The sequence below is a fragment of the Balaenoptera ricei genome, chromosome 3 (assembly GCF_028023285.1).
Source record: "Balaenoptera ricei isolate mBalRic1 chromosome 3, mBalRic1.hap2, whole genome shotgun sequence".
Taxonomy (NCBI): Eukaryota; Metazoa; Chordata; class Mammalia; order Artiodactyla; family Balaenopteridae; genus Balaenoptera; species Balaenoptera ricei.
Window position 1 is genome coordinate 164171092 of NC_082641.1, and position 60948 is coordinate 164232039.

Genomic DNA, 60948 nt, shown 5'->3' on the forward strand with positions numbered 1-60948 from the left:
CTCCTCCCTGCATCAAATGTCTTGACTACCTTATCAAAAATCCATTGACCATGGATAAATGTTTATTTCTGACTCTCAATTCTATACCATTAATCCTTATACCTACCTTATGCCAGTGCCGCACTGTCTGGATTACTGTTGTTTTGTGGTAAGTTTTGAAAACAAAGTTGCGAGTAGTCCAACTTTGTTCTTTTTCAAAATTGTTTGGCAATTCTGGGTACCCTGGGTTTTCATGTAAACTTTAATGTCAGCCTGTCCATATATTCAAAAAGGCCATTAGAATTTTTTTTTAATTTTTTAATTAATTAATTTATGGCTGTGTTGGGTGTTCGTTTCTGTGCAAGGGCTCTCTCCAGTTGTGGCAAGCGGGGGCCACTCTTCATCGCGGTGCGCAGACCTCTCACTATCGCGGCCTCTCTTGTTGCAGAGCACAGGCTCCAGATGCGCAGGCTCAGTAATTGTGGCTCACGGGTCCAGTTGCTCCGCGGCATGTGGGATCCTCCCAGACCAGGGCTCGAACCCGTGTCCCCTGCATCAGCCGGCAGACTCTCAACCACTGCGCCACCAGGGAAGTCCCTGGGCCATTAGAATTTTGACAAGGATTACATTACAGTTTGGGGAGTATTGTCATTTTAACAATTTAAGCCTTCCAATCCCAGAACATGAAATATCTTTCTTTCCACTTATCTAGATCTTCTTTAAAGTTTCAACAATATCTTGTAGTTTTCAGAGTATAAGTTTTCCACTTCTTTTGTTAAATTTATCCCTAAGTATTTTGTTTATTTTAATGCTATTGTAAATATAATTGTTTTCTTAATTTCATTTTCAATTGGTCATTGCTAGTTGATTTTTGTAGAGTGAACTTATAATCACTTGTACCTTATAACCTTGCTGAACTTGCTTTTAGTTCTAATAGATTTTTTTTTTTAGGAGAGTACTTAGGCTTTTCTATATACACGGTCATATCATCTGTGAATAAAGAAAATTTACATCTTCCTTTCCAATCTGGATGCCTGTTATTTCATTTTTGCCTAATTTCCCTGGCTAGAACCTCCAGTACAGTGTTGAGTAAAAGTGGCAAGAGCAGATATCTTTCTCTTATTCCTGATTTAAGGGAGAAATTATCCAGCATTTCACCATTAAGAACAATGTTAGTTGAGGGATTTTCATAGATGCTCTTTATTAGGTTGTTTAAGTTCACATCTATTCCTATTTTTTTAGTGTTTTTATTATGAAAGGGTGTTGTATTTTGTCAAATGTGCTTTCTGCATCTATTAAGGTGATATTGTGGATTTTGATTTTTAGTCTCTTTATATGTATACTACAGCAATTGATTTTCAGATGTTACACCTTGCATTGCTAGAATTAATACCTCTTGTCATAGTATATAGTTATTTTAATATGTTGATGGAGATGCTTTGTTAGTATTTTGTTCAGTATTTTTGCATCTATATTTGTAAAAGACATTGGGGCGTAGTTTTCTTTCTTTGTGATGTTTTTGTTGTTTGGGTACCAGGATAATAATGGCCCAATAAAATGAGTTGGTAAGTGTTCCTTCCTCTTCTATATTCAGAAGAGTTTCTGAACTATTGGTATTAATTCTTTAAATGTTTAATTGAACTTACTAGTGAAGCCATCTGAGCTTGAGTTTTTTCTTTGTGGGTAGTTTTTTATTCCTCATTCAATCTCTTTACTTATTATAGATTCTGAGGTCAGTTTTGATAGTTTGTGTCTTTCTGGGAAATTTTCCATTTCATCTCAATTATCTAATGGCATACAATTATTCATAATATTCCTTCATAATCCTTTTTTTTCTTGTAAGTTCAGTGGTTATGGCCCATCTTTCATTTCTGATTCTACTAATTTGCATCATCTCTTTTTTTCTTAGTCTAGCTAAAGGTTTGTCAATATTGTTGATCTTTTCAAAGAATCAACTTTGGTTTCATTAATTTTCTGTTGTTTTTCTAGTCTTAATTTCATTAATTTCCACCATAATCTTTATTATTTCTTTTCATCTTCTTGCTTTAGGCTTAGTGTATTCTTATTCTAGTGTCTTAAGGTGGAAGGTTAGGTTACAGGTGAGATCTTTCTTCTTTCTAATATGGGCATTAACAGCTATAAATTTCTTTCTAAGCATTGCCTTAGCTGCACCCCATAAGTTTTGGTGTGTTGTGTCTTCACTTTCAGTCATTTCAAGTTAGTTTCTAATTTCCCTTTTGATTTCTTCTCTGACCCATTGGGTATTTAGGAATGTGTTGTTTAATTGCCACATGTTTGTGAGCTTCCCAAATTTCTTTCTGTGACTGATTTTTAATTTCATTTTATTGTGGTCAGAGAACATACTTTGTATAATTTAAATCTTTAAAAATTTTATTAGCATATCATCTCTTCTAAAGACTCTTACATCTGCTCTTGAGAAGAATGTATGATTCTGCTGTTGTTGGGTAGAGTGTTCTATATGTTCTATGGGTCTAGTAGGTTTATAGTGTTGTTCAGGTCTTTTATTTCCTTGCCAATCTTGTGCCTACTAGTTCTACCCGTTATTGAAAGTAAGTTATTAAAATCTTTAACTTTGCCATTAATAGTCGCTTTATTGTTGCCAGTTTTTTGTTTATATATTTTGATGTTCTGATGTTAGGGGTATCTATGTCTGTGATTGCTATATCTTCTTGATGGATTGATTCTTTTTAAAAATTTTTTTAAATTAATTAATTAATTAGGCTGTGTTGGGTCTTCATTGCTGCAGCTTTCTCTAGTTGCAGCGAGTGGGGGTTACTCTTCATTGCGGTGTGCGGGCTTCGTATTGCAGTGGCTTCTCTTGTTGCAGAGCATGGGCTTTACGTACGCGGGCTCAGTAGTTGTGGTGCCCAGGCTTAGTTGCTCTGCAGCATGTGGGATCTTCTCAGACCAGGGTTTGAACCTGTGTTCCCTGCATTGGCAGGAGGACTCTGAACCACTACACCACCAGGGAAGTCCCTGGATTGATTCTTTAATCATTCTAAAATGTTCCTCTTTATCTCTGGAGACATTATTTATTGATATTTTAAAGTCTGTTTTGTCTATTAGCATAGCCAGTTCAGCTTTCTTATGGCTGCTATTTACATGATATATCTTTTTCTATCCTTTTACTTTTAATCTATTTGTATCTTTGAATTTAAAGTATGTCTCCTGTAGATAGCATACAAGTGGATCTTATCTTTTTATATAGTCTGACAATCTCTGCCTTTTGGCTGGATCATTTAATCTATTCACAATTAACATTACTATTTATACAATTGGATTATGTCTGCCATCTATTTTTTTTCTATATGTCTCATGTTTTTTTTTTCTTCTATTCATCCTCTACTTTCTCTTGCATTACGTGACTACGTTACATTATGTAATATTTAAGTTACATGCTTATATATGTTACATAATTATGTAACATTTTAAGTTCTTTAATGATTTTTTGCACTACATTTTTATTTCCTTAGTGATTGCTCTTGGGCTTACATATACATCTTAGTCAATCAGAATCTAGTCAGATATATAGCAACTTAATTCCAATGAGATATAGGAATGTTACTATTATATAGCTCTATTCCTTTTTCCCATTTTTGTGGTATTATTTTTATACACAATTTCATCTATAAATATTAAAAATATAATAATATGTTGTATAATTATTACCTTATATAATTTTATGTCTTTTAAACAAGCTGAGAAAAGAAAGGAGATCAAAGATATAGTTAATAGCTTTTGTCATATTAGCCTTCTAATTTGCCACCTCTGGTTCTCTTCATTTGTTCCTGTGGCTTCAAGTTAACATATGGAGTCATTTCCTTAGCCCAACACAGATTTGTTCCCATACTCCTCCTTTGAGCTATTGTTTCTATATGTTAAAGGACCAAAACACAAATATATACACATTATTTCATACAATTTTTTTTTAGATCTGTTAGGAGTAGAAAGAAAAGGAAATATGCATTTATACTATCTTCAATATAATTACCTTTACTGATGTTCTTTGTTTTTTCATGTGGAATTAAATTACTGTCTGAGATTACTTGCTTCCAGCCTGAGGAAATTCCTTTGGTATTTCTTGTAAGATGAGTTTTCAGGAAACAAATTCTCTCAGATTTTGTTTATATGAGAATGTCTTTGTTATGTCTTCATTTTTGAAACATAACATTCTTGGGTATATGATTCTTGGTTGACAATTTTTTTTAATTGAACACTTTGACTATGTTATCCAAATGTCTTCTGGCATCCATTGTTTCTGCTGAGAAGTAAAGAAATCTTACTGAGGTTACCTTGTAAGTGATGATTTATTTTTCTCTTCTTGATTTAAAGATTTTCTCTTTGTCTTTGGCTTTCAGCATTTTTCCTGTAATGTGTCTGCTTGTGAATCTCTTTGTATTTATCCTACTAACAATTCATTGAGCTTCTCAAATGTGTAAAGTTTTTCCTCAAATCTGGGAAATTTTCAGCCATTTTTTCTTTAAATATTTTTTCTGCTTTCACTATCTCCTATCCTTCCTGCACTCTCATTACACATATGTTGATGCACTTAATGTTGTCCCACATTTCTATGAGGCTCTATTCATTTTTATTCTTTTTTATCTCTATTCTTCAACTGATATAATTTCTGTTGATCTATCTTCAAGCTCACTGATTTTTCTTCTGATAGTTCAGATCTGCTGTTGAGCCTACTATGGTGAATTTTTCATTTCAGTTATTATACTTTGCTCTAGAATTTCCATTTGATTCTTTTTAATCATTTCTACTTCTTATTGATATTTTCTATTTGATGAGACATTGTCATCATACCTCCTTTACTTTAAGCATGGTTTTCTTTAGTTCTCTGAAGATATTTATAATGGCTACTATGAAGTATATGTCTGTTAAATCAGACATCTGTCCTTTCTCCAAGCAGTTTCTGTTGCCTGCTTTTTTCTCCATGTAAAGGTCAGATTTTCCTGGGGTTTTTTTTCCATCTTATGAAATATTTTTTGTTGGAAACCAGACATTTTAGGTAATATATTATAGCAATTCTGGGTACTGGTCTCTGTCCTCCCCGTCCCCAGGACTTGTTGTCATTATTTGCTGTTTATTTGTTTAGTGACTCACAATTATTTTGGTGAAAATTTCTCCCCTTCAGTGTGAAGCCTTGGAGGGTGCAGCCTTAAGCATGTGCACACTCACCCTGGGAAGATAATTATTTTAGCCTCTTTGTCTCTCTCCCTGCCCACACCCAGATGTTGAGCTACACTAATTGCTGACTGATTGCTCTATTGTTTTTAATAATGCCCTGGGGTTTAAATTGCTGCACAGTCTGATCAAATTAAATTTGGGTTCCTGAACAGGGATAGATTTTGAAGTCAGTGTTTGAGATTTGTTCTGACAACAAAGAGCCTAAGGCGAGCTCTTCTTAGTGGTCTCATTTCCTGGTTGTCTCTGTTAAACTAGGCACCCTATGGTTTAACTTATAGTTCTAATAAATCTAGCAGTGTCCCCTTTTATTGTTTTTCACCACAACCTCTATTATTTTTTTAGCATAATGCTAAACAGTCTTTAGGCTTGAATCATCCTACTTTCTGTTGCAAAGAAGCTCAGTTCCTTTTGGACGAGCTTCAAAGTATTCTGTTTTACACCTACCTCTCCCTCTGGGAAAAATCTTTGAGCCACAGCTCTAGAGTTGGGAGTGGGGACAGTGGCATGCTTTTCTCTGAGACAAACATCTGCTTTAAGAAGTGGGTACTCCGTAGAAGAGGAGGGCAAGCTGCAGCCTCTGGTCTTGGTTTGCCTCTCCTGGTATGGAATCTCCACTTCACATGCTAGCTGGGGTGAGGGCCATAAGGGCCATTGTATTCTCAGTGGACTACACTCAAGGTAGAGCCTCTCTTGTACAAGTAGAGACTGAACAGAATATGGGAACCCCCACCTCTTGACCACATTCACCAGGAACTTAGCTTCTACAATGGATAGCCAAGGGCAAGATGAGAAATGTTGATGCCCTGCCCCTCCTGGGCTTCCAATTGGGGGATGAGGAAGAGGGCGCCATGTGTTCTTGGCTGCACTGTCTGGATTGGAGTTTCCACTGGGGGAAGGGAGGGAGGGAGCAGGTTGTGCTTCAGTTGCCATAGACTATCACTGTTTTTACCAAATTTTAGCAGGTTTTCTTGAATAAATGTTTCTTCCTTTTCTGTATGCTTCAGGTCATTTCTAGAGAATTTAAATGTTTGTTTTAAAATAATTTTCAGTAGTGTCCATAGAGCTCCTCATACTGCCATAACAGTGGAATCTGTGCTACCATTTTCACTAGGTTCCTATCTTTTGTATGTATCCCTGATGAAGTTTTTGAGTGTTACGCCCCTGTCCCATTTCCCCCATACGCTCCATGGTTTTAATTGTGGAATTTTTTATGACATGATGAGTTTTAAGAACCCCTATGTTGAATTAAAACAGAGTTGATGGTGGGTTGAAAGTAAAAGATAAACCACACAAATAAAAACCAACAGAAAGCAGGTATGGCTATAACAATGTCAGACAAATTATACTTAGTTAAGATGTATTTCAAGAGTTAAAATTTACAAATATTACACACATCTAAAAGGGTCAATTCAATAAGAAGATATAAACAATCTTAAATTTGTATGTCTCTAATAATATTCTTTCAAAATACGTAAAATTGATGATAGGAGATACCAAGTCACATTGTAAAGGGCATGGATAGAGAAGTAAAGGATGATGACCACCTTTGCCATCTATCACATTAATAGAAGAGAAAAAAAACAATAAAAAATACTTGATTAATCCATTAAAAAGCAGAAAACCACTTCATTAACTCATAGAAAACAAATACATAAACATGTAATAATATAAATTGAAATTATGTAAAGCAAAAATTAACAAAACTAAAAGGAAAATTGACAAACCCTAATTATAGTTAGAATTTTAGCATACCTCTTTCAGTAATTGAAAAGAACAAGAAAACAAACAGAAAGTTAAGGAGATAGAAGATTTGGACAGCATGATTAAACAACTTGATCTAGGTACATGTATAGTGCCATGCTACACAAACAACCTTTTCAAGGTTGGTAAGTTTACCAAGATAGACCACATACTGAGCCTAAAGGCAAGTTTCAACAAATTTCATAGTATTGAACTCAATGAGAATACATTCTCTGATCACATAAAATTAAACTAGAAATAAAAAGTCCCCAAGTATTTGTAAATTAAACAACATACTTCTAAATAACCCATAGTTCAAAGAAGAAATAACACTGGAAATTAGAAATTTCTATGATCTGATTTACAATAAAATAAAGGAAAACTACAAAACATTATAGATGTAAATAAAAGAAAAACTAGATAAATGGATGAGCATACCATATTCATAAGTGAAAACTGTTAAGATGACAATTCTTCGAAATTCCTCAATGTAATTCCAATCAAAGTTCTAGCATGTTTTTCATTTTTTAAAATTGACAAGCTGATTCTATAGTTGTTAATACGGAAATGCAAAAAGCCAATAAAAAGTAAGACACTCTGGGGAAATAAAGCATGAATTTCAAGGACCAACACCACTACATATTAAAAGTTATTATAGGGACTTCCCTGGTGGCGAAGTGGTTAAGAATCCGCCTGCCAATGCAGGGGACTCGGGTTCGAGCCCTGGTCTGGGAAGATCCCACATACCGCAGAGTAACTAAACCCATGCACCACAACTACTGAGCCTGTGTGCCACAACTACTGAAGCCCGCACACCTAGAGCCCATGCTCCGCAACAAGAGAAGCCGCTGCAATGAGAAGCCCGCACACCTCAACGAAAACCCAACGCCTCCAATAAATAGATAAATAAATAAATAAATAAATAAATAAATAAATTTATTAAAAAAAAAAAAGTTATTATAAAACCACAGTAATTACAACTGTGTGGTACTGGGCAAGATAGGTAAGCAGACAAATGAAACATAACAATCCAGAAACAGATTAATCCATATAAGGTGACATGGTTTATAATAAATGTCCATCTGCAATGCAGTGAGAAAAGGCTGGTTATTTCCATAAAATAATCTAAATCAACTAAATAGCAATACAAAAAAATCTTGATACCAGTCTTACACCATACACAAATCAATTCTAGATGAGTTGTCAATATAAATGTAAAAAAAGAAAACAAACACATTGAGAAAAAAAGTTGAGAAAAATATCTTTATGACTTTGGAGTAAGCAGAAAATTTTTAGAACACACAAAAATGCACAACAGAAAAAATTATAAAATGTACTACATTAAAAATAACTTCCATACTACAATAAAAATTAATTTAAAAATAATAATAACTTCCATTTACCAAAGGTAATGTTAAAGCAATGCAAAGGCAAATCACTGAGTAGATGATATTTGCAATGTAAATGTTTATCAAAGGGTTTGTATCCAGCATACATAAAGAAGTTCTACAGATTAAAAACAAAAAGACAACTACATAAAAAAATAGACAAAAGAACTGAACAGAAACTTCAAAACAGAGACTATCCAAATAACCAATATACACATAAATGCAAATTCAGCTAAAATGAGAAGACTTCCAATTCCACCATGACAAATTTTCCCTCTGACTATAAACTAGAAAACCATACAAAATATATCAAACAATGCTTTTCAAATATTGGACAACAAACCAGGTGAGTTCTACAAATAGTCCAACTGTCTGACTGGATGAAGTCATACAAATTTTTCAACTTTCTAGATCATGGCACAAGGAGAACAAACCCAAATAAAGCATAGTAGACCTGCTGAGTTAAGACAACATACCTTAGAATTAGGGAGGCCAAGGCAGCTTAAATTTGTGGTACAGTGTTCAGGACAAGATTAAGTTATGCATAAGAAGTACTCCTTAAATCTGTAAATGAGTCACCTCAAGTTTTTTGCTGAGTGTTAAGCTGCATTTGCCTTTGCATAAGGCAAAAATCCAAGAGGTTGGGAAGAGGGCTATGGGCCAAGCAATTCCAAGAACACACAAAGGGCTGGAAGCAACAGCCAGAGGAGACCTTCTTGAACACTTGAGACATTCAGTAGAAACCCCAAAATAATAAAGCCTTAGTAAGAGAATACTACATCTCCATAACAAAGCTTAAAAATAAGTGTCAAAAGAAACAAGCTGATCTACAAATAACTTGACGGTCTACCAGAACAAATATTACTACCCTCAGAAGGAACATAACAAGCCCAGACATTCATAAGTATAATATATAAAATATCTAACATCCAATAAAAATTACTAGACATGCAAAGAAGCAGGAAAATGTGACACAGAACCAAGAGAAAAACAGTCAACAGAATACAAACTCATAAATGAGAGTGATGATGGAATTAGCAGACAGTGGCTTTAAAAGTTATAAATTGAGAGGAACAAAGATGGCGGAGTAGAAAGACGTGCTCTCACTCCCTCTTGCAAGAACACCAGAATCACAACTAGCTGCTGGACAATCATTGACAGGAAGACACTGGAACTCACCAAAAAAGATACCCCACATCCAAAGACAAAGAAGAAGTCACAATGAGACGGTAGGAGGGGCGCAATCACACTAAAATCAAATCCCATAACTGCTGGGTGGGTGACTCAAAAACTGGAGAACAATTATACCACAGAAGTCCACCCACTGGAGTGAAGGTTCTGAGCCCCACGTCAGGCTTCCCAACCTGGGGTACTGGCAACAGGAAGAGGAATTCCTAGAGAATCAGACTTTGAAGCCTAGTGGGAATTGATTACAGGACTTCAACAGGACTGGGGGAAACAGAGACTCCACTCTTGGAGGGCACACACAAAGTAGTGTGCGCATGGGGACACAGGGGAAGGAGCAGTGACCCCAGGGGAGACTGAACCAGACATACCTGCTAGTGTTGGAGGGTCTCCTGCAGAGGCTGGGGGGGGGGGGGTGTTCTGTGGCTCACCATGGAGACAAGGACACTGGCAGCAGAAGTTCTGGGAAGTACTCCTTGACTTGAGCTCTCCCAGAGTCTGTCATTAGCCCCACCAAAGAGCCCAGGTAGGCTCCAGTGTTGGGTTGCCTCAGGCCAAACAACCAACAGGGAGGGAACCCAGCCCCACCCATCAACAGTCAAGTGGATTAAAGTTTTACTGAGCTCTGCCCACCAGAGCAACAGTCAGTTATACCCACCACCATCCCTCCCATCAAGCTTCTTAGATTGCCTCATCCACCAGAGGGCACATACACAGCAGAAGCAAGAAGAACTACAATCCTGCAGCCTGAGGAACAAAAACCACATTCACAGAAAGATAGACAAGATGAAAAGGCAGAGGGCTATGTACCAGATGAAGGAACAAGATAAAACCCCAGAAAAACAACTAAATGAAGTGGAGATAGGCAACCTTCCAGAAAAAGAATTCAGAATAATGATAGTGAAGATGATCCAGGACCTCGGAAAAACAATGGAGGCAAAGATCGAGAAGACATAAGAAATGTTTAACAAAGACCTAGAAGAATTAAAGAACAAACAAACAGAGATGAACAATACAATAACTGAAATAAATGAAAACTGCACTAGAAGGAATGAATAGCAGAATAACTGAGGCAGAAGAACGGATAAGTGACCTAGAAGACAGAATGGGGGAATTCACTGCTACAGAGCAGAATAAAGAAAAAAAATTGAAAAGAAATGAAGACAGCCTAAGAGACCTCTGGGACAACATTAAGTGCACCAAAATTCTCGTTATAGGGGTCCCAGAAGGAGAAGAGACAGAGAAAGGACCAGAGAAAATATTTGAAGAGATTATGGTTGAAAACTTCCCTAACATGGGAAAGGAAATAGCTACCCGCGTCCAGGAAGTACAGCGAGTCCCATACATGATAAACCGAAGGAGACACATGCCAAGACACATAGTAATCCAACTGGCAAAAATTAAAGACAAAGAAAAATTATTGAAAGCAGCAAGGGAAAAACGAAAAATATCATACAAGGGAACTCCCATAAGGTTAGCAGCTCATTTCTCAGCAGAAACTCCACAAGCCAGAAGGGAGTGACATGCTATACTTAAAGTGATGAAAGAGAATAACCTACAACCAAGATTACTCTATCCGGCAAGGATCTCATTCAGATTCGATGGAGAAATCAAAAGCTTTACAGACAAGCAAAAGCTAGGAGAATTCAGCACCACCAAACCAGCTCTACAACAAATGCAAAAGGAACTTCTCTAAGTGGGAAACACAAGAGAAGAAAAGGACCTACAAAAAGAAACCCAAAACAATTAAGAAAATGGTCATAGGAACATACATATCGATAATTACCTTAAACGTGAATGGATTAAATGCTCCTACCAAAAGACACAGGCTTGCTGAATGGATACAAAAACAAGATCCATATATATGCTGTCTACAAGAGACCCACTTCAGAACTAGGGACACATACAGACTGAAAGTGAGGGGATGGAAAAAGATATTCCATGCAAGTGGAAATCAAAAGAAAGCTGGAATAGCTATACTCATATCAGATCAATTAGACTTTAAAATAAAGAATGTTACAAGAGACAAGGAAGGACACTACATAATGATCAAGGGATCAATCCAAGAAGAAGATATAACAATTATAAATATATATGCACCCAACATAGGAACACATCAATACATAAGGCAACTGCTATCAGCTCTAAAAGAGGAAATCGACAGTAACACAATAATAGTGGGGGACTTTAACACCTCACTTACACCAAGGGACAGATCATCCAAAATGAAAATAAATAAGGAAACAGAAGCTTTAAATGACACAATAGACCAGATAGATTTAATTAATATTTACAGGACATTCCATCCAAAAACAGCAGATTACACTTTCTTCTCAAGTGCGCACGGAACATTCTCCAGGATAGATCACATCTTGGGTCACAAATCAAGCCTCAGTAAATTTAAGAAAATTGAAATCATATCAAGCATCTTTTCTGACCACAACGCTATGAGATTACAAATGAATTACAGGGGAAAAACCGTAAAAAACACAAACACATGGAGGCTAAACAATACATTACTAAATAACCAAGAGATCACTGAAGAAATCAAAAAATACCTAGAGAAAAATGACAATGAAAACAGGATGATCCAAAACCTATGGGATGCAGCAAAAGCAGTTCTAAGAGGGAAGTTTATAGCTATACAAGCCTACCTCAAGAAACAAGAAAAATCTCAAGTAAACAATCTAACCTTACATCTAAAGGAACTAGAGAAAGAGGAACAAACAAAACCTAAAGTTAGCAGAAGGAAAGAAATCATAAAGATCAGAGCAGAAATAAATGAAATAGAAACAAAGAAAACAATAGCAAAGATCAATAAAACTAAAAGTTGGTTCTTTGAGAAGATAAACAAAATTGATAAACCATTAGCCAGACTCATCAAGAAAAAGAGGGAGAGGACTCTAATCAATAAAATTAGAAATGAAAAAGGAGAAGTTACAACAGACACCGCAGAAATACAAAGCATCCTAAGAGACTACTACAAGCAACTCTATGCCAATAAAATGGACGACCTGGAAGAAATGGACAAATTCTTAGAAAGGTATAACCTTCCAAGATTGAACCAGGAAGAAATAGAAAATATGAACAGACCAATCACAAGTAAGGAAATTGAAACTGTGGTTAAAAATCTTCCAACAAACAAAAGTCCTGGACCAGATGGCTTCACAGGTGAATTCTATTAAACATTTAGAGAAGAGCTAACACCCATCCTTCTCAAACTCTTCCAAAAAATTGCAGAGGAAGGAACAGTCCTAAACTCATTCTATGAGGCCACCATCACCCTGATACCAAAACCAGACAAAGATACTACAAAAAAAGAAAATTACAGACCAATATCACTGATGAATATAGATGCAAAAATCCTCAACAAAATACTAGCAAACAGAATCCAACAACACATTAAAAGGATCATACACCATGATCAAGTGAGATTTATCCCAGGGATGCAAGGATTCTTCAGTATACGCAAATCAATCAATGTGATACACCATATTAACAAATTGAAGAATAAAAACCATATGATCATCTCAATAGATGCAGAAAAAGCTTTCGACAAAATTCAACACCCATTTATGATAAAAACTCTCTAGAAAACGGGCATAGAGGGAACCTACCTCAACATAATAAAGGCCATATACGACAAACCCACAGCAAACATCATTTTCAATGGTGAAAAACTGAAAGCATTTCCTCTAAGATCAGGAATGAGACAAGGATGTCCACTCTCACCACTATCATTCAACAGAGTTTTGGAAGTCCTGGTCATGGCAATCAGAGAAGAAAAAGAAATAAAAAGAATATAAATTGGAAAAGAAGAAGTAAAACTGTCACTGTTTGCAGATGACATGATACTATACATAGAGAATCCTGAAAATGCCACCAGAAAACTACTAGAGCTAATCAATGAATTTGGTAAAGTTGCAGGATACAAAATTAATGCACAGAAATCTCTTGCATTCCTATACACTAATGATGAAAAATCTGAAATAGAAATTATGGAAACACTCCCATTTACCACTGCAACAAAAAGAATAAAATACCTAGGAATAAACCTACCTAGGGAGACAAAAGACCTGTATGCAGAAAACTATAAGACACTGATGAAAGAAATTAAAGATGATACCAACAGATGGAGAGATATGCCATGTTCTTGGACTGGAAGAATCAACATTGTGAAAATGACTATACTACCCAAAGCAATCTACAGATTCAATGCAATCCCTATCAATTTACCAACGGCATTTTTTACAGAACTAGAACAAATCATCTCAAAATTTGTATAGAGACACAAAAGACCCCAAATAGCCAATGCAGTCTTGAGGGAAAAAAACGGAGCTGGAGAAATCAGACTCCCTGACTTCAGACTATACTACAAAGCTACAGTAATCAAGACAATATGGTTCTGGTGCAAAAACAGAAACATAGATCAATGGAACAAGATAGAAAGCCCAGAGATAAACCCACGCACCTATGGTCAACTAATCTATGACAAAGGAGGCAAAGATATACAATGGAGAAAAGAGAGTCTCTTCAATAAGTGGTGCTGGGAAAACTGGACAGCTACATGTAAAAGAATGAAATTAGAACATTCCCTAACACCATACACAAAAATAAATTCAAAATGGATTTGAGACCTAAATGTAAGACCGGACACTATAGAACTCTTAGAGGAAAACATAGGAAGAACACTCTTTGACATAAATCACAGCAAGATCCTTTTTGACCCAACTCCTAGAGAAATGGAAATAAAAACAAAAATAAACAAATGGGACCTAATGAAACTTCAAAGCTTTTGCACAGCAAAGGAAAGCATAAACAGACGAAAAGACAACCCTGAGAATGGGAGAAAATATTTGCAAACGAATCAACGGACAAAGGATTAATCTCCAAAATATATAAACAGCTTATGCAGCTCAATATTAAAGAAACAAACAACCCAATCCAAAAATGGGCAGAAGACCTAAATAGACATTTCTCCAAAGAAGACATACAGATGGCCAAGAAGCACATGAAAAGATGCTCAACATCACTAATTATTAGAGAAATGCAAATCAAAACTACAATGAGGTATCACCTCACACCAGTTAGAATGGGCATCATCAGCAAATCTACAAACAACAAATGCTGGAGAGGGTGTGAAGAAAAGGGAACCCTCTTGCACTGTTGGTGGGAATGTCAATTGATACAGCCACTATGGAGAACAGTATGGAGGTTCCTTAAAAAACTAAAAAGAGAATTACCATATAATCCAGCAATCCCACTACTGAGCATATACCCAGAGAAAACCATAATTCAAAAAGACGCATGCACCCCAATGTTCATTGCAACACTATTTACAATAGCCAGGTCAGGGAAGCAACCTAAATGCCCATCGACAGACGAATGAATAAAGAAGCTGTGGTCCATATATACAATGGAATATTACTCAGCCATAAAAAGGAACGAAATTGAGTCATTTGTTGAGACGTGGATGGACCTAGAGACTGTCATACAGAGCGAAGTAAGTCAGAAAGAGAAAAACAAATATCGTATATTAATGCATGTATGTGGAACCTAGAAAAATGGTACAGATGAGCCGGTTTGCAGGGCAGAAGTTGAGACACAGATGTAGAGAACAAACGTATGGACACCAAGGGGGGAAAACCGCGGTGGGGTGGGGATGGTGGTGTGCTGAATTGGGTGATTGGGATTGACATGTATACACTGATATGTATAAAATTGATAACTAATAACAACCTGCAGTATGAAAAAACAGACAAACCAAAAAAAATACTAAAGTTTCTTTGGGTTATTTGTATGGAAATATGTTAATATAAATGTTTCAGACATTACATGAAATTTCTAAAACTCTTATATGTTCTGGTATAATGTTATAAGTCATAATTCTAGTTATTACTTTAAAATGTATATCTCAGAAATAACTAAATTTCCTTGTCAATTGCATTATTATGAACTTTCACGAAATCTTTAACCGTGGTCATTTTTAAGTCTTCTGTCATTTACAGACAGTTCTGGGTGTACTCTGATGCTTTTGCAAAAATTTTCCTATAAAAGGGACAAGGAATTCATGGAAAAGACTCTGACAAGTACAGGTGTCTGTTAACTGACTATACTGCTGAACTGCATGCATAAGCATTTTCAGAACTCTAATGGAAAACTGCTGAATTCATAAAAGTGCTAACAAAAGATCAAGATGAAAAAAAAATTAATTACATGGGACTGAGTGAACTGATGAGGATGATTATAATTTTTGTGACTTTCTGTTTGAATAAAAAAAAATCCCACAAGGACTCAGAGGCAAAAAATATACAAATCAATTTTCACTGCAAAGTAAAGGAGCTGTTACAGTGGAGGACTACTGGACTGAATGTCAATATTATGACATAGTATGAGTGTGTTTCGTGTTTGGTAATTGCAATCATTGTTGCTTTTGTTGTGGTCATCCATTTACAATGCTTGGTGTCAGTTTATTTATCTCTTGTAAAAATAGAACACAGTGTGTGTGTGTGTGTGTGTGTGTGTGTGTGTGTGTGTGTGTGTGAAAATAAAAATAAAAAATAAAATAAAATTTTAAAAAAGTTATAACTATGTTGAAGAATTTTAAAAGAAAAACAAACAAACACAATGAGCATGGAACGCGAAGATATATAAAAATATCAACTGGAATCCTGGAGCTAAAAATTATAATATCAGAAATGAAAAATTCATTGGAAGTGTTAAATAGCAAATTAGCAGAAGGAAAAACCAGGGATCTTGAAAAACAACAATAGAAACTATCCAACTGAAACATACTAGAAAAAAAGGCTAAAGGAAAAAAACCAACCCCAATTTTTAAAGTGGGCAAAAGACTTGAATAGACATTTCTCCAAAGATGTACAAATGACCAGTAAGTACAAGTAAAGATGCTCAGCATCACTAACCATGAGGGAACTGCAAATCACAATGACAAGAAGATACTGTCTCACACCCATTAAGGATGGATAGTATCAGGGGGAAAAAAAGAAATAACAAGTGTAGACGAGGATGCAGAGAAATTGGAAGCCTTGTACACTGTTGGTAGGAGTGTAAAATGGTGCAGCTGCTATGGAAACAGTATGAAATTTCCTCTAAAAATTAAAAATAGAATTATCATAGGATCCAGCGATTCCTTTAGGAATTTAAATCAGCGACTCAAATATATATATATATATATCTTTGATATATATGATCCAGTGATCCCACTCCTGGACATATATCTGGACCAAACTATAATCCAAAAAGATACATGCACCCCAATGTTCATAGCAGCAGTATTTACAACAGCCAAGACATGGAAGCAACGTAAGTGTCCATCAGCAGATGAATGGTAGCAACAGGTAAAGAAGATGTGGTATATATATACAGTGGAATATTACTCAGCCATAAAAAAGAACAAACTAATGCTATTTTCAGCAACATGGATGGACCTAGAGATTATCATACTAAGTGAAGTAAGTCAGGCAGAGAAAGACAAATATCATATGATATCGCTTATAAATGGAATCTAAAAAAATGACACAAATGAACTTATTTACAAAACAGAAATAGACTCACAGACATAGAAAACAATATTAAGGTTACCAAGGGGAAAGGGGGGAGGAATAAATTAGGAGTTTAGGATTAAAATATACACACTACTATATATAAAATAAATAACCAACAAGGACCTACTGTACAACACAGGGAACTATACTCAATATCTTTTAATAACCTATAATGGAAAAGAATCTAAAAAAGAAAAAAAGTATATATATATAGATCACTTTGCTGTACACCTGAAACTAACACAACATGGTAAATCAACTATATTTCAATAAAAAAATTTTTTAATAAAAATTGAAAAAAATTCTAAATTTTCTGTTTAGTGTATTTTACCACAATTAAAAAAAATAAAATGGTTAAAAAATAATGAAGAGACTTTCAGGAAAGTATGGGATATTATCATGTTGTTAATATTCGTAATATTCATATCATCAAAGTCCCAGAATAGAGAAGAAGAAATAAAGACTTTCAGACATACCAAAGCTGAAAGAATTCATCACTAGTAAACCCAGAGTAAAAGAAATGTTAAAAGAAGTCCTCCAGGCAGAAGGGAATTGATACCTGATGATACCTGATGAAAATATGAGATCATAAATAATAAATATATAATATTTTTCTTTCTATTTAAATGTCTTTAAAAGATAAGTGACTAGCTTATACAAAAGTAATGACAATATATTGTGGGGTTTATGATATGTACAAATAAAATGAATGACAACAATAGCATAAAGGCTGCGAGGGAAGAATGGAGGTAAACTCTTGTAAGGTTTTTATATTGTACATGAAGTGGTATATTATCAGTTTAAGGTAGACTACTATGAGTTAAAGATGTATACCATAAACCCTAAAGTCAGAAAACAAAGAGATGCACAGCAATAATACCAAGAACAGTAATAACCAGAACTGGCAAAGGACTCATACCCAGAATATATAAAGAACTACAAATAAATAAGAAAAAGGTAGTACTAAGGAGCAAAAGACTTGAAATCCAAATGGACCATTATAAAAATGTGCTCAAACGCAACATTAATTAAGGAAAAGCTAGCAAAAATCATAAAGAGATACCACTACAAACCAACTAGAATGGCTAAATTTAAAAATTAAAACTGACAATAAGTGTCAGTGAAGATGTGGAGAACAGGGAGCTAGTTATACTGCTGTGGGGTGCAAAATGGCACAAATAATGAAAAAAAATAGTTGGTACCATCTACAAAGTTGAAGATACATATACTATGACCTAATAGTGTCACTCCTAGACACATAACTTAGAGAAGAGGGCACATGTACACCAAGAAACATATAAAAGTATGTTTGTAGCAGCAAAAGTTGGAAACTGGTAACAACTCAAACTTCCATCAACAGTAGATGGACAAGTGAACTACGCTGTATCACCCAGAAGACTATGCAGTAATGAAAATGAGTGAAGTATAGGTCTTCATAGCAGTGTACATAAATCTCACAAAAGATGCTGAGCAAAAGAATATATGTGTGATGAATCCATTTAAATAAGGTTAAAAAACAAGCAAAACATATTTGGGCAATAAAATGATAAAGAAAAGCAGGGAAATGATAAAGCCAGGATTTGGGGGTTAGGGAGGGGAAAGGGAGGGCTTCTGGAAAGCTAGTGCGATTCTATATACCTTGATCTGGAGGGTTGAAACATAGGTGTTTGCTTTAAAATTTACATTTATAATACATTGATATATACTTTCCATATATTAAAACTAAACAAAAATTGAAAGAAAATCAATATATGGTTGAGGAAAAAAATCTAACTTTGTTTATTTGGTTGCTTACTTTCCCCAACATTACTTATTAAACCATCTATATGTGATTACAACTTAATATATTCCATTCTTACTTGCACTTGAGATTTGGTAACTGTTGTTATCAACAATAGTTTTTGGCAAGGATGAATGGACTTTTGCGGGGGGTGGGTGAAGGGGAGAGATAGTAAAAGTGTGAACTAAAAAGCAGGAGAGGGAGATAGTCATCCTCATGGGATTTGTTTTTAAATAGGAAAATTCTAGAGACAGAAACGAAAAGAGAGAGGAAGTCTGTGAGAGGTTTGCCAAGTCAGAGAGCAAAGTGTCACCTGATAAAAGGACTTATTTATGAATGAGCTCAGAGCAAAACTATTTGGAGGAAATCTAAAGAGGACATGCCTGCAGGATGGAGGTTGGTTATACTGGGTGCCTGGCCCAAGGGTACAGCCTCCATCTACACCACGTAGGCGGTAACATAAAGTTTGCTGAATGTTCTCAAATATTTGATATATTGCTATTTTTAAATATGTTTATTGCTCGCTTTTTCTTACTTTAAACATAGTATTTATTTTTTAACATCTTTATTGGAGTATAATTGCCCTACAATGGTGTGTTAGTTTCTGCTTTATAACAAAGTGAATCAGCTATACATATACATATGTCCCCATATCTCTTCCCTCTTGGTCTCCCTCCCTCCCACCCTCCGCATCCCACCCCTCTAGGTGGTCACAAAGCACGGCGCTGATCTCCCTGTGCTATGCGGCTGCGAGTGGCACGGACATATATACACGACCAAACGTAAAATAGATAGCTAGTGGTAAACACAGCATTTATTGATGGAAGAAAATTACAGAAAAATATGTAGTGCCACATTTTGTCCAACCTTGACGGCGGGATTCATTCCCTTTTTGGCGCACAACGAAGGACTGGCCGGAGCAGCCCCAGGGCCGGCCTGAAGGGCTGCGGTTGATTTGGAAGTGGGGCACGGACCAGCCTTCCCTCCACAGTGCAGAGCCAGCAACCCTCCTGTCTAGGCGGGAGTCTCCCTAGGTTGCAGGGCGGGACTGAGAGGTGCGAGGGCTGCTTTAGATGCCAGGCCCTTTCCCGGGAGCCCCGCCCAGGCCCCGCCCAGGCCCGGCCGAAGCCCCGCCCCGGCCCCGCCCGCGCCTTGCCGCGCGCCCACACTCAGAGCCCGAGCCGCGGTCGCTCATCTGACCCGAGCCACAGCGGCCGGAGATGCAGCGGGGTGCCGCGCTGTGCCTGCGCCTGTGGCTCTGCCTTGGACTGCTCGACAGCGAGCGTGGTGAGCCCTCCGCCTGCCCCAGTGTACAGCTGGCCACGAGGGGGGACGTTTTCCCTGGGCAAATGGTGGGACCTCACCGACGGGAGGCGGGCGGGGGACAGGGCCCGCGGGACCCTCCGGCACGAGACACGGTCGGGAGCCAGGGATTCAGACACCGGAAGGAGCACGGCGAGTCGGGCCGGGCTTGCCGGGGTGAGGAAAGGGCGGGGACGGGGCGCGGTGCTGCACCGCAGCTTAGAGGTGGTGCCCAGTCCCCGACTGCGCTCCGCAGTCTGTGGCTCAGCTCCCTTGGGCCTGGGCCCCTTCGCGCTGCACCCTCAGCCTGGATCCTTCGCTTGCTTACACGCTTTCCCGCGGAGTCCAGGCACCGCACTGCTCTCCTCGGACCCGGGAGCACTGGGGATTGTCCCCCCGCGCAGAGGCTGCAATCCCCGCCGGGTCATAGACCTGGGTGCGCACTTCCCGACACCTCTAGTCTGCGCTCGAGATCGGTCCTCCAGAGGGAACTCTGGTTGGTGTCTACCTTCCCCAGGCCAAGGACTGCGGGGGCGGGGGCTCGGGATCGTGGGAGATAGGCGCCGTGGGGCGGATTGGGCGCAGGTGCCTGTTGGAACTTGAGGCGAATCTTGAGTCGGCCACTCGTAAGTGATCAGCATGGCAGAAGAGGCAGAAGGCCGGCCCTCGCCGTATTTGAGGGGGTAGGACCCTGGAAGGCCAAGCTAAGGATCTTGGATCATAAGGCAGGGACCGACAAGGACGGGTCTTAAACATAGGAGAGGCAAGGTCTGGTTTGTGATGGGAACATGACTGGAGGTTGCTGCTGAGGGATTGGAGGGAAGAGAGTGTGGGGGATGAGGGAGGGAGCAGAGGGGTATGGTTGTTTGGAGATGTCAGGATAAAGCATCAGGAATGAGGGGAGGATGAGCTGGAAGCCCATGCAAGATCTGGTGACCCTGGAAATCAGAGGGTGGAGGAGGGGTAATGGGTCCCCAGTGGTTGAGGGAGGAGTTCTGGGAGGTCTGAAGGGAGAGATGGGGACCTCGCTATTTTTAAACACCATGGGCATTGAATAGTGGCTTTACATGCTTCATTTCTTTTAATCCTCACAAGGGAGTGTTAGACCCATTTTACAGATGGGAACAATTAGAGCATGGACACTTATAACTTCCCCCAAAGTCCCCGGGAAGCCAGTAGTAAGGGAAATGGTCAACCCAGGTCTTTGGAATAACAGAGCTCTGTTCTCTGTGCCTATATGAGCTGAAGAGCTGGGTATAGTGGAGGTGAGGAAGGCGTGTGTGAACCTAGGGGGAGGAAGAGGGAGGAAGACGTCTGTCTGGCCTCCAAGTCAGGGCAGGTCTGAGCAGAGGGGCTGCCACTTGGCCCTTCCTCGCTCCCCTGCACCCTGCCCAGGACCAGGCTGTCACAGGTGCTCAGCATGTGTTAAGTGACTGAATGAGTGTGGGGAAAGAATTGAATGGCGCCATGGCTGGGCTTCGGGGCAGAGGAGTGGGAGATCCCACCTTGAGGCGACATCCAGCAAGCACTGGGTGTAGTGTCCAAGGCTCAGGAGAGAGGCTGGGCTGGAGAGCTGGAGAGGAAGCAGAGCAAAGGGTCTAGGATGGGACCCTCTCCCCCAAGGAGGGGACCAGAGAGGGAGAGCCTTCCAGGGAGACGGGAAACATTCTGCATGCAGGGTTTGAGGAAAACCAGGAGAGGCTTGTGTCCTGGTGCTCCTGAGTGGAGCAGAGTGGGAGGCAGAGGAGGGAGGGGGGATGAGGTAAGTCTTTCAGTGAGTGCAGGTGATTCTTACCAAAGTTGGGCAATGAAGGAGAAGAGAGAGAATGAAGCTAAGGGGCCCATGGAAGCGGGGTGGCCCAGGCTGGACCAGGGCATGGCTCACGGGGAGATGTCCCATGGAGAACAGACCATTGCCGCTGTCCCTGAGCCTTGCATTTGCACCACCCATTTCTGGGCTGAGGAGGACCCGAGGAGCTGCCAGCTAGATGGGGGATACTGGAGCAGAAGCATAAACACTCCAGTGCAGCCAAGTGTCAGTGCAGCCAGAGTAGGAGGCCAGGTGCTGGCAGGTGAGCAGCCTGGCCGTGAAGCTGACCCTCAAAGGTGTGATGTTGGTCCCAGAACGAGACTCTTGTCCTAGCTCTACCCCTAAATTCCTTGCTATATTACCTGGGCCCCTCTCTTCCTTTCCTTGTGCCTCAGTTATCCCATGCATAGGAGTGCAACAAGCTGGCAAGCACTGAGGGGCTGTGCTTGGGGGTGGGCTTTTTGCCCCAGTAGTGTCCCTGTAGAGAAGGTAGGTGGCAGAGGTCACCTCCAACAGACTTTGTCTCTCGGAGCTTAGTCTAGAGAGAGGCTGTTTCTGCCTCTGAACAGTGGGCAGTCAGCTCAGGGACATGTCGGGGAAGGAGGCAACTGCTGGGAAGCTTGGTTGGCCCAGCCTGAGGATGCTGGCTCCTGCCATGGGCTGAGGCACACATGACCATCCCAGCTCTTCGCTGTCCCTGCTCCTCAGCCCTGAGCCAGACCCAGGTGTGGACAGAGGTGTGTGTGGGGCGGGGGGGGCGGTTGGGGATGCAAGTCAGTGCAGGCAGAATGTGGGGGCTGGGCCCATCTTACTTGGTGCCTGTGGATCAGTGGCTCAGTGCTCTGGGGACTCAAGTGTAGGTGCTGCTCACATCCCCAGCATGCCGGAGGCACCGGGTCAGTGTAGCTGAAGGCTCTCTGCCTCCCCAGAGCCCAGTGCCCACATGGCCAGGCACCAGACTGGGCATGAGGTATAACAAGGGGACTGTCTGGCCAGTTCCTTGCTGTGCCATCCCCACCCTGACCCCCAGGCAGTGGCACCCCAACCCAGGGAAGGGGACTGCAGTTCTGTGCAAGTTGAAAGGTATAGTGTCTGCTCTGGGCAGTCTAGGGAGGATTTGGACCAAGCGCATCCTGCAGGGGTTTCCTGAGTGCCAGACTAGCAGGAACACAAACATGGTATCGTAGCCCAGGGGTGAAAGTGCTCAGTGAGCCAGTGAGGCCCAGCTGGTGGCTGTGTGCTGCACGGGGTTGCTTCTAGCTTGGGGCTTCCTGGAGGGGTCTGCAGACTCCAGGGAAAAGGATTCCAGGTAGGGCAAAGACCCCCTCAAAGGCCCAGAGGCAGAAGAGTCAGATGGTGATCAGATGAGGCTAGACTCCTAGGGGCGGAGGGGTGAGATGGAGGAGACAGGCAAGTGGAGGTGGCAGGAGCCAGCAGCACACCTGGAAAGGGGAGGTCTGAGCAGGGAGTCACCTGGTCAGATTCCCCTGAAGGCATCACCAGAAGGGTAAGACCAGATGCAAGCCCACAGCAAGGAGGCTGTGGGTGAACCCAGGAGATACGCCAGGGAAGGAGGCAGCAGGGGATGGTGGAGAGAGAGGGACGAGTGCCAGTCTCTGGCTTAAACAACAGACAGGTCATGAAATTGTTTACCAGATGGGGACCCTGAGAAGAGGAGGAAATGTGGGGAAAGATGAGACACTCCACTAGGGAGGCAGGGCCTCAAGTCGAAGGCAGGGAAGAGGAAAGTTGGGAGCACCTGAGTGTGATGAGGCAGAGGGGAGTCAGGGAACCCAGGGAAATTAAGTGGGGTCTCAGCCATGAGGGGAAATTCTTCTCTATGTCTAGCTTACACCCCTCCCGCTGCCGCTTGGGTGTCCCCCCACCGCCCCGCCATTGTAGATTTCTCTCCACTAGGGCCTAGCCTGTGGCCCTGAGATACCCCTCAGAGAGGGGGGATGGGTAGGGAGAGGGGTCCGGAGAGCCTCTCACACTCCTTGCACCGACCTCTGAGCAAGACACAGCCGACGTGTCCAGCTGGAGCCAGGGATTCCTGAGTTTCGATCCTTTTCAGACACTTGCTTCCTCTGGGATCTCGGTTTTCCGGTCACGCCAAAGGGAGAAGTCTGGGAGCAGGAAGATGCGGGCTTTGGCGCTGGCTGCCACTGAGGCTGGGTGTGGCCGACAGCAGGCACGCTGCTGCTGGCTGGCTCTGGTGCCCCAGGCCACCCCCATCCCCGAGGCCTGGCTGGGGTGTGGGTGGCCCAGTGAGCAGGCACAGGTTTCAGGGTGGCAAGTGGGGGAGCCCCGCCACGTGGCCAGCGAGGTCAGCATGGGTTCATGGGAAAGGACTTGTCAGCCACAGGAGAGGACATCCTGCCTGCATTTCCCTCTTCCTGCAGCAGGAGCCCATGGCCCAGATTTAGCAGCGCTGGGGGGCCACCTCTGAGCCAGCTGGGCTGTCTGATAACACCACCCGTCCTGCTGCCACAGAGCAGAGCCCTGATCCCAGAAAGGCCAGGGCTACTGCCTGGCACAGTTGGCTGCACCCACAGCTGTGCTGCACTGGGAGCTCCACATCTACCAGGGTGCCCTTCCTCCCCATCTCACCCCCAGGGGGTACTCAGGCAGCCCACGGTCCCACTCAGCCTCTCCAACACTCCCTGCTTCCCAAAATTGCCTCTATGCTGCTTCAGCAGGACCACTCTAAAACACAGATCTGAGCCTTCCTCGGGCCACCCGCCCCCGCCGGCCCCTCTTGGGCTGGTAGTACAGACCCTCCTGCTAGGGTCCCAAGGGCAGCCGTATGTAGCCCTACATCCACCTAGCCTGCACCCATCACATACCCCAGCCTCAGCACATGACCTTTCTCCTGCTCCAGATACGTGCAGAAGGCTGCTGAGAATTCCAGGCAGAAGGTGATGCTGCTCCAAGTGGGAGGGGCCTACTAGGGCGGGAGGGGGGCTTCATTCCCACTCCCTGTGTGCCCCAGGAGCACGGAATCTAGGCTTTCAGGTAGGTTCAGGGGAAGCTCTTATCCTTATCCAACCTAAAGCACCATCCTCAAAGCTACCCTGAATTCTACCAAATGGAGTTTCGTTTGTATGAGGCAGCACTTATGTGCACACAGGCACGCACACACACTTGGAGTGTCTACCACTGAGCCACACCTCGGTCTGAAATGGTTAATCAAATTTCTTCACACTAGGGTGTGTGAAGATTTTAACCTTGTGACGTAGGCTATTGTGCCCATTTTAGAGATTAGAAAATTAAGGCCAGAGGAATGAAATGGTTCCATAGATGCTAGAGCAGCTTTGAGGGAAGTGACAAGTGTCTGGTGCCTGGTGCCAGATGGCATAGGGACTGAGGGGCAAGAAGGGGCAGGCATGGCAGGTGTTGTCCACATTCCCCAGGGAAAGCACTAGAGAGGTGGGCATGTGGGGTCCTAAATTTCTGACCACCTCATGGACATTTTCACCTTGATGTCCTGTACAGCTTTCAAAAGCAGCATGCCACTAGACACATTGCTTTCCCCCAGGCCTACCCCTGGCAGATGTGCCTACTTCGGGGCAGGACATCTGCACCTCCATCCCTTGCCTCCACACCTGCCCACACACTGTGTGCTGTTGCTTTGTTCCCTGGATCCTCAAAGCCAGTCAAGAGCAATCCAGGGTCAAGTCCATGCTGGGGATGCCACCTTGAAAAGGCTCTCATCCTTGCACTGAGGAACTGTCATGTGCAGTGAGTCAAGGCGCTGCATGAAGCTGTGGAAACATGCAGAGAGGCCCCCAGGAGGGGACCTAAAATTGCTACCCTGGGGCTGGAGCAGGCACCAGGCAAGTGATGAGGGTGACTGGTGAGTCCCTTGAGAAGATCAGGTTCCATCCCTAAGCAGCGGAGAGGCAGGAAATTGTTTTAGGCAGAAGAGGGATTTGTGTTCTAGAAGGCTCCTCTGACCAGTGGGAAAGGCCTGGACCAGTGGGGAGACACTGGTGTGGTGAGCCAGAGGAGGGATTTTGAGGCTGGCCAGGCAGTGGGGTGACAAAGAAGGGGACTGGAAAGGGCAGCCCCAGAATGTCTAAGGGTGGCACTCGGGCTGGAAGGCATCTACTGCTAAGCGTCTGAGCTCTGCAAGTGCAAAGCACTTTGCCAAGTGGCAGGGAGGGGAGAGGGGCAGGCCTGGTGCTTCCAGCCACCCTGCCGTTGGTGCTGTTTCTGAGGAAGTATAGAGTAAGTAGCAGCTTCCCATAATCCTGTCCCCCAAAGATAACCTCTGACTAGCAAGTTAACCTCTGTGCCTTAGTTTTCTCATCTGCAAAATGGTAAGAATAGTACCCACCTCAGGGGGGCAGTAGAGGGGTGTGGTATGCACAAATGCATAGGCTGTGCTGGCATACAGAAAATATTTGCTCTTGTCTGTTGTTGTAACAGGGTGTATTGGGGTAAGCAGAATTTGGGGGTCAAAGTATATGAGCATTTTTTTTTATTACTGTGAGTGCCTGTTTGTCCACATCCTTGCCAACACTGGGAATTCTCTATACTTTTAACACTTGCTCATCTGGGCTGGCGATACTTCTGTGCCCTGTGGCTCGTTGTCCTCCTCAGTGGGTGGTGTGGTATGAGGGCTGGGGGCGCCTGGCAGGAGACATCTGGGAAGCAGAGTCCCCTGGGGCTGGAGCTCAGGAGAGCTGCCAGGGAGGGTGGGGGGCTCAGAGGTAGGCTTGAAGCCCTGGGGCTGTGCCACCTCCAGGAGGAAAGAGCACACCTTGAGCAGCTCCAGTTAAATGAGCCACCAAGAGCCTAAGGCTGGGCCTGTGACCCAGGGCCCTTCTCTGGAGCCTCATTCCTCCACACCATGCTCCATCTGTTCCACCTACCTGACAGTCCAAGGTCACCCGCACTCTGGTCTTTGCACATGTCCCTCTGCCCTCCGTGCCCTCCTCCTGGACCAGCAAGCTCCTGTTCAGTCTACAAAGCCTATTTCAACTCACAGGAACACTCCTTCCCACTGGCAAGGCTTTCTCTGACCACCCCCCCCACCTTGGCACTGTGACCAAAGCACAGAGTCACAGTGAGATGCAACTGCTGTGACATGCAAAAGAGTCGGCAGGCGGTGACAGCGAAGGTCTCAGTGTGCCTGAGCCAGCAACAGTTTATTCTTACAATGGTTCTTAGTGTGGTATTATAGTGGTCTGTGGTTCCCAATAAACTTGGGGACAATTCTCATTTCATAAGCTTGCAGCAGGGGAAGTGACTTGCCCAAGGTCATACAGTCAGAGTGACATTGTAGGGCGTGCAGCTGGGCTCACGGAGCTTCGGGCACTCTCTCTCAGAACAGCCCCTCCCATCTCAGCCCTCTCAGTCCTGCAGAGTGGGAGGTGGGAGGACTGATGGACTATTGACCTCACCCTTGACCTCTGGAGGCACAGCGGCTGCCATCCAGGTGGGGGTGGGGGGACTCCAAGACAGAACACCCCTGAGCCTTCTCCCAAGGTCTATGCACAAGCCTGGCCCCAAGAATGAAGGGAGAGGGCCTTAGAGCCAGCTCCCCAACTCGGCCCAGCCCTGGGACTGATGCATGGAGACCCCAACCTGGCCTCACCTGCCCCCAATGCTTTCCCCTCAGCTTGCCTTCAGTCTGCAGCCATGGGCCTGGCCCTGGCTTCCTCTGTCCTCCAGGGCACAGCTGCTAAGGAGAGTGTGGACCAGACTAGCAGGACTGCAGTACAGCCCCTGTCACCCACCAGGTGACCATGACATTTCCTTGAAATAAGGAATTGCAAATGCAAAAACCACTACTGCTACACTCTGCCAGGGTATGTAGGGGCACCCCTGAGCTTGCACACCATCCTGACATCATCCCTGGGTTGGTTGTGCTGGACCTGAGGACAGAGCCAATGGGCCAATGACATCCTGGCCCCCAGGAGCCACCCAAAGGTACAAACCTTCCCCATGTGGTGGGTGAGGGCCTGGTGTGCTCAGCAGGTGGATACTGGGTGGTGTGGCTGGTGTCTTGACTGTGTGGCAGAAGCATTGGGAGGTGAAGCTGGTTAGAAGGGGGGCCTGTTGGGCAGGGCATCGGCCTGGAGGCCGGGCCAAGGGCATTCACAGCTCCAGAGGGCCACAGGGAGCCAGTGAGGGTGTCCGCTGGGCTGAGGGACAAATTGGAGGCCAGGAAGGAGACTACTAGGGAGCAGAGAGGTAGGGAGACTGGCACTCGGGGTGGCAGTGGGAGAGAAGGAGATGGAGAGATGTGACGGCTGAGTCCCAGGCAGAGATGGGCCTGGACTTGGCCAGACTTGGGCTCCTGCACAGCTGCTGGTTATCACTAATGTGGAGCCTGGAGCCTCAGTTTCCTCATTGCTGACTGGACTCGTGATCCCTCCCTCCCTCCCAGGCTACATGAGGATCAAATGAGGCAGTGACTGCTGGGCTGTGGTTCAGTGCCTAACCCACAGGACTTCCCACCCCTCCTGCCTGCCCCTCACCCAGGATCCTGGTGTGCTGCTTCCACAGCCAGCGCCTGTGGCTGACCCCAGGGTCTCACTGCCCAAGGCTGCTGACAGCACAGAGAAGAGGAGGTATGCTCTCTGGCCTCCCTGACCTCGGCCTGGCGCCTGCCCGGATTGCTCTGCTCAGGCTAGGGGGCCAGGGCTGCTGGCCAGGGGAAGGAAGAAGCCAGTTCCTGGGTCAGGAACAGGAAGGCAGGGGGAGTGCGGCAGAAGTCAGGATGACAGTGCTTCCTGCTTCGGGAAGGGAAGGACAGCGGGGACAGACAACAGCCAGGCAGGAAGGATGCGCCTTCTTTGGGGTTTCAGGTGGGGGCTGGGCAGCACGGAGCCTCTGGGCATGGCAAACTAGGCCTGAATCTGCCCCAGCTGCTGAGCAGCCTGGGGTACAGATGGTCACCAAGGACCCTGGCCTTTAAAACCAGAAACATCTTTTCCAAAGGAACAACAAGGTTTGACAAAGTTCCAACCCAAAGAAAGACCTCAGAGGTTTGTTTAGCCAACCAGTCAGCCACTCATCCCTCCTTCCATCCACGTACTCTTCCATCCATCCATCCACCCATTCTTCCATCCATCCATCCATTCATCCATCTATCCATCCTTCTGTCCATCTGTCTGTCCATCCGTCTATCTGTCCATCTGTCCTTCCATCTAGCCATTCTTTCTTTCTTCCAACTTTCCATCCTTCCATCCATCCATCTGTCTGTCCATTCAGCTAGCCATCTTTCCTTCCATCTTTCCACCCATCCATCCATCCACTCAACCTTCCATTCACCCACTCATCCATCCATCCATCCATTCGTCCATCTGTCCATTCGTTTATTCATTCAACAAGGATCTATGGAAACTTGACTCTCTGTCAGGTGAAGTGCTAGGCATGGAGTGGGGTAGAAAAGAGGACTGTTTGGGTCCTTACCCCATTGAAACTTACTGTCTAGTAGAGGAAATGAAAAAACATAACTTAAATAAAAAAGTAAATAACAAAATTACATATTGTGATAAGAAGAATGAAATAAGCAACCAGGAAGTTAAGGTGGAGCTTAAAGGAGGACTTTTAGGTTTTGGAGGGGGTGAGGAGGTCACGTCTAGGCGGAGGCCTGAAGACGAGAAGAAGCCAGCTGTGCAAGGCATGTGAGAGGAGACAAATCAGGAGGAGAGGTGTGTGTAAAGGCCCGGGGGTAGGAAGGAGCATAACATGTCATGGAACAGCCTGGAGGCCATGGTGGCTGGAGGACAAGAATAGGACGTGAGAGTGGACCAAGAGAGTGTGGAGAGGGGGGAGGGCCAGGCCACGGTCAGAAGTTTGGACTTTCTTCAAAGTGTAGTGGAAAGTCACTGACGAAATTTAAGCAGGAGCATGATTTGGCCCCTTTGTGTTATTAAACTATCACTATCAACTGTGTGAAGGATTGGAGGAGGGCAAGAGTGGGCCAGGGGGCCACGTTGGGGGCGAGTGCAGTTGGGTAGGCTCCAGCAGGAGAGTGGGGGCTGGCTCTGGGATGCTTTGGTGGTGGATGGATGGGCCGGGGTGGGAGAGGTGGGCATCCACAGGAGCTCCCATTTGGGGAGATGGGAGCTATCAAGGAGATAGCTTTGGCAGGGGTGGAGAGGATGTGAGTCTGGAGTTCAGCATCAGAAATGTGGAACTCAAGGTGTCTGTGGGGTGGCCAAGTGAAGTGGCAGCTGGATACTTAAGGCTGGAGTTGAGAGAAGGGGTCTGGGCTAGAGGTAGAGATTTCGGAAGTAAATGGACGCTTAGGAGAGAGACTGGTAGAGAAGAGAAAGTGAGGAGCAGCAGCACTTGGTGTTGGGCAGAGGGGACGGAAGACGAGGGGAGAGTGAGCTCACAGAAGCTAGCAGAAGAGGGAACAGCTCTGCCCCCTGCCCTGGAGGGCCTCCTACAGCAGCATGGAGGTCACAGGATACCTTGACCAGTGGCTCCATGAAGCAGGGGAGGGGGCTGCACCCTGTGGGAAGATGAGCGAATGTGAGAGGAAGGAGTCAGCGAGCAGAGCTTTTGCTAGGAATGGGAGTAGAAAAGAGGAAGGGAATATAGGATCAAGGAATGGAGGAGTTTTTGTTTGTTTATAAGATGGGAGATGATTCCATAGAGAAAAATTGGTAATCAGGAAAGAAAGAAATTATCTACAGTGGTCAGATCTGGGGGGTTGGGATTCCTAGCTTGATGGAGGGCTTTGCCTTGGGAGCAGGAATGTCCGAGAGTTTCCAGGGCCTAGGGCAAGGATGTGGGATTTAGATGTGGGAAGATGAGGTGTCTCCATCTGATGGCTCTACTTCCTTAGTGCTGAGAGTGAGAGAGGAGGCAACACCCTGAACTGCAGCCCGGGGGTCATTTAGGGTCTGCCAAAAGGAAAAGAAAGGGGAGGCAGCAGCATGGGGCTCTGGCTTTGTGCTGCAAGCCGAGCCACTGAGGGACATGGGTGCTGCAGGGTTGTGGTGGAGAGCAGGGGCAAGGGAGCATTCAGAATGATGGGCCATGAGACATGCAGTGCCAAAAGAGAGGTGAGGCCAGGAGGAGGTAACAATGCAGAGGGGTCCTTGACCTCAGAGTTTTGACGAGGTTGAAGAACTTAGCAGTGGTGAGACAATGGCACCTGGCAGGAGGCAGAGGAGGCAAGGAGAGAAGTGCAAGAAGATTGGCACTCAGTGATGGCACAGCTTCTGATGGGGACCAGGTCCAGGGTATGCCCAGGAAGTGAGGGGCTGAGGGGAGGAGGGAGGACAATGGAGATGAGGACTGCAAAGGCCAGGGTGCTGGTGACTCACCTGTGTGGATGTCGAAGTTATGAGGAATGGCCTGAGTTGGGGTGGAGGGGCCTGAAGAGCCCGGAGCAGAGAATGAGGGGAAGTGACCAGGACAGCAGCTGATGACAGCTTTAGTGGGGAGTGGCTGGTGCTGCTGGAAAAGGGGAAGTGACCGCAAGGAGTTCTCCGACGTGTGCAATGGGAGCAATAATCACCCCAGGGGCAGTGGTGTCCTCAGAAAGCCAGGTTTCAGTTAAGGCAGGAAGGATGGAGGAGGACAGTGATGTCTGCAGTGAAGACTACTGATCACACAGGGTCCAGTGGAAGTGACTGAAGAAAGAGAAGCACTGGAGAAATTCAGGGCACGTGGCAACAAAGGAAAGGCTCTCTCAGATGGGTGAAAGGGTTGGCAAACACTATAGATCCTCCCGTTTAGCACAGTGATGGAGATGCTTCCTTTGGTGATATGGTGGCCTCTAGGGAGGAAGCTCCTATAGGCTCCATCCCCCATCCATCCACTCAACCCACCCACCCTCCCACATATCCATCCATTTATTCATCTGACCATCCATCTTCCATCCTACCATTCTTTTTTTTTTTTAATTTTTATTTATTTATGTACTTATTTATTTATTTATTTATTTATTTATGGTTTTGTTGGGTCTTCGTTTCTGTGCGAGGGCTTTCTCTAGTTGCGGCAAGTGGGGGCCACTCTTCATCGCGGTGCGCGGGCCTCTCACTGTCGCGGCCTCTCTTGTTGCGGAGCACAGGCTCCAGGTGCGCAGGCTCAGTAATTGTGGCTCACGGGCCCAGCTGCTCCGCGGCATGTGGGATCTTCCCAGACCAGGGCTCGAACCCGTGTCCCCCGCATTGGCAGGCAGATTCTCAACCACTGCGCCACCAGGGAAGCCCCATCCTACCATTCTTGAATCCATCCCCTCAATCTTTGGTGTGCACCTCTTTTGTACTAAGGTTAGAAAGATGAATAAAATACAGCCTCTGTTCAGATGTGACCAGAAAACCACAGTTCAGTCCAATAAGTGTTCTAACAGCATGAGCCTAGGAGGCCAACACTGCCTGAGTAACAGTGACTGCCCCATAGAGAAGGGACTCATGAACTAGACCCTAAAGAGGGAGCTCCACAGGAGGGAAGGAAGTACAAATGTCCAGGGCAAAAAAAATGAGCAGACAGAGACTTCAAGATATGAAAAGCCTGGCACCTTGGGACAATGGTGAGAGGTCTGTTCCTCTCAGATGTGTCAGGATTTGAAGCTGGAGAGAAGGGGAGTAGGCAGAAGGGAGAGGGCTGGGGTCCCCCACTTTATCTTGGAAGCAAAGAGGAGTTGCACAAGGAAGCTGGGCTGACAAATGCCATAGCTCTGTCGCCGGGGTGCCGGGTGTGTGCCCTGGAGGAGCACCCCAGACAAGGGGACCCTTGCTTGGCCTCCCCAGGGGCCCCAGGGCAACGCTGCAGGCCTCACCATGGGGCATACATAACCCAGGGCAGGTGGGTCCTGGCCGCTGCACCTCTCCTCTGGTGCCCACATGCCAGCCTCACGCCTGACCCCTGACTGGTCCACAGGGACAGCCAGTTCTTTCATCCCCTCACAGGTCCAAACCCAAGTCCATCATTCCCTTCTCCCCCCACTTACGTAGCTCAGAGGCCAGTTTGCCTAGCATGGCTTTATTCACTTTCCACTGCCTGGAAAATCCTACTTCTCTTTCGAAGCCCATCTTAGTGGTGTCCGCCTCGGATTCCTTCCTGGCCCCTCACCACCAGAGGGGAGCCTCCCCACTGTGGGGCTCCTCCACCCCAGCAGCCCTGGGGGTACCTGGTGGGGAGGTGTGTTGGGGGGGCTGGTACCACCCTTCGGGAGGAGTGGACCTGGTGGCAGAGCCCAGGGCTACTTTCCCATCTCGGGGCCCCAGGGTGGGGCCACTGTCCTGAGTGCCAGGAGTGGGTGCACTGGATTCGAGTTAAGGAGAGACTTCACAGTGTTCACAGCAGCTGGCTAGATGAAGGGCTGCCTTCTCTGGGCTGTGGTGTAGTCCAGCTGGAGGGTCTCAGTTTCCCTGGCTGTACTAGATACTAGTGTGATTAGATGCTGGATGAGGGCCTTCTGCCTCTGACCTACGGTGGTGTGGTACCTAGAAAAGTTTGGCCAGCAGAAGGCACAGAAGGGAGAGGCCAGCCAGGCCCTGGCAGCCAACTTGTCCAGGTGTTGCTGAAATGAGACCTTGGGGTGCAGAGTGTGCTGTCCTGGTGCCTCTTCCTAGGGCAGCTTGGGGTCAGGGTGGTGTAGAACCAACTATGGTGGGGATTCCCCCAGCCTCTGCCTCCCACAATTAGCTGCCAGGGCAAGACCCCAAGCCTCAGGGAGCTGGGCTGGGAAGGGCAGAGGAGCTGAACCTGTGGGACTGGGGGCTGGGGCAGGATAGTAGGCTGTGCCCCCCAGGAGGACAGGGACTTGGGGGAGGGACAGGACGCAGCCCTGGGCCTCCGGCCACACAGTCCTCTCTTCCTGTTGTCTCAGGATGGTCCTGGCAGGATGCATCTGCTAGAGTTCCAGGTCCAGACCTCCCCTGGGGCCTGCTCCCACCCTCCCCCAGGATCACACACACACACACACACACACACACACACACACAAAGTTCACATGCGTGCACACGCAGACATGTCAATGACACACACACAAAGTCACAACACTCACATATCAGTCCTATAAACACACGTCTATGCACACACGGAGACAACACACACACGCGCACGTGCACACACACATGCACACACTACACACACTATCCTGCTGGGAGGAGGATGCGGGGTAAGGAGCTGCGTGGGCAGCAGGGCCAAGGTCCTGGAGGGCCACAGGAGGGTGTTTAACCAGGCGAGGCAGTTATCTGTTTGGGGATTAGCCCTTTTGGAGGAATGGGGGGTTGAGGCAGGGGGAGCAGGGAGAGGAGAGCTGGGGCAGCCAGATAGCGCCTTGGGGGTGAAGAGAAACTGATGGAACCAAGGACATGTGAGCTGGATTCCATGGGACATGGGAGAGGGCGAGGTCACAGGCAGAATTCCAGGGAGAAACCGAGGCCTGAGTTCTGGGCATATTTGGCGGTCTGCACTGTGCAGGTCTCCCTCACAAGCATAGCTGTGCATCTGGGGGGAGGAGCCTTCAGGCAGAAATGTGGGGGTCGCAATGCCGAGGAGATGTGCTCCAGGCCTCGCCCAATGTAGGATGAGGCCTGTGGTCTCCCCTATTGACTTCATGTTGGCAGCTCTGCTCATGCGGGGCTAGAGGTTCAGTCCAGGCCTCAATCAGGGCTCACTTGGGGCTGGGCCCAGTCTGCGGCCAGGGGGCAACCTGAGGTGGAGGTTACCAGTTGTCTTGGGGCCTTATAGGTACTGCTCAGGGCTGAGAGCCTAGGCAGCCCCTGCCCGGGGAGGGGCCCATCAGCACCGGATGCATGTCATCGTGTGAACTCATGACCCAGTCCCATGCTAACCCTATCTCCCACCCCAGGCCTGGCGAGTGGCTACTCCATGACCCCCCCAACCCTGAACATCACGGAGGAGACACACGTCATCGACTCCAGTGACAGCCTGTCCATCTCCTGCAGGTATTCAGCCCTCAGCCAGGAGGGCAGGGGACTGGGTCCCTCCTACCTGGCAGGCCAAGGAGACTACAGAAGGCCGAGCAGAGGATGGCGGAGCACCCAGAAGGCAGCCTCTCCCCAGGGCAGAGGCCTCGAGGCTTAGGGTTGCTTCCAAGTGGCTTGAGTTGTAGGTGCCTGGAGGCATAGACCATACCCTGCTCTGCAGACACAGGCACCCTGCACCCACCCCCATTTCACCCATACCCACCCCTCATAATTTCATATGGACCACAGATCAGTCACCCTGCATCCACCCTTGGGTCACCCCACACTGACCCCAGGCCACCCCATGCCCATGCCCAGGTCATCCTGCATGGACCCCAGGTTGCCCGCACCCACCCTCAGCCACGCTTCACTGGCCCCAGGCCCACCCACACAGACCCCAGACCTGTTATCCTCCCTGCAGCCCCAGCTGTAATCTGAGGCTCAGGCTTCTCTGCAGGACAGCCTGCCACATGCAGGCCCAGGAGCCAGGCAGAGGCCCCAAGGGGCTCAGGGAGCACCCTGCCCCAGGTTCATGGTACGTGCCCAAACGCTGGTCTGCCCTGACCTCTGGGTGAGATAAGCTATGGGCCAGGCTTGGCTCCTGAGGAGGTTCCACAGGGACTGTCCCCCAGGGCTGCAGCCTGGGCCCCTCTTGATGTCCTGCATCCTCTGCCAGGGGGCAGCACCCCCTGGAGTGGGCCTGGCCAGGGGCTCAGGATGCACCAGTCACAGGGGAGAAGGACGGCGAGGACATGGGGATCGTGCGAGACTGTGAGGGCACAGATGCCCGGCCCTACTGCAAGGTTCTGCTGCTGCAGGAGGCCCACGCCAATGACACGGGCAGCTACCGCTGCTACTACAAGTATATCAAGGCTCGCATTGAGGGCACCACTGCAGCCAGCACCTACGTATTTGTGAGAGGTGAGAGGGGTCCAGCACTCACCCCTGTGGCCACTCAGGAGCCACAGGCAGGGTCCTGGGTCCTGGAGGGGTGGCTGGCACCTGCACCCCCACCCCCAGCCTTTGAACCCCACGGGGCTTCCCTGCGGCCCCAGACCTGGGCAGAGACCCCCTGAGCCCCGCCTTCCCCTCCCACAACATGCCCCCTCTCCTCAGACTTGGAGCAGCCATTCATCAACAAGCCGGACACACTCCTGGTCAACAGGAAGGACTCCATGTGGGTGCCCTGCCTGGTGTCCATCCCCGGCCTCAACGTCACGCTGCGCTCGGTACAACCCCATGCCAACACCCACCCTGGATCTGGCCCTCCAGTCCTGTCCCTGGGAAAACTGCTGCTTCTCTGGCCAAGAGGAAGGGGGCAGCTGGGTGCTGACAGCCGCCATGTCTCTACAGCAAAGCTCAGCACTGTGGCCTGATGGGCAGGAGGTAGTGTGGGACGACCGCCGGGGCATGCGTGTGCCCACTCCCCTGCTGCGTGATGCCCTGTACCTGCAGTGTGAGACCACTTGGGGCGGCCAGGCCTTCCTATCCAACCCCTTCCTCGTGCATATCACAGGTAGGGGCTGCCTAGGGCTGTAGGGCCCTCCCCCAGCAACCACTCCCCATGTCCTGGGAGGAGAACTGCAGGAAGAGGACAGGGACCCCCCAGTTCACAGTAATGAGGCTGTAGGTGCCATGGTTTGGCTGGTCTCAGTGGGTGCCCTGTACTCTGTGCACGTTGTCCTATGAGGGGCATGGGGGTCACTGTGTGTGTGTCACCAGGAAATGAGCTCTATGACATCCAGCTGTTCCCCAAGAAATCACTGGAGCTGCTGGTTGGGGAAAAGCTGGTCCTGAACTGCACTGTGTGGGCCGAGTTCAACTCGGGTGTCACCTTCGACTGGGACTATCCAGGAAAGCAGGTGAGGTCAGCAGCCCTGCCAGGGGCTGTGCCTGAATCATCCCCAGGAATCTCCATCACTACCCACACTCACCCTGGTCAGGCACACACTTACCTCTGTGTAGAAGAGGTGCAGACTCAGGCCTGCCCCAGGAGCCCCTGTCTGATACAGAAGTTTTCCTATCCCGAGGAAAACTCTGGGTCTGGGTCCGAGGCTTCTGGAGCTATTGCTGGCTGGGCTGGGGTGTGTGCCTATGGGGGTTAGTTCTGTCAGAGTCAGCCTGCTCTGACGCTATGCTTCCCCTGGTCCTGGGCAGGCAGAGCGGGGTAAGTGGGTGCCAGAGCGGCGCTCCCAGCAGACTCACACAGAGCTCTCCAGCATCCTCACCATCCACAACGTCAGCCAGCACGACTTGGGCCCATATGTGTGCCTGGCCAACAATGGCATCCAGCAATTCCAGGAGAGCACTGAGGTCATTGTGCATGGTACGGCCTGTCAGGTCATTGTGCCCAGCATGGCCTGGGCTAGGTCAGTTGTCAAGCCTGGGGAACAAGGGTTCTTGTGCAGTGTGGGCCGAGGGTCATAGGTCATGGTGCACCTGAGCAGTGTGGAGTCCAGCCAGAGGGAAGGGAGGGCCGTGAGTGGACGGGCTGCCCGGTTCCCACACCCCAGAAAGCAGAGCATCTGGCCACTGGGGGTGGCTGTGAATCCCTGGGTGGTGGTGGGTCAGCGATGCTGGCCCCAGCTTTACCCTGATGCCTCCCGTCTGGCAGAAAAGCCCTTCATCAGCGTCGAGTGGCTCAAGGGTCCCGTCCTGGAGGCCACGGCAGGAGACGAGCTGGTGAAACTGCCCGTGAAGCTGGCAGCATACCCGCCACCGGAGTTCCAATGGTACCTCCCTCGCTCCTGCCCCTCACTACCCACCAGGTCCAATGCAGGGAAGAACCACAGGGAGGGAAGGGCAGCGTTCTCCCCATCACGGCCTACTCCTTGAGACCTGGATGGGGAGCTGTCCCCACTATCAGGGCCTGCACCCTGGGCAGGGAACCCCTATGAAGATTCTAAGGAACAGGCACATAATGAGATATTTTGGCTAGAGGAAAGGTTGGCCTGAATTGCTGCTAAACTGTGAAAGAGTGTAAATACCAGTCTCCTGTTATGTGTGGGTGTGGTGGGCACAGCATAATCTAACTGTTTCCTGCACCCACTCAGCCTCTCTGAGGGCCCCCGCTGGAGGGTGTCATAGAGGGATGACTTCAGGTTTTCTCGGCCCCTCTCCAAATAGGTTGCCACCCTCAGGATCCTTCTAACCAGAATTTTGGAGATGTCAAAGGGGTTTCACAAATTATTATGGTGCTGGGCCCTGGGCTGGGCCTGATCTGTGGGGCAGTGAGCTAGAACTTCCGGAAGGCCTTCGGGCTCCAGATCCCCAGTTCTGGTGTGTGACCTGAGAGTGTGGTCTCCCTTGCAGGGTATGCCAAGGGTCAGTGAGGGGTCCCTCACTGGTGGTTTCACCCTCACCGGGCGCTCCCTGAGAGCTCCCAGAGAGCTCAGGAAGGCACAGCACCCCACCATGCACCCTTCGGCCATCTGAGCAGCCCACTTGGCCTGACCCTGGGAGGTCACACTCTAGCCTGACCCTTATCGTACACATGAGGAAAACAGGCCAGGAAAGGGGAAGGGCACTCCCGCCCAAGCCCTGAGCCTCCTGGGAGGGGTCTGCTCCATTCTTTCACAGTTGGCCAGAGGAGCCTTGCCTTCCCAGCCTGGAGCACCTCCCACCAGGCAGGATGACCTTTGCTGAAAGCCTGGAGCTGGGCAAGCAGAAGCCCAGACATTCTCAGCCAGCATCCCACTTCATTGGCCATAGGCTGGAAGCAGGCTTCTCCTGGGAGAGCCCCTGGATGTCCTGGGCCTGCGCCTTCTGTGACCCTACCTCTGAGGCCACAGGCTTTGGGGTCCATCAGGGGCATCTGGTGCAGGACCAGGACCCTTGAGACAGGGTCCGGAAGGGCGCTGATGCAGTCTGGAGCCTCCCTCACAGGTGTGGTCTCCTGGAGACGCCTAGGGCCCAGTACCCTGCCCTCCAAGACCAGTAGTACTGACCCTGTCCAGGAGGGTGGCCAGCTCTGTTGCATCAGAGATCTGGCCCAGGCCTGATCCTCAGGCAGCTGACTGCCTCTCACCATTCCCACCACATCTGGCCTTTCTTTTCTCACTTGGCCAATACCTGCCTCCAAGAAGTGCTCAGCCGGGCCCACTGTTCACTGAGACACCTGCCCCAGGGCACTAATGGTGACCATAGCTCCACAGGGGCCAATTCTTCCAGGTAATCGTGTGATGATTGGAGATCTAGTGGACAGACAGACAGGCTGGTCCTGGTTCCCAAAGCAGCCTCTGTGTGTCTGGCATCATGCTGACCCTAAAGGCCATAACTTGGGTAGGCCTGACGACACCTGCAAGAAGGTTCATTTGGTTTCCCTGGTTTTCAGATGAGGACACAGGGGTTTGGGGCAGTGAAGCAGTTCACCTAGGATCACAAATGCGGCAGGTGGCAACCAGGATTCTGCACCAGAGCCCAGCAGGCCTCACAGCCTGGGTCCTGCTCTGCCCTGCTGTGTGACTCCTGGCAAGTCACGTCTCTTCTGACTGGGCTGTGGTGTTGCAGCTGAGGGCCAGACCCCTGCATCCCCCTCACTGTTACTCTCTGCCCCAAGGGCTGTGCTTCTCCTAGTGTCTCTCTGGCTTAGTAAACCAGGGTAAGGCACCTGCCTAAGGGAGGGCAGCTTCCAGGCAGAGTCCAGAGCTTGGGTTGCAGGAGCACTGCCTGCAGCACTCCCAGCTCAGTACTGGGGAGGAGTCTCCTTTGGGGTGTGAGTTTATTTATTCATTCACGTGTGCGTCGAGCACCTACGTGTGCTGGGTGCTGCTCTACGTGTAGGGGATATGGCAGTGAGGGGACAGTCCCTGTACAGCTCAGTAGGGGAGACGGACAGTCAACAGACATACGCGTGAACACTAGTGTGCAGATGAGCAGGCACAGGCCCGAGGGCTGGCTCCCGGTTCACACAGCTTCTCTGACGAGCGGGTGATATGAATATAGGAGAGAGGGAGACTTGCAGGTGTCTAGCATCCAAGCAAGGCAGGACAGTGAGTTGCAGAGCCCTGGGGAGGGGGCAGGGCAACAAGAAGGCCCCGTATCTGGAGAGATCCAGAAAGGGCAGAGCCAGGGTCAGGGCTCCTGGACCCCCATGTGGTAAGGAGCTGTGCCCCTCGGGGACTGCACCTCCACCCCTTCACAGCACACACCGGTGAAGCCTATGAGAGACAGACAAGGCCCCCTGGGGACTGCAGTTGGTCCTGAGCCTACAGATGTTGTGAGACCCAGTAGGCTGAGCCCGGAGACCATCCCCATAGCCTTTAGGCCATCTGTTCCCCAGTCCAGAGTCAGCTGCTGCAGCCCACACCCCTACTCCTCTTCCCAGCAGCCTGGTCTGGTGCAGGAGGGGCCTCTTGCTCCTGGCCTCTCCTGCCTCCTGACAGTATATCCCAGTTGTAGGGGCTGGGGTGCTTCATGGAAGGAGTGCCAGGACAGGGCCGGGGTGGGGTCCACACAGCCCCCTGAACTCCCTTCCTGGGCCAGGTACAAGGACAGAAAGGCAGTGTCAGGGCGCCATAGTCCACACGTTCTGGTGCTCAAGGAGGTGACGGAAGCCAGTGCGGGCACCTACACCCTTGCCCTGTGGAACTCCGCGGCCGGCCTGAGGCGCAACATCAGCCTGGAGCTGGTGGTAAATGGTATGTGTGGGCAGGACAGGAGAGGAGATGGTGGACAGGCGGGTGTGGTGGGGGAGGCTGACTGACTGGCTGTCTGCCTGTGTCCCCAGTGCCTCCCCACATCCACGAGAAGGAGGCCTCCTCCCCCAGCATCTACTCCCGCCATAGTCGCCAGGCCCTCACCTGTACTGCCTATGGGGTGCCCCCTCCTCTCAGCATCCAGTGGCACTGGCGGCCGTGGACCCCCTGCAAGACCTTCACCCAGCGTAGCCTGTAAGTGTGGCTCCACCCTGTCTCCCCTTGCTTCCCAGCCCAATCTCCAACCTCAGTCATAACCCCCACTTACTGTCCACAGCCCTCCCCAGACCCCTGCTCTAAACCCAAGCCCTATCGCGATTCAGGGATTGTAGCCAATCCCTGACCTCACCTCGCCTGAGCAAGGCTCACTTATATCAATCAGGCCGGGCTGGACACTGGGGATGGTCCAGCCCACCCACCTCCCTTGAAAGCAAAGCTCCCCAGACACACAACTGCATATCTGGAGAGGACCTCTGGGCACCAGGGAGGACACCTCTCACCAAACAGGCAGACCTAGGCTAGTTTTGTGAGACTTGTACCAAGCCCCAGGGCACACTAAGCATGTCCAACGCTCATCAGCTCATCTGTGCAGCGCTCACCATGACCCCTTAGAGAGGAGAAAAGTGAGGTCAGAGAAGGGATGTGACTTTCCTAAGGTCACGGCAATAAGCAGCAGATCTTGCCCAACTGCTGGGCCACACTGCCCTACCTGACTGGTCGCCAACAGGACAGACAGTCTGGGAGAACAGAGAAAACTTGGACAAACAAGGGCCCGGAATGGAGGGGGCCAAGGTGGTCAGTGGTCTGGAAGGCACTAGAGAACCCATGAATGGTGTTGAGCAGGGGAGTAACTAGTCACATTTGCCTTTTAGCAAGAGATCCTAATGGGCAGGGTGCAGGGTCACAGGCTGGGGAGAGACAGGAGCTGGGAACCCAAGGGAGACAGGGTGGCTATACCGGCAAAGGGGCTGTGGCCCTGGCATGGTCAGTTAGGAAGGTTCAGTCAGGGTGGCCAGCCCACAACATTCAAGGCTTATAAGAGATTCTTCTAGACCACAAGGCTGCAGGTCACTGGCACCTCCAAATGTGCTTCCCTCTTACGCTCTACCGTTATGCTCTGCATGATTACAGAACCCTGGGGCCAACTCTGCTCCATTAGCGGCAGACAAGAGCCTCCCTTGGGCCACCCCTTCCCCACAGACCCCCATCCCAGCAGGAGACCAAAGGTGCTGGGATGCACAGCCAGCCCAGGGAGGGGCTGCAGCTCTAGAAGGGGTAGGGAGGGAGAGGGCTTCCTGTAACAGGAGTGGTGACTTTGCTGCCCTAGGAGATCTGGGTGGACTTTGCAGGAAGGGACACATGCAGGTAGGAGCAGGAGGCACAACAGACTAGAGGATGACCGCAGAGCCACGGGCTTGTGGTGTTCTGCAGGCGCAGGTCCTGGCTTACTGGGGAAGGCTGTGTCTGGCAGCTCGTGCCATATGGGTCGCCAGGCCCTGAACAGTGTTCCAGAAACAAAGCCCCCGACCCCCTCTCTCACTTCAGCCCAAGGGCCAGCCTTACCCACCATGATGTGAGATGAATCTGAGTAGGAGAAAAGCTTGACCCTACCCCCAGTGTGGGCCCTCTCTGCCTGTATCCCTGACCTGCCCTTGCCCCTCCTTGTCTTCAGCAGCCAGCGGCGGCAGCAGCGAGACCAAATGCCACAGTGCCAGGACTGGAGGGAGGTGACCATGCAGGACGCTGTGAACCCCATTGAGAGCCTGGACACCTGGACTGAGTTTGTGGAGGGCAAAAATAAGGTATGGGCCAACCAGGCCACTGAGTGGCTGGGGGAGAAGAAGAAAGGAGGCAGGGTGGGGCCCTCTCCTGGCCTTCTAGGTTTCCACTGGGCTTGCAGAGCTCTTGCGATAGCAGCTGAGCGTCAGTAACCTTTCTGCAGTGTCTCTGGGCATCAGTTTCCCTGCCTGCATGTAGACTGTGGGGGCCAAACCTCCAACTGCTTCCCAGACAGGGAAGCTGAGATTCAAGGCCATGGGCGCAAGCCACCCAGGGCTGGGAGGGTTGGGGCTGGGGGCCGGCTCCATCCTTACCAAAGGCTGCTGAGCTGCTGGCTCAGGCTGGGGGCAATGCCTAGAAGAGGCCAGGCAGGGGAAGGACTGAACAAAGGCACCCACTTCCTACAGTCACTTCCTGTTTTCCTACACACCTCCAGAGCCTCTTCCTGTTCCAGGCTGGCCAGGAAGTGCCCGGCTTGGGGTTGGGGGGTGGGGTCTTTGGATGGTAGGCAGGGCCTATGGCCCTCTCTCCTCCTCTGCTTCCAAGCTTCCTACTCCCCCAGGCCAGAGTCCTTCCGGAGCCCTGGAACCCAGCCCCTCCCCTTGCCACGACCCAGGGCACTTGTGGGCACATCACAAAAGCCCTGGGGCATTTATGGGCACATCACAAGGATCTCACACAGTGACCAGCTGCTCCCCTTGGACCACAGGCTGACCCTTGATGTGACCAGAGCATGAATCCTAGCTCTGGCTTGGACCATCCCAGTGCTACCAGGCCCCTGTCCCCTCCTCGACATGGCCACAGCCTGAGCCCATCCACAGCCAGAGGTCTCTCTGGTCCTGCCTAATGCTGCCCTCTGACCTCAGCCACAGTTGAAGCCAACTGTCCATAGTGCTGTCCCTTGGGTTTTCTGGGGAGCCACCTCTTGCTGTGCCCTCACCACCTTCTCCCTGCCTCACCATTCCTGGTACTGTCTCTGAGCTTTGGTCATCTCCAGCTCAGAGCCTCAGTTTCCTTCATTACTCTGGTGGGCACAGCAACCTCCGTGCAAGAAAGGAGGTTGGGGTAGGGGAACTCATGCAGGAAATGGACCCTTATGCCTGACACATGTGCTGTCCAGACGGTGAGCAAGCTGGTGATCCAGGAGGCCGATGTGTCTGCCATGTACAAGTGCGTGGTCCTCAACAAAGTGGGCCAGGATGAGCGGCTCATCTACTTCTATGTGACCAGTGAGTGACTTGGGCAGGCCTGGATGGAGGTCAGGAGCCAGGTGGGCACAGGAGGAGAGCAGGCCTGGGAGAAGATGATATGCCTAGATTGGGGCCCATGGAGTTTCTGGTGACCTTGAGGCACCCAGGAGAGATATCCAGGGTCCACTGGGCCCCTGGGTCTGGGCAGGAGGGATAGATTTGGAGGTCATAGGCATATGGACTGGGGTGGTAATCCACTGGGATGGATTGGCACCATCTGCCCCCAGACCTGGAGTGCCTCCCCTATGGGTGCCCTCTTGTTCCCCACAGCTCCGCCTAACTCCACTTCCCTCCCACCCCCTTCCTAAGCCCTGGATCCTGCACAGCAGCTGGTTCCTATGTGCGTTTTGCCCTGGGGAGAAGGTCCATAGTTTCCTCAGATTTTCAAACTTGTTAGTGACCTCAGAAAAGCTAAGAAGATCATGGAAGGACAGTCACTGGGCCCAGAGGTGTAGACAAGGGCACGTGGAAGAAAGATGGAGCCAAAGAGAACACTTTGGAGGGGAGAGGAGCCCATAGGAGCTTGACAATGAACGGCCAGAGGGACAAAAGGAAATTGGGAGGCATTGCCAAAAGCTAATGAAACCAGATTGTTTCAAGGAGGGGACAGTGGTGGGGAGTGTGGTCAGCAGTGAGGGAGAATGGGGACTCAGGCCCCTGCTGAGGCTGGTAGCAAGGAACTCAGTGATGATCTGGGATCCTGGGAGAGGTAGCGGCAGCAGCCAGTTGGGGCTTGTCTAGGAAAAAGCTAGAGGGAGGCAAGGCCGGAGGAGACCCTGGTGGAAATGACTTCAGAGAGCTGGTCTCTTGTAAGTGAGAGGGAGAAGAGGGCTCCAGAGTGGTGTCCCTGCCCCAGATACATGTGATGTACACACTTAGTTGAGAGCTGAATGAGTCCAAAGGCCAATGAGAAAGGGAGAGAGAGGCCCTGGGCAGGGGGGTAAGTGAGCCAACACTGTGACACAGCTTCACAGTGGTTCCTCCTCCCTCCCCAGCCATCCCCGATGGCTTCAGCATAGAATCGGAGCCATCAGAAGATCCTCTAGAGGGACAGGCCGTGCACCTGAGCTGCCGGGCAGACAACTACACTTATCAGCATTTGCGCTGGTACCGCCTCAACCTGTCCACGTTGCATGACGCTCACGGGAACCCACTGCTGCTCGACTGCAAGAACGTGCACCTTTTCGCCACGCCGCTGGCCGCCAGCCTGGAAGAGGCAGCGCCCGGGGTGCGCCACGCCACGCTCAGCCTGACCATCCCCAGCGTGGCACCGGAACACGAAGGCGACTACGTGTGCGAGGTGCAGGACCGGCGCAGCCACGACAAGCACTGCCACAAGAAGTACCTGTCAGTGCAGGGTGAGGCGGGCAGGGCAGGGCGGCACCTCCCAAGGAGCCTTCACCCCCAGCCCAGCACGCGCCTGGGCGGTCCATTCCCAAGCCCGAGCCTGCAAGAGCGTCACCCTCCCCAGCCCTTCTGTGGAGGTGCGCAGCCCGGCCCACCCCCGAGCTCAAACCCTGACCCTTCAGCTTCGAGAGTTCCCAGCCCTGGAGGGCCCCTGCCTGCAGTGCCCTCCCGCTTTCTGCAGCTCCACTTAGCTCCGTCTCCACCCCACCCCCAGCCCTGGAAGTCCCGCGGCTCACGCAGAACTTGACCGACCTCCTGGTGAATGTGAGCGATTCCTTGGAGATGAGGTGCCCGGTGGCCGGGGCGCACATGCCCAGCATCGTGTGGTACAAAGATGAGAGGCCGCTGGAGGAAGAGTCCGGTAGGGGGATGGACGTGGGTAAAGGGCGGGGTCCGGAAGCTGCTGAGGCCAAGGCCCCAGACCTACCTGAACTCGAACCTGTACCCCAACTCGCTGCAGGAATCGACCTGGCGGACTCGAACCAGAGGCTGAGCATCCAGCGCGTACGCGAGGAGGATGCCGGGCGCTATCTGTGCAGTGTGTGCAACGCCAAGGGCTGCGTCAACTCCTCCGCCAGCGTGGCCGTGGAAGGTCCGGCCTCCCCTTCGCGCCCCTCCACCCACCCTCCGCCTGCCCTTCGCGCCGTCTTCTCGTGGCCACCTCACTGCTAGTTGTGCACACCAGAAGGGGCACTTGCCTCAGGGTGCACCCTCTCCCCCCTCACAACACGCACACACTAGCCTCTTTCTGCCCACTCAGGCTCCGAGGATAAAGGCAACATGGAGATCGTGATCCTTATTGGCACCGGGGTCATCGCCGTCTTCTTCTGGGTCCTCCTCCTCCTCATCTTCTGTAACATGAGGAGGGTGAGCACTCCTTCCCCAGCTGAGTCTCTCCCCAGCTCCTCATGGGGTCTCTCTCCACCCTGACTAGCCCTTAAGTTAAGGAATATCGTTCCACGTGGAAGCCTTGTATCCTGGGAGGCCTCCCTGACCCCTCCATGCTGGGCTCTTACAGGACCAGAGGTTGTCTGTCCATCTGTCCCCTCCTATATTGAAAGTCCCTGAGGAGCTCCCATCTGCCCCAGGCAAAGTTTTACCCAAGCCAGGGTGGTATGGCCAAGTCAATGAGCTGTCCCCATCCACACCCCCAGCCAACCCATGCAGACATCAAGACCGGCTACTTGTCCATCATCATGGACCCTGGGGAAGTGCCTTTGGAGGAGCAGTGTGAATACCTGTCCTATGATGCCAGTCAGTGGGAGTTCCCCAGGGAACGGCTGCACCTTGGTGAGACCCCGCACCCAGCCTACTTCACCCACCCTGTACTGCTGGGCAGAGACAGCTTCAGCTGCTGTGGGGCTGGGCAAGCTAGAGCCTTGAAATCCCTCCATTCTCAGAACTCATGCCAGAAGGTCCCACCTAGCCCCCACCTGGCCCGACCTGTCCATCTAGGCATGCATCCCCAGAACAATGATTGGGGCTCTCAATTCCCAGGCCCCCGAGGTCACTTCCTGCTGCTCTAAGCAGGGTGGGCCCATCACACCTGCTGGGAGAGGATGCAGGCCTTCCTGTCTGCCTCTCCTCTCCCTCTCTTCCCACTCCCACTCCCCATGCACTTCCTGTTTGGCAGAGGGGAGCCCGACTTTCCTCCGCCTCCTGGGCCTTCCTTCCTGGCCCTCCACAGGGGTTGTCCCTTCTGCCCAATCCTCTCCACCCTCACCCCCATACAGCTCACCTGGAACCGGCTCCCTGCCCCTACAGGGAGAGTCCTCGGCCATGGGGCCTTCGGGAAGGTGGTGGAAGCCTCGGCCTTTGGCATCAACAAGGGCAGCAGCTGTGACACTGTGGCCGTGAAAATGCTGAAAGGTGTGGGGTCAGCTGGTAGAAGGGGTGGCTGAGCTGGTGGGGATCAGCAGCTCTGGGTGGGCTGGTGGGTCTGTGGTACAGGAGGGGAAACAGGCTCAGAACAGACTCTTACCCTAGGTTCTACAGGGAGTCCGTGGGAATCAGAGCCGAGCCTGGGGCTCACATCTGAGTAATACTTACCAGTTCCACCTAAACCCTTTGCCTCAGAGAGGCAGGTGGGATGTGCTGGGCCCCCACCAGCAAGAGCACTGGCCATGCCTCAGCTAAGCTAGTGGCGCGGAAAGAGGGTCATGCAGGGGCTGGGTGATGGGCTGGGCACCACGCGAAGCCCCCATGTTCCCTCCAGAGGGCGCCACAGCCAGCGAGCACCGTGCCCTGATGTCAGAGCTCAAAATCCTAATCCACATCGGTAACCACCTCAACGTGGTCAACCTCCTGGGGGCGTGCACCAAGCCCAACGGTAAAGAGCTCAGGTGCCCTGGCGGGAGGGTGAGTCCCCCAGGGTGCTCTGTCTTTGTGGGTGCGAAGGGCCAGCTGGGCTGGGAATGGGCGGGGATGAGGAGGGGCACAGGAGGGCTTTGGGGCAGGGCCGTGGCTGTGGTGCTTGCCCTCCAGCGTGCCCTCAGTCACCAAGATCCTGGCTCCTGCCCTGCCCCAGGCCCCCTCATGGTGATCGTGGAGTTTTGCAAGTACGGCAACCTCTCCAACTTCTTGCGCACCAAGCGGGAGGCCTTCAACCCCTACGCGGTAGGTAGGCGCCCCACCAGGGGCCAGAGCTCTGCTGGTGAGCAGGCAAGGTGCTTAGATGGGCTGGGGAGGAGGCGCGGGGAGTGCTTTTGCAGTAGATGGCCAGCCTCCTCCCCCTCGGACCTGCTTTGTGCATCGCAGGAGAAGTCCCCTGAGCAGCGAAGGCGCTTCTGCTCCATGGTGGAGGGTGCCAAGGCTGACCGGAGGAGGCCAGGGAGCAGCGACAGGGCCCTCCTCACAAGGCTCCTGATGAGCAAGGGCGGGGCAGGACGAGCCCCTCCGGTCCAAGAAGGTAAGAGTCTGGCTTCCCCTTGCCTGAGTTCACTGGCACACTCATACCTCATGATCAGGGACCCTGGGATAAGCCAGCCTGGGACCCTCCTGGAGAGACTTATGTGGGAGAGCATGTAATGCACTCTGCCTTAGGAAGGGAGGACACCTCAGGAACAGTTTTCACAGAGACTTTTGATGTTTGATTTGGACATCTAGAGATGAACAGGAGTTTGCCCTGCAAACATGGTGGGGAACAGTCCGGGCAGAAGTAGCAGGGGCAGAGGTCTAGTGTGGCAACAGTATTCACTGCTCTGGAAGTGGTTAGCGGGTGTCACGGAGAGAATGGAGGCTGAGGGGCAGGAGAGGGGGCCAACATGCTTGTTAAGCCTGGCCAGGAGGGATGCAGCCAGGTTCAGTGAACAAATGCTCCCTTTGGGGCTGGGTGGAAGATGGGAGTCACGGACGAGGACCCTCCTGAGCCAGCCTTGCTTCTTTGTGCAGCTGAGGACCTGTGGCTGAGCCCACTGACCATGGAAGACCTTGTCTGCTACAGCTTCCAGGTGGCCCGAGGGATGGAGTTCCTGGCCTCTCGCAAGGTGACTGCCCCGGCAGGCTCTTCAGAGGGGAGAAAGGCCAAAACTCACCAACATGTCAAGCTTGGTCCTAGCTCACCCCACAGCACAGCTGTGATCAAGGCGCATCTCTCCCACTTCGCAGAGCTATAAACTGAGCCCAAAGGGTGGAATTGAGTTCCCAAGATCTCCAGCTAGTCAGAGGCAGGGCTAGATATAGAATCAGTCTGTCCCACTGCATAGCCTCTTCTGCTGTCCGCACGGTTCCACAAGCTCTCTCCATGGCAAGTCCTGGGGGCACACAGAAATCTGTTCTCAAAAGAGCAGGGCTCAGGTGGGGCACCCTGGAGCTCTAGGTATGGGTGTGGCCCCAGGGGCCTGCACTGATCACTGCATTGCACCTCATTGCACCCCTAGTGCATCCACAGAGACCTGGCTGCTCGGAACATCTTGCTGTCAGAAAGTGATGTGGTGAAGATCTGTGACTTCGGCCTGGCCCGGGACATCTACAAAGACCCTGACTACGTGCGCAAGGGCAGCGTGAGTGCAGACCACAGAGGGAGGATGGGGGTTGGGGGCCGTGGAGCAGGGTGGTGGACTCACTGCCATCCACATGGAAGGTCTGAGGGCCTGCGCCTACGGGAATGCTGGTGACCTTGCTGAGGCACCTGGAGCAGGTGAGTGGAGACAGGAGCTGACAAACAGGGACCACAGCGCTCCAACTGGAGCTTGTGTTTGGCCCCGTCCCTTGGTCCATTAGGTGGGCACTGACTCCCCATGCCTGCCCACGAGAGGCTGGGCATCAGAGGTGGACCCTACATGGTGTCTGTCCTGGAGGTGGACAGACCTGGTGTAGCAGGGTCACAGCAAAGTACATGGGTGCTAGGTGCAACTTGTGTCTCGTTGGTGGTGCTCAGAGGCAGGCATCTGAGGATCCATAGCTGATTAGGGTTTTGCCCCAGGGGAGGAAGGAGGAGGCTTAGAGGGAGGTCAACAGGCAAAATGGGCCCAGGCTATGAGAGGCCCACCGTGAAGGCTTCTGTACTTCATTCTAACTGGCAGGTGTGTGGGGGCTGTGGAGGTAAGAGTCAGGTGTGCGGTCTAGAAGCCCCCCCTCTGCAGGCTGTGAGGAGAGGGGAGTGGGGGTGCTGGGGTGGAGGCAGAGGCAATTCTGGAAGGGCCATGGCCCTCGGGGCTCCCAGGTAGAAGCCATAGGAGGAAAGGCACATCAGAAGCCACAGGAGGAGGGGTCAGGAATGATGCCATGCTTCCAGTCTGGGGACCAAGTGAGTGGAGAAAGGTGGAGCTGGTGAGGTTGTGCAGGGATACAGGTGTTCCTCAGGATGCTGGGCTGAGGGGTCTGGAGCTGGAGGAGGGCTGCAAGTTTTCCCTGGGAGAGCACAGAGGAAGAGAGGGACCCAGATGGACCCAGGAGAACAGTAGCAGGGCAGAAGCCTTCAAGGGAGGAACGAAGACTTCTGCATCCTACCTGCAGGATGGGGGAGTGGGAACAAGGCAAATTGCAAGAGCCATCCGAATACACACAGGGTGGATGTGATCAAAAAGCCTTTCTTGGGATGTGACTCCACAGAGTCCTGGGGAGACTGGGGGCAGGAGGAGGGCTGCCCAAGGGTTTGGCCTCTTCCCTCTCTTCCCTCCCCCACTGGAGACACATGTTCCTCCCACAGGCCCGACTGCCTCTGAAGTGGATGGCCCCCGAGAGCATCTTCGACAAGGTGTACACCACACAGAGCGATGTGTGGTCCTTTGGGGTACTGCTCTGGGAGATCTTCTCCCTGGGTGAGTGCAGGGCAGGGTGCAGGGGAGGGGGCAGGCAAGATCGCAGGTTCCAGGTCACTCCACCAGCCCCTCTGCGCAAGGAGCTGAGCAGCCCAGAGGTGCACACCTGGAGTGAACAGCCCAGGTCATTCTGAGGCAGGTGGTTGGAGAGCCCCCTACCTCTCCCCTTCACCTCCAGCCTGTGCCAGGGCAGAACCCTGTGTCCACTCAGCAGCTCCTGGGGTCAACACAGGTCACAGAGGGTAACACCATACGAGTTCCCCCGGATCTCTCCCTCCCTGGCTGAGCCCCTTCCTCACCTGCCACTGGGGGTGCTGCTCCTGCTTTTGCAGGGCTGGGAGCGGCTGGGAGGAGACTGGGTGCTCACTCAGTGACCACACCTGCGAGAACCTCACATGGGAACCTGGGCCCTGCTGGGACCAAGGTGAAGGCCCCCCCCCCCACCAGGGTAGGGGTGAGGCAGTAAGCAAGTGGGAAAGTGAAAACACTGAATGGCAGCCATGACCGATGCTGTTACTAAAAATAAAAGAACATGGAAGAGCGCAGGAAGGACAGCACTGTGTGTGAGCCAGCGGGGCCAGGAGGGCCCAGGCTGATGAAGGTGGGTGGAGTAGAGGCAGGTGGGCCTGGGAAGACAGCAGTCCAGGATGAGGGGTTAGCCATGGCCATGGTCCCCGCCTGTTGGAGGTGGGCAGGGTGTAAGCAGGTGGCCTTGGGAGATGCAGTGAGAGCTAGGAGAGGTGGCTCGTGCAGCCTCTGCAGGCCCACTGGGATGAGAACCTGGAATTTAAGTCTACTGGGAGCCATGCAGGGTTTTGAGGGAAGGATAGAGCAGTCTGACTCTTGTCTTAAAAGGGTCGTTCCACTGCTGTATGGCTTGCAGGAGCTGTTTTTCCCCTGGTCAGGAGAGGCAAGGAGGGAGCTAGGAGGGGTTAGGTCCTGTTTGCTGGGACAGCCACAGGACTTAAAGAAGAATTAGAGAAAGCTTCTCCTAAGAGAGGTCATTGTGACAGGGCAGCTCAAATGGCTCATCGAAGCTCTACTGACCCTGATGATCCCAGGATGGGACATGTTTTCGCTAATGTGCCTGTGATAAGCGCTGATGCTCATGGCAGCTCTAGCAAGCGGGTGCCACCGTCCTCCTAACCCGATGAAGAACTAGCAGTTGGGGAGGGGAGCAGCAGGCCGAGCCCTGTGCCATGGAGGGCCAGGACAGAGGCGATTCGGGGTCTGGGCTGAACAGTAGTAGCCTGCTCCCCACCCACCCACCCATCCTGTTCCTGCCCTCAGGGGCCTCCCCATACCCTGGGGTGCAGATCAATGAGGAGTTCTGCCAACGGCTGAAAGAAGGCACCCGGATGAGGGCCCCAGAGCTGGCCACTCCTGCCATGTGAGTCTCTTGGGAAGCTGTGAGGCACTGGGGGACCAGAGGGGTGGGTGGGCATTGGGAAAGGGGAAGAGGGGTTGTGTACGGGCCTGGGAAGGGCGGCATGCAGGCAAGGGTGGGAGGTGGGAGGTTGTTCAGTCACAGGGGTGGAGGTGGAGGCCTGCAGACACAGTCTCTCACTCCACCACTGGTCCATTGACAACTCTCCTCCCTGCAGGCAGGAGGGACAGCCCTACCTAAGCCCTGGGGAGGGAGGGAGGCAGAGCAGGTGTGAGGGATCGTTAGGCAGGGGGCTTGGGGTCTGCTGGGGTAAGGTGAGGGGTGCACTCAGAACACAGTCCAGCATCTGGCTGTACCCGCAGACGGCGCGTCATGCTGAGCTGCTGGGCCGGAGACCCCAAAGAGAGGCCTGCGTTCTCAGATCTGGTGGAGATCCTGGGGGACCTGCTTCAGGGCAGGGGCCATCAGGTGAGCCCCCACTCTCCCTGTCGGGCTACAGCAACCTCTGGCCCCAACCCAGGGACCATCACGTGGATGGTCAGAGCCCAACTTTGCCCATGAAGAGCCCCAGGCTGGTCCTCAGGGAGCCTACAAGGAGCCCTGTCTCCCGGCAGAATAGTGGTGTGTTCCTCTACCTCCCTCTCTGTCCCTCTGCCCCCTTCACCTGCCTTTGACTTGTATCTCCCCCCACAGGGGTGGGGAACAAAGGCAGCTCAGGGCTGGCTCAGGGCAGCTCAGGGCCTCAGCAAGTGCCCTGGGACCTGGAGGAGGGAACAGGGAGCTGCCTGCTGCCCCAGCCTCAGGGGCTGGAGACAGGCACTTGGGGTCCACTTCTGCCCAAGAAGAGGGTGGGAAGCACTAGTGCTGGTTCTTGAGGCTGTGGGGCAGCCGGGGCTCTGGAGTGAGGATGGTCCTGTTGTGCCTACCTCCTCCTCAGATGGGGCGCCTGGGAGGGCTGTGGAGAGAACTTGCCTGCTCCTTTAGTCCTTGGAGCCCTTGAGCACGGCACTTGAAGGGTCAGGAGCTCCAGCAGTCCTGAGGGCAGGGGCGGGGCTAAGGGGGCACAGAGGCCTCTGACCCTGGCCATTTGTGCCATTCCTGCCAGGAAGAGGAGGACTGCGTGGTTTCCTGTGGCTCTCAGAGCTCAGAGGAGGGCAGCTTCTTGCAGGCGTCCACCACGGCCCTGCATGTCATGGAGACCGACGCTGACATGGAGGACAGCCCACCGAGCCTGCACCGGCACAGCCTGGCTGCCAGGTCAGCCGCCCTCTCCAGGTCCAGGGGTCCCCCAGGCAAGGGGGACATAGTTTGTTTTATCCTCATCAGTCATCAAGGAAAAGTGAACTACAAGGGCTTGAGAGGCCATTGTATGCCAACTCAACAAAGTGACATTCAATGACAGTGCCGGTTTCGGTGACACCCTGGTGGTCCTGGTCAGTCTCGGGGCCCCTCCAAGGCCATGTAGCCTTGCGACTTTGCTTTTCTCCACACCTCCTCAGTTCTTCCCTCTGGCATCCTCTGCTTGCCCGCACTCCTAGCCCCTGAGAGGCCCTCCCCCTGCCAATTTCAAGGAAGTGCCCATCTCAGGCACAATGCCCTGGCCAGCTCCACACTGCAGGGAAAGAAAGCGGAGCAGGTGGGGAGAGGGGCGAGTCCCAAGGGCCACTGGTAGGGACCCTGGGAGCAGGGCAGGTCACTCACTAACCTGTATTTAGGATTTAGAATGCAGCCTAAGTTCCCAGAGTTCGGGGTCAGAGGTCTCTTGCCAGTGTATTTCTATAGTCCAAGAAAGTCCATCCACATTCCCATTGACGTTGCTGAGAGAAGGGCTCTGAGACTCCCCACCCCATCTTCCCCAGCATAGAGCAAAGCCAGGCCTGGGGGACAGGAACACCCAGCTGGTTCTTGCCAGGCTCCTTCCACCAGCCCCCGAACAGGCACTCGAATGTGCACACACATACACGCACGTGCAGGTCAGGCGGTAGCTTGCAGCACCGGGACTGCCTGCATTGTACAGAGTGGCCCATCCTGGGGCGAAGTCCTCCCCCAGTCTCTCTCCAGTTCCATGTCACACATAAGCTGGGTGCCCTCCACTCACCTTCCACACCCGCCCCAGTGGAGAGGGGTGCAGAATGAGAGGTGGAAAGAGCTTTCAGGAAGGGTGCTGGAGTGCGTTTCTCAGCACTTTACGTTTTCTCCCCACAGATATTATAATTGTGTGTCCTTTCCGGGCTGCCTTGCCAGGGGGACTCAGACCCAGGGTCCCTTCAGGATGAAAACTTTCGAAGAATTTCCCATGACCCTGACAACCTACAAGGCCTCAGTGGTAAGTGGGGTGGGTGCACCTGTGCGCCCCAGGTCAGGGCCACTGGGCTCTTTCCACAGGGAGTCAGATGTCAGGAAGTCCTGAGGCCAGCAGCAGAAACTAGCTTGAAAATGTCAAGTCCGGGTTGTGCCTCAGGCATGTTGGGTGCCACCGTGTCTCTGCTGCTTTCACCTGTGCCCTCCTCACTGACAGAGGGGCTCCCCTCTCTAGCACCCCAGCCTTTCTCTCCCAGCAAGGTAGAAACTCCAGTAGGAACCCAGCAGAAAGATGACTCCTTCTAGATGGTTCTCCTGGGATCAGCCTGAGTCAGGACCCCCCCCTTTGGTGACCATCAAGCCACATGGCCAGAGAGGAGGAGGTGGTGTCACTAGAGGAGGAGGCTGGGGTAAGGGGCACGGAAAATCACCTGTGTTCTCAGATGCAGTCAAGCAGAGTAGACCTCTTACAGCTCCGTGAGGCTGAAGGCACAGACAGCCTCCCAGCCTCCCTCCAGATGGGGTGGGTGAGTGAGCGCAGGTCCGGGGAGGCTGGGTGCAGAGGCGGCAGTGGGTGCCCTGGACCAGAGCCATGCAGACCCGGGCTCCCATTCCCAGGGCCAGATGAAAATGCTGGGGGGCCCCCATCTTTGACAAGAGTGCACTTCCCCTCCACGGAAATCAAAATGAAAACCATGCCAAGTCATGCTAAAGGTGACCTAGCCCCCCTAAACCTGGGATGTGTCTAAGGATCATTTTTCTATACTATGAGCTGCCAGATCCTTTCGATACTTTCCCTGTTTCTCCTGGTGCTCCTGCTCTGCCTGTGCCTTGAGCATGTGTCTAGCCACCTTTTATGTCTCCCAGTGGGGTGTTCCAGTTTTGCCACCCTCCTGAGTAGTGAGGCATGGCCCTGCCAGGCCTCAGTTTCTCCCTCTGTGGTGGGGGCATGTGACCCTAACCTACAGGCTCTGGTGATGGAACAGATGCCTGTTTCCCGCACACTTCCCGTAGGATGAGTGTCAGGTTGGCAGCGGGGCAGGTCCTTGGGGCCCACAGCCTTGGCTTGTTTTCTCTGCACAGGATAGCCAGACGGACAGTGGGATGGTGCTGGCCTCCGAGGAATTTGAGCGGCTGGAGAGCAGGCACAGACAAGAAAGTGGGCTCAGGTAGGGCTTCTGGAGCCTCCTCTCCTGGAAGGGGCCAGGGAAGGGAGGCCAGGCCGGCATGTGCCTGTCACTCTCTTACCTGAAACCTTTCATGGCTCGATAGTGCCTTTCTGTGTGTTCAAGGCAGGCCACTCTGGGACTTGAGGCCTTTGTCCACCAGCCTTACCAAAGGCCCCCTCTCCCCCATCACCGTCCTGACCCAGTACACCTGGTGCTGGTCCCCAAACCTCCCTGCCATTCGACAGATACTCAGACAATATTCTTTGTGAAACCAGGAAAGATCCACCATGCCCAATGCGTGTAACACCCTTCCCCCAGCCAGGGGAGGCCACAGATCATGTGACCTAGAGATGGCTGGTGTCCTACTTTGATAAGAATATGGCTACAGAGAAATCCTCCTGTGTGCTTGCATAGGGGGGTGACCTGCATAAACAGTGACCTCCATTTGCCCAAGAAGATAGCCCCCGTCTCTAAAAAGAAAACCTGAATATTTAAACTTTTAAGGGTATATATAAAGTAGTTAAATGTCTACTTATCCACTTTACTAGTTGACTTGCTCATAGCTGTTTAAATGACAGGACTTACAATATTATATAAAACAGTGCTCTTTTCTGCTTTCTTCAGATCCTTGTGTTCAGAACGTTCACTTCTACCTTTGACACCTGTGTCTGTCAGGGTCCCCTTTTTGGGTCATCTGACACAGTTTTTCAGAGCAAATCTTGGCTTCTGCCTAGGCTGTTTTTGAATCAATAGATGTTGTCTCTGAATATTTTACCCTAGACCACAGGTGTTAATTTGTATCACATTAGGATAGTTGATGCCATTTTTCGCCTTTCTGATACGTATAGTTAAGACCTCTACAACTTAGCCAAATATCTGTTATTTTCCCAGAAGCTTACAAAGGGCATGTTTGCAACACTGTGGACACTGGTGGTTGTGGGGTCGTATGCCTAGGGATAATTACTGCATCTGTATCATGCATCTTGGCCTTTTTTGTTTTTATTGATTCGGGTGATCTCTATTAGTAACCTAGGTTTGGAAAATTAATGCTAATTTATTTGACAGAAATAGTTTCTGGCTGTTTCTTTACAGAACAGTTTTTTTATCTCCCCAAAAAGTAATTCAGTAAGAGGGTGAGCCAAAGGATGGTAGCTAGTTAAATTCAAATCTCCACAGATCTTCCTAAAAACAACACATGGAACAAGGCCTGTCAGAGCCCATGCCTATGATATAACCAGGGGAGAGACTTCAGCTATGTGTGGGTATAGAACTCAGCAACAGAACCAGCAGAGCCATGCCCAAGCCCTAGCAGAAGGAGGGCAGGATGGGGACTGCCCCGTGAGAAGGGAATGTAAAGGTCCTTGGGACGGTGGCCACAGAGACTGGGGAGACAACAGAGTATGAGCACTAGAACAACTGCTTGGGAAGGCACTGCTTCTGAAAGGGCAGTGAGCAGGAAGTGAGTGTACACCTCAGGTGCCTGGTGGTGAAGGAAAAAGAAAGTTGCAGAAGATTCTTATGGAAGCAAGATTGTATTAAGAATCCAGAAGACAGATACCCAAGGATCTGTTCATTACAGAAACTGCACCTCATGATAGGGGCAACAAAGTGCACTATTCTCTTCCCAGGTCCCCTTAGAAACACGTTGTGATGAGCCACAAAGAGGTGTAGCAGGTGACTTGGCAGGTGCATTCACTTGGCATATGGAACATTCTCCAAACAGGTGCAAGGATGGAATGTGCCTTGGAGGCATCTGTCAGGGAGAAGGAGGGAGTTTATCTGCCCAGTTCTTTCCTATCTCCTCTTAACCACTGGTTAGTACTCACCCTATGGGAAGTTAACTCACCCTCACTTCCAGGTGGTTCACCCAGCCCTTTCAATGGCCGCTCAGGATGCCAGATCTCATTCCCTGTGGTGTGGCATTTCATCCAAGTCTGTAGGTGAAAGGAAGATCTGGAAACCCTGGGCTTGTGGTTGGTCAGTATGGATGAATGGCAGCAGCCAAGAGGGGGTCCAGCACTCCCTGCTAAGTGACTGGCTGGTCCCCAGTGGTGATAGAGCATGGGACACAAACGGAGCCTTTGGAAAGAGGGATGCAGTTGAAGGAATTCAAGGTGATATGGATCTGATACAGCACTCCTGAATGAAGAAAACTAGGGAGACACCCACATCCCTGGCCCCCCTTCCATAGGGTAATCTCAGCGTGAATAATCATGAACAGAAAAAATAAGCACTATCCATATAAGAATAAAAAAGAAAATTAGAATTAAAAGGTTTCAATAGCTGTAAACACTCCAAAAAAAAAAAAAAAACATGGAAAAACTGTGATACAACACATCAACATGAATTAAATTTATAATTAAATAAGCAGCTGCACAATGAATCATAAATTCAAAAATTCAGAATAGAAATGGATGAACAGTGTGAAGATATCAAATGGGAGCTGACTAAATTCATGGAAGAAATTGAAATAAAAGACAAATCCTCTCAAAAATGCAAAGCAGAGTGCCCAAGGGACAATTAGATATGATCAGACTTACAGTGGAGGGCACATTTGATAGACATGAAAAGAAGTCAAGAAATTAAAACTGAAATAAGTAAAGAGGTAAAGAAGTATCAGAAAGAACGTGAAAAATTTAGAAGTTGAGTAGAAAAGATCCAACATGTGTACAATTGGTGTCTCTGAGGAAGAAGAATGCCAACAGTGAAATAGAACTAATATTTTAAATATGTAATTCAAGATAACTCTTAAATAAAAGGAGACCTGAATCTACATATTGGAAGGGTACCTGGGAAAACTGGCCCAAGAAGAGTAAACTCTGAGGCATATCCTAGTTGACTTTAGACTTTAGACTTTAGAGATAAACATTCTGGAAATCCAGGCAAAAAGACCAAGTCACTTAAAAAAAAAAAAGAGAGAGAGAGAGATTGGCATCAGGCTTTTCAATAGCACAAAGCAAAGCAAAAACAGAAGCAAAAGCAAAGAAACAAATTTTCAAAAAAAATGAGTGCTAAGGAGGGAGAATCATAGGGCCATCAGTGAGGCAGGTGGGGACTGGAAGCGGCAAGGCCTCCTGGGCCAGGGGGAGAAGCTTGGATTTTATTCTGAGGGTGATGGGAAGCCACTGAAGGGTGTATCAAGAGGAGAAGGACACCATCTAATTTGAAGGATCTCTGAAGACTGGCCTATAGGGAGGCATGAGTGGGAGAAGAAAGATGTGCTAGGGCAGCCCAGAGCATGCAGTTATGGAAGCTCATTCTAAAGTAGGGGCAGAGCATGGATTGAGGGGCATGGATGCATTTTGGAATAGACAGGACAGGACTTCTGGGTGGGCTGGATATAAGGGATGAGGGAAAGGGAGGAAGAAAGGATGACACCCAGGTGCTTGAGTCATTGAATCAGCGTTGGTGTCATTTACAGAGACACAGGGGAGAGAAGCAGGTTTGGGGGAATGATGTTGGGCTTTCTCCATTGTCCCACACCCAGGCTTGGGACAAAGAAAGCTCTGGTGTTTGCCAACAGTCACATCGGTTTGTTTTTGTATTTAAGTCAAGTCTGCGTGTGTTTCCATTGGCTTTTCTTATTGCTCCGGTTGTGTCTGGTGATTCCTATCAGACCCAACATGGTTTCAATCACTCTTCTCTTCTTTTCTTACTGACGTCACCTTCTCTGTCTCAGCAGCTGTAAAGGACCAGGCAGGAATATGGACGTGACCATGGCACACCCTGACCCCCCAGGGAGGCGGCAGAGGCCAGACCCAGGGGCCCAGGGCCAGGTGTTCTACAACAGCGAGTATGGGGAGCTGGCAGGGCGACCAGAGGAGAGCGATGGCATCCCATCTGCCCAAGTGCCCTTCTTCACAGACAGCAGCTACTAAGGCAGCTTCGGGCAAGGCCCACTGGACCCTGGGCTCCAACAGTTGGTGGGGACCGTGCCTGGCCAGCGAGCAGAGGGCTGGAGGCCCAGGCTGGGAACTCATCTCATTCGGTCTGGGGGAGAGCAAAACCCAGGCTCCAGGGCTCTCTTGAACTCCATCACCATGCCTGCCCAGGACCACCCTGCTGATCCCTGGGGCCCTTCTCCCCTTCAGATTCAGATTCCGCTTAGCTCAACATCCACAGGGGCCAGCCCTGGGTCGGGCACTCTCATGGGAAATATCTCTTTGGGTGCCTCCTCTCATCATGGTGGGTGGTGTGATCCCTGATTTCTGATGAGGAATATGAGGGTCTGAGAATCACATAGTAATCAAGGTTCAGCTGTGGTCTCCCAGCACCCACCCAAAATGCTGCCCCCTCCATGCAGCCTCTCTTCCCGTGGGAATGGTTTCCTCACTTGCCACTCCAAGGCTCAAGAGAAGATGCATATGGCTCAAAGATGCATTCCAGCTCAAAGCAACAAATGAGAAATTTGTGGGGGGAACGGGGGTGTCCTCTCCTGAGCCTGGCCAAACAGCTCAGAGTAGCCATCTCCGCAGTGCCGAGCCAGTTACAGCAAGCCTTCTTCTCCTGCGTGTTGAGAAGTACTATTCAACATTGTTTTTTTCCTTAGAACTTCAGAGACTATTTGAGCTGCTGTGAAGAATTTACTTTTTAAAACTTCCGTCTGAAGGGAGCCCAGGGAAGGTTTTTCTGAATCTGGACGATCCTTGCCTCTGACACCCAGTCAAGTGCTGTCATAACAGACCCCACTGTGGCCACCTCTTTCTGGAGAAAGTCCCCAGCCTCACCTGCCTAGCCCAGAACTGGAAGAGTCACCCGATGGTCTAGAGCTGCCCCATTTGAGAATCACCTGGTTCTTCCCTCTGGGACCTAGATCTGCCACCCAAGGAACCATCCAAGCTGTGAACAACCTTATGAGAGGCAAGCACTGTGGGTTCCACCGAGGAAGGCTTTGGGGTTGGCCCAGAGGACCCACCAGCGTAGCTCTGTACCAGGAGGCAATCAGTGGATGTCCCTGTGGCCCCAGGGAGGCCCTGTCTTCTGCCCCCTGATCTGTACCTGACATCAGTGCCCTGGCAGGTCAAGCCTCTCTCACAGAACAGCAGAGGACCATCTGGAGGCTGGAGCCATTCTGCCCAGGGCCCCCCCCTCCCCAGCCCAGTTCACACTCCCTAGCTACCCACACCCCTCCCTAGCAGGAGAAATACCCTCATCCCAGTTAGCACCACAATGTTTGACACCCCACCCCCACCCCATGAGACGCTTGCAGGACAGGCGGCCGTGCAGCGAGCAGGGGCTTGCCCGGCAGGAACCCCCCTACATTGTGTATTGTTCCTTTACGATATGGTGAATGCAGGTATGACTGTCCCCAGTGGACCTCCTCCTCTGATGTCACCTGCCTGTGAGACTTGGGTCTCAGGTTTACCTGGTGGAAGTCCAGAGGCTGTTTTCAATCAGAGGAGCAACTCATGATTTGCGTGCAGGGGCCCAGGCCTGAGACCCCTCCCCACATGTGTACCACCTGTTTGTGTTTGTGTCACTTATTCTCCTGTCACATAACTGCACACACAAAAATGTACTGGGAAGAAAATCTACCCCCACCCCCCCTTGTAGAACATATGCTCTGAAAATATAAAATATTTAACAAAAGATAATAATAAATTTGATGCCAGTCCTGAGTTACAGTGAATGGGTTCTCAGCTAAATCCCAGGTCTCTGTGATCAGCCTTCCTCCTGCTGATCATCAGCCCCACAAGGTCACAGGACTGGCCACGCAAAGGAAAGGGCAGCAGAGGCAGCTCAGCCCCCCTTCTCTGCCCAGTAGGCTGTGGAGTCTCCCAAAGCCACCAGCAGAGGGTGCTGGAAGCACCAGGATGCAGGG

General features: G+C 50.1%; 1 protein-coding gene across 2 annotated transcripts; it reads left to right on the forward strand.

The window, feature by feature from the left end:
* The first annotated feature begins 20058 nt into the window (after window positions 1–20058).
* Window positions 20059–60746, forward strand: FLT4 (fms related receptor tyrosine kinase 4). 2 transcript variants are annotated; one of them, XM_059917872.1, is made up of 30 exons: window positions 20059–20138; window positions 34760–34856; window positions 35554–35798; window positions 35994–36106; window positions 36231–36393; window positions 36600–36739; window positions 37035–37203; window positions 37492–37609; window positions 40362–40516; window positions 40606–40768; window positions 42246–42375; window positions 43473–43581; window positions 44598–44960; window positions 45224–45370; window positions 45470–45601; window positions 45770–45876; window positions 46164–46299; window positions 46774–46878; window positions 47225–47338; window positions 47537–47625; window positions 47767–47917; window positions 48400–48494; window positions 48888–49010; window positions 50159–50270; window positions 51561–51660; window positions 52020–52125; window positions 52763–52914; window positions 53863–53983; window positions 55042–55127; window positions 58807–60746. In XM_059917872.1, exons 1-30 carry the CDS (start codon window positions 20072–20074, stop codon window positions 59003–59005), a joined length of 4107 nt encoding a protein of 1368 aa, XP_059773855.1. In that variant the 5' UTR covers window positions 20059–20071; the 3' UTR covers window positions 59006–60746. The 2 variants fall into 2 exon arrangements, with proteins under 2 accessions (XP_059773855.1, XP_059773856.1); XM_059917873.1 differs by having other exon boundaries at window positions 58810–60746.
* The last annotated feature ends 202 nt before the right edge of the window (window positions 60747–60948 follow it).

Excerpts from the sequence above, each read along its gene's own strand:
- FLT4 (XM_059917872.1), top strand. The coding sequence starts at position 20,072 with ATGCAGCGGGGTGCCGCGCTGTGCCTGCGCCTGTGGCTCTGCCTTGGA. Across the intron at positions 37,610-40,361 it reads CCGCCACCGGAGTTCCAATG|GTACAAGGACAGAAAGGCAG; the intron begins GTACCTCCCTCG and ends TTCCTGGGCCAG. Across the intron at positions 51,661-52,019 it reads GAGCTGGCCACTCCTGCCAT|ACGGCGCGTCATGCTGAGCT; the intron begins GTGAGTCTCTTG and ends CTGTACCCGCAG.